Source organism: Rhinoraja longicauda, chromosome 34 (assembly GCF_053455715.1).
Source record: "Rhinoraja longicauda isolate Sanriku21f chromosome 34, sRhiLon1.1, whole genome shotgun sequence".
NCBI classification, from domain to species: Eukaryota; Metazoa; Chordata; class Chondrichthyes; order Rajiformes; family Arhynchobatidae; genus Rhinoraja; species Rhinoraja longicauda.
In genome coordinates, this window is record NC_135986.1 from 300,060 (window position 1) to 372,148 (window position 72,089).

Sequence of the window (72,089 nt, forward strand, 5' to 3'; positions counted from 1 at the left end):
CCTTCTCAAATAGTACAGCCGGCTCTGTCCCTTCTTGTACAGGGCCTCAGCATTTCTGGACCAGTCCAGTTTACTATCCAGGTACACTCCCAGCTATTTGTACTTTGGTGTAAACCAGTATCTGCAGTTTCTTCCTACCCACTTCAAGTATCTCTATTCAGGACTGCTGGATCAGATCAACCATCTGATGCAATATTCCGGTAAGCCTGGCTCCAGTATTTTTGACAGTAACATGTCGCTTTGTCATTTTAAGGATATTGCTTAACTCGTGCATCTGTACACAAATGCCCACAGAACAGAGTTTTGTCAAGCACTGATGCAATTTTATTCTCAGCTCCTAACGAGAACATTAAGCATGCACCCCCATAGGGTTACAGTTACAAGCTTTAGAGACAAAATTCAGAATGAAAGCCAGCTTTGGAATTTATATTTCATTTTGATCAATAAAAAATAAACCTTTTGAGTTTCAATTCATCAAAGTGCAGAAGCTAGAAACTGAAACAAAACCCAGGAACGCTGCCATGGCTGGCAGTGTCTCTAGAGAAGGAGAGGCAGTGCACGGGAGAGGGAATAGCAAGCAAGTTCCTACAGAGCGGGATTGTTGCTGATTAGCAACTGAGCAAAGTGGTCAGGGCAACAATTGCTTTAAAAACCAGCCTTCAGTATTGACCAGTAAGGACATCAAACGTTACGGGGAGAAAGTAGGAAAGATAGATCAGCCACGATCGAATGGTGGAGAAGACTTGATGGGCTGAATGGCCTAATTCTGCTCCTGTATCTGATGAACATGGTCTTCAGGGTGTGAATTGAGCAAAGCCCCAGATTGGATCAGGGAGGTGGGGGTCACATAAGACCATAAGTCAGCAGGTCTGCCTGCTTTCTCCAGTGTAGAGGAGACCTCATTGTATGCACTGGAGTGAGGAAGAGTTTCACTCTTCAGTTAGAGGGAGGTTTTATTCAATGGGAGACTGGTGGAGAGGGAGGCAAGAACAAAATGAATAGTCCCCTTGATCTGACTGAGAGCAGAGGACATGAGAACTGGATCTCAGTCACTGTCCAAATGCCTTTTAAACATTGTTATAGTTTCTGCTTGAACTACCTCCTCTAGTAGTTCATTCCATATACCCACCACCCTCTGAGTGAAAAAGTTGCTCCTCAGGTTCCAGGTGGAGGTGATGGAAGGGCCTTGGAATTCATTGAGAGGGGAATGTCAGGCTGGATGTGTGCGGTGAAGATCAGAGGGGATAATGAGACAGGATAGGAGAGGGCGGGAGAGATTGGCTGCTTTAATTTGGCAATAAAGGTTTTGCGATTATAATTTTAATCTAGGCGCAAAGCAGGAAGCAGTTAGGTGAAGGTGCAATGGCATGGTTAGACTGCCACGCTATTGTCAATCACACTGGGCAGGAAATAGTTGTAGGGCAGAGGAAGGGCCTGGTTCCTCTTTATAATCTCCTCCTCGATCTGCTGCAGCTCATGCTGGAACGCTAAGATGCACACTCCCGCCTTCAGCTCAGTGAAACGTTCTTCCACGTAACTACCCAGCTTGGTCTGCAGGGAGTGAAGAGAAGGGTATCGTGGTCAAACCAGGGCGACAGCTCGGTACACACACACACACAGAGAGCGCGTACTGGCCTTGGTACGCACACAAACTGCACACACACACTTAGAAAGACACACTCAAAAACATTTACAGTCAGGTACACAGATGTACACTCACACATACACTGACACACACAAACACTGACACTGACACATACTGACACTCGTGCACACACACTGACAAACACACATATAGATACGCACACACACTGACATAGGTGCGCAGACATGCATACACAGACCCAGACAGGCACACTTAAGACACACAGAAAAATACACCCACAGGCAGACACACAGGGACACACACACACACACACAGAAGAAATGCCAGAGAGACAGAAAAACAACTCATTCTTTTAGTGCAACATTTCACTGTTTGGCTGAAAAGGTTTTCTGCTACTTACGTCAATGGGAGATGGTTGACTGAGCAGAGAGGTGGCTGCAATCACTGTGCGTATTTGACTTCCCTTTGGCAAAGTGTTGTTAATATCTTTTTCGGTGACTTGGCCCTTTTTGGTCGGTGAAGGCTTGTTCATTATGGACGGGTTGTTTGGTACACAGTAGCTCCACTCATACTAGGAAAACAAACATGATATAGACACACAGTAGAATGCAAATGTGGGAATCTGGAGCAAAATATCAAGTACTGGAGGTACTGAGCAGGTCAGGCAGCATCTGAGGAGGGAATGGACAGGCCACGTTTAAGGTCAGGACGCATAGTCATAGACATAGAGCATGGAAACAGGCCCTTCAGCCCAAATTGCTCATGCTAACCAAGATACCCCATCTATGCTATTCCCACGTGCATTTGTTTGCCCTGTATCCCTCTAAACCTTCCCTATCCATGTACCAGTCTATCAATACACCCACTACCCTCTGTGTGAAAAAGTTGCCCCTCATCTTAAACCCAAGTCCTCTGGTTCTTGATTCCCCTACACTGAGTAAGAGACTGTACATTCAACCTCTCTATTCCTCGTATTTTCTTAAACTCCTGCACTCCAAGGAGTAAAGTCCTAACCTCTCCCTATAACTCAAGCCCTCGAGTCCTGGCAACATCCTCGTAAATCTTCTCTGCACTATCTAGCTTAACAATATTCTTCCTATAGCAGGGTGACCAAAACTGAACACAATACTCCAGGTGTGGCCTCACCAACATCTGCTTCAGACCCAGACCTTTATCAAAGTGGGCATACTATGAAGAGGTTCTGCAGTGGAGCCGTGTATGGGCTGCACATCAGATGAGTCGTAGTTTTGGGTCAAGTCTGAAATCAGGAAGCAATGGGTGTGAGTGGACCAGGTCCAGTTCCAATCCCATCGCACTCTCCCTTCCCCAGTGCAGTCCGTTCCACCTTCCCCTCCCACCTCTATTCTCTGCACTTCCATCTGCCTATCCAAAAGCTTCTTGAACACCACTATCGTATCTGCCTCCACCACCACCCCTGGCAACGCGTCCCAGGCCCCACCACACCCTACATCTCCATTAAACCTTCCCCCTTGTACCTCACAGCTCTACCCCCTCTGTTGGCTAGTTCCACCCTGGAAAAAAGTTCTGACTGTATGCCCACGTACGCCTCTCATGATTTTGCACACTTTTATCAAGTCTCCCCTACCTCCCCGAAGTCCCAGAGAAAACAATCAAAGACTAGCCACCCTCTCCCTGTAGCTGAAGCCCTCTAATCCAGGCAGCACCCCAGTAAACATCTGCACCCTCTCCAATTCTTCCACATCTTTCCTGAATTGGGGCGATCAGAACTGCATGCGGTTCTCCAACTGCGGCACATTTTCCCTCCAAAGACATTGCCAGCGGCGGGAGACATTCCCAGTGTTAGGAAGATTCTCAGATGTCCCGGGAACCCGCACGTGCCCGATCCACCCTCAGAACAACTGCGCCACCGCCGACCAGAACGACGATCAAAGACCAGAATGTGCCTCAGTCAGCCCGACTCCCCACAGGCCTTCCAGGGGACAGTGGAGAAGCCAGGCCTGTCTGGGCTGAAGGAGCCGCAGCGGTGACGGCGATGGGAGCCTCGATGGCAGTGGGGCCTCGCGGTCGATGAGCGTGAGGGGGGAGGGGAAGACAGTGGGGACCCAGTGTGGGGGAGGCACCATGAGGGACGGTGGCAGAACAAAGAGGGACCCGGTGTGTGTGGGGGGGGGGGGGGGGAGAACACACGACGACTCTAGTTTAGAATCCTCTGCCCAGGGGATAAGTCTGTGTGTGTTTGTTCCGGTGAAGGCGCTGTGCACACGGCAGCCAGACAACAGTTGCTTCTCTTTGTCTTTTTGTCTTCCCTTTAAATTCAAGTTTTGTCTTCCTTGTGTGTTGTGACTGCCTGCAGACAAATGTCCCCACAGGGATGAATAAAGTTTTATCGTGTTGTATGTGCCTGGGGTTACCAGGACATGCTCTATGGAGCTCGAGGAGATGGGGGCCGTGCCAAGGAACTGGGATGGGGGATGGGGGGGGGAGGGAGGAGATCGATAGATTTATATTTAGGTCGGAAGAACACAGTGGAACAACGCAAACTGAAGGACACAAAAAGGAAGCAGATCAGAAACCTCAGCAGGGGTCAACCAAAGTGGCAGGACGGGTTGGGAAATGGCATCTTGGAGTTTATTCATCAAATGGTGCAGGGGTGATGTTTGGGTTGGATGGCTGGGCAATGGGAAGAGATGAGGACACACATCATTAGTGTGTCCAAGGTTATCCATTGTTTGTAAAGGTCATGGATTAGGGATTAGTTTTAGTTTGGAGATACTGCACGGAAGGCCCTTCGTCCCACCGAGTTCATGCTGACCATCGATCACCCGTTCACACGAGCTCCATGTTATCCTACATTCTCATCCACTCCCGACACACAAGGGAACAATTTACAGAGGGCCCATTAACCTACAAATCTGCTCATCATTGGGATGTGGGGGGAAACCGGAGCACCAGAGGAAACCCATGTGGTCACGGGGAGAACGTGCAAACTCCACACAGACAGCACCTGAGGTCAGGTTCCAGACTGCGCTGGATGCTGCTGCTGTGTGCGTGACCGTTCAGTGCATTGTGTTGTGTGAAATGCAAGCTGACCTGTCCAGCGTTGACTGAAGAGTGCTGGCCGGAACAGGTGAAGATGACCATGGTTAGGAACTTGATGAGTTCAGCCTTGGAGAGGAATGATGAAGGGAAGCCTAGTGAGAAAGATCAGAGGTGTTACAAGAATGAACTGGAGACCAACAAAGCACTCAGCACAGAGAATGCAAACTGTGGCAATGAATGCATCACCTCTCTGCCGAGCAGTGTCAGCATCCCACCCTTGAGAACAAATTCCCATCAATTCCTATTAAATTTTCCCCCTCTCAGCTTCAACCTATGTCTTCTGGTTCTTGATTTCCCCTACTCTGGGTAAAAGACCGTGCATTTACCGATCTATTTCCCTCAAGGGCGGCACGGTAGCGCAGCGGTAGAGTTGCTGCTTTACAGCGAATGCAGCGCCGGAGACTCAGGTTCGATCCTGACTACGGGTGCTGCACTGTACGGAGTTTGTACGTTCTCCCCGTGACCTGCGTGGGTTTTCTCCGAGATCTTCGGTTTCCTCCCACACTCCAAAGACGTACAGGTATGTAGGTTAATTGGCTGGGTAAATGTAAAAATTGTCCCTAGTGGGTGTAGGATAGTGTTAATGTACGGGGATCGCTGGGCGGCACGGACTTGGAGGGCCGAAAAGGCCTGTTTCCGGCTGTATATATATGATATGATATGATCTTTTACACCTCTATAACATTGCCTCTCAACCTCCTGCGCTCTGAGGAATACAGTCCTGACCTGCTCAACCTCTCCCCATAGCTCAGGCACTTTAGTCCTGGCAACATCCTCGTATATCTTCTCTGCTCTCTTTCCAGCTTAACAACATATTTCCTACAACAGAGAACATTACAGCACAGTAGCAGTTCCTTCAGCAAATGCAGGAAAAATGTTCCCAATGTTGGGCGAGTCCAGAACCAGGGGCCACAGTCTTAGAATAAATGGGAGGCCATTTAAAACTGAGATGAGAAGGAACTTTTTCACCCAGAGAGTTGTGAATTTGTGCAATTCTCTGCCACAGAGGGCAGTGGAGGCCAAATCACTGGATGGATTTAAGAGATAGTTAGATAGAGCTCTAGGGACTAGTGGAATCAAGGGATATGGGGAGAAGGCAGGCACGGGTTACTGATTGTGAATGATCAGCCATGATCACAATGAATGGCGGTGCTGGCTCGAAGGGCCGAATGGCTTCCTCCTGCATCTATTTTCTATGTTTTCTAAATAATGTCTGTGCTGAACATGATGCGAAGACCAATTTTTATTTGCCGGCACATAATCCATATCCCTGCACATCCATGTACCTATCCAGAATTCATGGGGATATCTGAAGAGAGTCGCAAACACAAAGATAATGGCGTGCCCTCGTTCTGTCAATAATCAGTTCTGTCAATAAGGGCAGCACGGTGGCGCAGAGTTGCTGCCTTACATTGCTTGCAGCACCAGAGACCCGGGTTCCATCCCAACAACAGGTGCTGTCTGTACGGAGTTTATACATTCTCCCCGTGACCGCGTGGGTTTTCTCCGAGATCATCGTTTTCCTCCCACACTCCAAAGACGTGTAGGTATGTAGCTTAAGTGACTTGTTATAAATGCAAATTGTCCCTTGTATGTGGTAGGATAGTGCTAGTGTGTGGGGATCGCTGGTCGACACGGACTCAGTGTGCCGAAGGGCCTGATTCCGCGCTGTATCTCGAAGCTAAACTAAAAATTAGGCCCAGATACAGTGCAGATAATGTCATATCTTGTAAAATGTTTTACCCTCTTCCCTTTGTGCAGTTTCGTCCCTGCTGTAATTAGGCAACTGGATGGTCATCTCATCAACTGGGGTGTAGTCCTGACCTCCCATCTACCCCATTGGAGACTTTTGTACTGTCTTCAATCGGTCCTTCTACAGTTGTACCGGGGCCCTGGTGAGACCGCACCTGGAGTACTGTGTGCAGTTTTGGTCTCCAAATTTGAGGAAGGATATTCTTGCTATGGAGGGCGTGCAGCGTAGGTTCACTAGGTTAATTCCCGGAATGGCGGGACTGTCGTATGTTGAAAGGCTGGAGCGATTGGGCTTGTATTCACTGGAATTTAGAAGGATGAGGGGGGATCTTATTGAAACATATAAGATAATTAGGGGATTGGACACATTAGAGGCAGATAACATGTTCCCAATGTTGGGGGAGTCCAGAACAAGGGGCCACAGTTTAAGAATAAGGGGTAGGCCATTTAGAACGGAGATGAGGAAGAACTTTTTCAGTCAGAGGGTGGTGAAGGTGTGGAATTCTCTGCCTCAGAAGGCAGTGGAGGCCAGTTCGTTGGATGCTTTCAAGAGAGAGCTGGATAGAGCTCTTAAGGATAGCGGAGTGAGGGGGTATGGGGAGAAGGCAGGAACGGGGTACTGATTGAGAGTGATCAGCCATGATCGCATTGAATGGCGGTGCTGGCTCGAAGGGCTGAATGGCCTACTCCTGCACCTATTGTCTATTGACTTTATCAGATTTCAATGTTATATCTTTGCACTGGAGGATGTGCCCTTTGCCTGTGCACTGTGTGATTGTAGTCATGTACTCTCCACTTATCACTGCAACAATAAACTCCTCCCTGTCCACTGGCATCGTCCCGCCATCCCTCAAAATCGCTGCTGTCACCCCCATTCTGAAAAAACCTGGTCTAAACCCTGACACCCCAAACAACTTCAGACCAATCTCCAACCTACCCTTTCTGTCCAAAGTTTTGGAACGTGCTGTAGCTTCCCAACTCAAATACCACCTCTCTACCAATAACCTGTATGAAACTTTCCAATCCGGATTCCGCTCCAACCACTGTACTGAAACTGCGCTCCTCAAAATCACAAACGACATTCTCCTCTCCTCTGACGCTGGCAACCTCAACATCCTCATCCTACTTGACCTCAGCGCCGCCTTTGACACCATAAATCACTCCATTCTCCTCACCCGACTTGAAACCTCCCTTAACATCACCGGCACAGCCCTATCCTGGTTCAAATCTTACCTCTCTGACAGACACCAGTTCATCTCCATTAACAACTGTAAATCCCCCACCGCTCCCCTCCCCCAAGGTGTCCCCCAAGGCTCAGTCCTTGGCCCCCTCCTCTTCATCCTCTACCTGTTCCCCCTTGGTCAATTAATCCGCCATCATGGTCTCAACTTCCACTGCTTCGCCGATGATATCCAGCTCCTCATCTCCACCAAGTCAATCTCCTCCACCACACAGTCTACACTGACAAACTGCATCACTGAAATAAAATCTTGGCTTCAATCAAACTTCCTCAAACTCAATTGCAACAAATCTGAAATCATTATCATTGGTCCAAAAATGCTCACCAAATCCACCCAAAACTTCATCCTCAACATTGATGGTCTCCCAGTATCCACCTCACCTCACATCCGGAATCTCGGAATCATCCTTGATCAAACCCTCTCCTTCGACAAACACATCACAAAGACAGCCTTCTTCCACCTCAAAAACATTGCCCGTCTCCGTCCATCCCTCTCCTCCACAGCTGCAGAAACCCTCATCCACGCCTTCATCACCTCCCGTCTGGACTACTGCAACAGCCTCCTCTATGGCGCACCCTCAAAAATCATCAATAAACTTCAATACATTCAAAACTCCGCTGCCCGTCTACTCACACACACCTCGATCCGTGACCATATCACCCCCGTCCTTTATAAACTCCACTGGCTCCCCATCCCCCAGAGAATCCAGTACAAAATCCTCCTCATAACCTACAAAGCCCTCCATAACCTGGCCCCATCCTACCTGACCGACCTCCTCCACAGGCACACTCCCACCTGCACCCTCCGCTCTGCCGCTGCCAATCTCCTATCCCCACACATCTGGACTAAACTCAGATCCTGGGGGGACAGGGCTTTCTCCATCGCTGCTCCCACCCTATGGAACTCACTACCCCAAACCGTTAGAGACTCCCCCACACTCACCACATTCAAAACATCGCTGAAGTCTCACCTGTTCAGTACTGCCTTCAACCACTGAAGGTCACCTCACCTTCTGTCTCCTTTCTCTGTTCATTTATTTATTTACTTATTTATCTATTTATTCATTTCCCCTATGTTCTCAAAATCTCTGTAAAGCGTCTTTGAATATATGAAAAGCGATATATAAATAAAATGTATTATTATTATTATTATTATTATCTTTGACTGGATAGCATGTAAACAAAAGCTTTTCACTGTACCTCGGTACATGTGACAATAGTAAACTACACTAAACAAAACTAATGTTGAATTTATAAAATCATGAGGGGCAGAGAGAGGATAAATGGTCACAATCTCTCCCCAGGGTAGGGGAGTCTAAAACTAGAGGGCACAGGGATAAGGTGATAAGGGATAGAGGGCACTGCCTCCTGATTGTCTACCCCAGAGCTTCGTGACAGGACAGATAGATAGATTCTTGATTAGTGCGGGTGTCAGCGGTTACGGGGCGAAGGCAGGAGAATGGGGTTAGGAGGGAGAGATAGATCAGCCATGATTGAATGGTGGAGTAGACTTGATGGGCCAAATGGCCTAATTCTACTCCTATCAAGTATGACCTTATGAGGACTGGATGCCAACAGCGGCCGATCGACACTGATCAACAAGACGAGGGTAGAAGAGTACCTGATGATTGCTTGGCCAATAATCCTTCGGTGAAGATCTCCTTCACCCAGTCTTGAAGTTCAGTATCACTCTGGACACTGGCGTCATTCTCGTAGTAAAGGTCAACAATGTTTTCTGTAAACCTTTGAAGGAAGGAGAGCATTTATGGAGGAATGGTGTAGAAAACTCAAGACCACTATTGGATTTGCTTCTGTACACTGGAGCAAGCGGATGAAAGCAACAAGGATCTGTGAGCGACTGACGAGATGCAAGGGGCAATGAGACGGGAGTTACGAGGGAGGGAAGGGCAGGTCAGAGGGTGGGAGAGGTCAGTCAAGATGGGCTGGATCATGGAAGGACTTGTGGATGAGGATTTCAAACAAATGGCTGGAGTAACACTCAAAGAGAAAATAACATTGCGACCAGTTTACCCATTTGTGCCACTCTCGGAACAGCAGCGGCAGGCTCAGGCTCCAATCTTACAGTTCCAGTCTTGTGTGTAGGTCTCGTCAAACCTCATACATCCCGACTCCAGGACAGGAATCTGCACCCCTCCATCTGCCACTCAGGAGGGAGACGGAGAGAGGATACAGGCTGTGTAGGGTGAGAGTCGACAAGGATGCAGGAAGCATCAGGGCACATGGAAAGGCATAGTGATTGGGCAAGGATAGGGAAAATAAAATATTAGGTGGAAGAGTTGTTCACTTTTAGAAAATAGACCAGTATAGCAGTGGAAGCAGCTCCCTGGCCCACACTGTCCATGCTGAACATGATACCAAGTTAAACTAACTCCTTGAATCAAAGCCCTCCATTTGCTGCCTCTCACATCTATTTCCATCACTGCCCCCAACAGCATGTCCCAAACACTCATCATTCGGTATCAAACAACTTGGTTTGCACATTTCCTGTAAACTCCTCCCCCTCTTACCTAAACCTGTGCCCTCACACATTGGAAAAGGACTCTGACAACTAGCACTCTGGACATTTTGTATACCTCTATCAGGTCTCCCCTCAGCCTCCGATGTTCCAGAGTTTGTCCAACCTCTCCACATAGCCTCTAATCCAGGCATTTTTCTCATGAACTCTTAATTTAGTTTAGAGATATAGAGTGGAAACTGACCTTTTGGCCCAACGAGTCCGCGCCGACCAGCGATCACCTCGTACACTAGCACTATCCTACACACCAGGGACAATTTACAATCTTCACCCAAGACAATTAACCTGTAAGCCCACACATCTTTGGTGTGGGGAAAAAAATGCAGCACCCGGTGAAAACCCACAAGGTCACAGGGAGAACGTACAAACTCTGTACACACAGCACCCATACTCAGCCTGGAACCCGAATCCCTGGCGCTGTAAGGCAACAACTCTACCGCAACGCCACAGTGCCACCCCTAAACTCTTCTGCACCCTCTTCAAAGCATCCACGTCCTTCCTGTAATGGGGCGACCAGAACTACATACAATACTACATACACTAATGCCACTGTGGTGATGGAGTATTGCAATATGCAGGTAGACTGGGAAAATCAGGTTGGTTCTGGACCCCAAGAAAGAGAGTTTGTAGAGTGCCTCTGAGATGGACTCTTAGAGCAGCTTGTACTGGAGCCTACCAGAGGAAAGGCAATTCTGGATTTAGTGTTGTTCAATGAACCAGATTTGATAAGAGAACTCGTGGTAAAGGAACCGCTTGGAGGTAGTGATCATAATATGATTAGTTTTAATCTGCAATTTGAGAGGGAGAAGGTTAAATCAGAAGTGTCAGTGTTGCAGTTAAACAAAGGGGACTATGAAGGCATGAGAGAGGGGCTGGCCAAGGTCGACTGGAAAGGAATCCTAGCAGGAATGATGGTGGAACAGCAATGGCAGGAATTTCTGGGCATAATCCAGAAGATGCAGGATCATTTCATTCCAAAGAGGAAGAAAGATTCCAAGGGGAGTAGGAGGCAACCGTGGCTGACAAGGAAAGTTAGGGATGGAATAAAACTAAAAGAAAAGATATATAACACAACAAAGAGTAGCGGGATGCCAGAGGATTGGGAAACTTTCAAAGGACAACAGAAGGTAACAAAACGGGCAATAGGGGCTGAAAAGATAAAGTACGAGGGGAAGCTGGCCAAGAATATAACGAAGAACAGTAAAAGCTTCTTTAGATATGTTAAGAGAAATAGAGTAGCAAAGTCAAATGTGAGTTCCTTGAAGGCAGACATGGATGAAATTATTATGGGTAACAAGGAAATTGCAGAAGAATTGAACAGGTACTTCAGATGTCTTCACTAAGGAAGACACAAACAATCTCCCAGATGTACTAGAGTAGAGGACAGAGGATCTAGGGGGTAGAGGAACTGAAAGAAATTTGCATTAGGCGAGAAATGGTATTGGGTAGACTGATGGGACTGAAGGTTGATAAATCCTCAGGGCCTGATTGTCTGCATCCCAGGGTACTCAAGGAGGTGGCTCGAGAAATCGTGGATGCATTGGTGATCATTTTCCAATGTTCAATAGATTCAAGATCAGTTCCTGTGGATTGGAGGATAGCTAATGTTATCCCACTTTTCAAGAAAGGAGCGAGAGAGAAAACAGGGAATTACAGACCAGTTAGCCTGACATCAGTGATGGGGAAGATGCTGGAGTCTATTATTAAAGAGGTAATAACGGTGCATTTGGATAGCAGTAAAAGGATAAGTCCAAGTCAGCATGGATTTGTGAAAGGGAAATCATGCTTGACTAATCTTCTGAATTTTTTTTGAGGTTGTGACAAGTAAAATGGATGAAGAGGAGCCAGTGGATGTAGTGTATCTAGGCTTTCAGAAAGCCTTTGATAAGGTCCCACACGGGAGATTGGTGAGCTGATGGCATAATATATTCCTTTATTCGTCCCACACCAGGGAAATTTACAAAGGCATGTTGGCCTTCATAATGAGAGGATTTCAGTATAGGAGTAAAGAGGTTCTTCTGCAGTTGTATAGGGCCCTGGTAAGAACACATCTGGAGTATTGTGTACAGTTTGGGTCTCGTAATTTGAGGAAGGACATCCTTGTAATTGAGGCAGGTTCACGAGATTAATCCCTGGGATGGTGGGACTGTCATGTGAGGAAAGATTGAAAAGACTCGGCTTGTATTCACTGGAGTTTAGAAGGATGAGAGGGGATCTTATAGAGACATATAAAATTATAAAAGGACTGGACAAGCTAGATGCAGGAAAAATGTTCCCAATGTTGGGCAAGTCCAGAACCAGGGGCCACAGTCTTAGAATGAAGGGGAGGCCATTCAAAACTGAGGTAAGAAGGAACTTTTTCACCCAGAGAGTTGTGAATTTGTGGAATTCTCTGCCACAAAGGGCAGTGGAGGCCAAATCACTGGATGAATTTAAGAGAGAGTTAGATAGAGCTCTAGGGGTTCGTGGAATCAAGGGATATGGGGAGAAGGCAGGCACGGGTTACTGATTGTGGATAATCAGCCATGATCACAATGAATGGCGGTGCTGGCTCGAAGGGGCGAATGGCTTCCTCCTGCACCTATTTTCTATGTTTAGTACTCAATGCGCCAAATCAAAGTCTTATAATTCTGCATCATGACTTCCTGAGGCTTCTCAATGCCCTGAACAATTATGGCAGTCTTATCATGTGCCTTTTTTACCAAATATGTGTGCTGCCACTTTCAGGGAGCTATGGCCTTGAAGCTCCAAGATCCCTCTGTACACCAATGATCCAAAGGGTCCTGCCATTGACTCTATACTTTCCACTTATATTTGGCCTCTTCAAGTGCAACACCTCACACAGATTGACACAGCTCGGGAACAGACCCTTTGAACTGATGGCTGTGATCTCCACGTATGCTGTGTGCCTGGGGATTCTCACATGTCACCGTGGTGGCTGTTGAAGTTGGTGTTTCATCTTCATGTAGTTATGTATCTTGTTGCTTTTTTTGTATGACTGTATGGTAAATCAAATTTCACTGCACCTGTATATGTGACAATAAAGGACCGTTGACCCAACTTATCCATGCTGACCAAGATGCCCCATGCCCAAAGATAACACCCCCAGTAAAAAAGGTGTCCCTAAGGCAACTCTCCCGCTGCTGTGCCCCTGTGCCACCCTCTACGTGATCACATCTCCCTGTGTTAGATCAGTATCCACCTGCACCTTGCAGAAGTGTCTAAATACTACTCAAATACTACTAGCATTTGGATAGCAGTAACAGGATCATTCCGAGTCAGCATGGATTTACGAAGGGGAAATCATGCTTGACAAATCTACTGGAATTTTTTGAGGATGTAACTAGGAAAATTGACTGGGGAGAGTCAGTGGATGTGGTGTACCTCGACTTTCAGAAAGCCTTCGACAAGGTCCCACATAGGAGATTAGTGGGCAAAATTAGGGCACATGGTATTGGGGGTAGGGTACTGACATGGATAGAAAATTGGTTGACAGACAGAAAGCAAAGAGTGGGGATAAATGGGTCCCTTTCGGAATGGCAGGCAGTGACCAGTGGGGTACCGCAAGGTTCGGTGCTGGGACCCCAGCTATTTACGATATACATTAATGACTTAGACGAAGGGATTAAAAGTACCATTAGCAAATTTGCAGATGATACTAAGCTGGGGGGTAGTGTGAATTGTGAGGAAGATGCAATAAGGCTGCAGGGTGACTTGGACAGGTTGTGTGAGTGGGCGGATACATGGCAGATGCAGTTTAATGTAGAGAAGTGTGAGGTTATTCACTTTGGAAGTAAGAATAGAAAGGCAGATTATTATCTGAATGGTGTCAAGTTAGGAGGAGGGGGAGTTCAACGAGATCTGGGTGTCCTAGTGCATCAGTCAATGAAAGGAAGCATGCAGGCAGTGAAGAAAGCCAATGGAATGTTGGCCTTCGTAACAAGAGGAGTTGAGTATAGGAGCAAAGAGGTCCTTCTACAGTTGTACCGGGCCCTGGTGAGACCGCACCTGCAGTACTGTGTGCAGTTTTGGTCTCCAAATTTGAGGAAGGATATTCTTGCTATGGAGGGCGTGCAGCGTAGGTTCACTAGGTTAATTCCCGGAATGGCGGGACTGTCGTATGTTGAAAGGCTGGAGCGATTGGGCTTGTATACACTGGAATTTAGAAGGATGAGGGGGGATCTTATTGAAACATATAAGATAATTAGAGGATTGGACACATTAGAGGCAGGAAACATGTTCCCAATGTTGGGGGAGTCCAGAACAAGGGGCCACAGTTTAAGAATAAGGGGTAGGCCATTTAGAATGGAGATGAGGAAGAACTTTTTCAGTCAGAGAGTGGTGAAGGTGTGGAATTCTCTGCCTCAGAAGGCAGTGGAGGCCAGTTCGTTGGATGCTTTCAAGAGAGAGCTGGATAGAGCTCTTAAGGATAGCGGAGTGAGGGGGTATGGGGAGAAGGCAGGAACGGGGTACTGATTGAGAGTGATCAGCCATGATCGCATTGAATGGCGGTGCTGGCTCGAAGGGCTGAATGGCCTACTCCTGCACCTATTGTCTATTGTCTATAAATCCAGTGATTGTATGTGGCCTTAGCACCGCCTCAGGTATCAGTCACTGCTCAGTGGATGGGTTGTTCAAGGATGGAGCAGGATCTTTCTGTCCCCTGACAACCCCTTGTCCCCTCAATGACTGTAAATGGCTTTAATAGGTGAGGCTGTGTCAGATGAAGGCGGGGGAGACATCCGAGGCAGGGTTAGGGTTCTCTCACTTGTTGATGGCATGCCAGATCTTCTGAGCATCATCTCTGTAGTAATAATTGGGGATCGTTTCCACTCCTCGAGCAGCCAGATTGTCTGGGAGACACATGGATTGGTAGGTAGCGCCCACCAGGCCACGCCGCACGATCTCCACGGTGGCAGTTCCTCCGGAAGAGAATGCCTGGAACAACAGATTAAAAACCTCAGTAGAAAGTCATGATGCAGTTCTATAGGATCCTACCTCCTCCTACTCCTAACCCGAGATGCTGTCCGTCCCGCTGAGTTACTCCAGCACTTTGTGTCTTTGGTGTAAACCAGCATCTGCAGTTTCTTCCTACACTACTCTGTAGGACATTGGTCAGCCCACATTTGCACATCACCCAACATTTGATTTTACAAATTCATAATTTTGATGTCCAAAATTCAGAATTTTACATCAAAATCCATAATTTGGCGCGCAAAGCAACTTTTCAGCAAAAAACAGTATGCACGCCAAATGTGCATACGCGTTGTGCTACATTCATGTGTGAAAAACGACTATTATTTCCAACAGTCGGTAATTCTTGGACTACATGTACAATGTCAGGCCGATCATGAGTATATTCTGCTATTTATAGAAAGATTATTAAACAGAAAAACCTTTTACATCACAAAGAAAAATGTGCTTTGTTTTGTTTCTTCTATTTTGCTTTTTCATTACACATCCCAATTCTCTTGGTATTGAATAAAAGAACAACGGTCATAAAATGTATGACTAAGTTATGAAGTAAGAGTTTCATTTAAAGTTGCACATTCCTAATTTCATTGAAGACATACTTGCTCCAGTGGTCTTCAACAGTAAATCACAACGGTCCATGTCACCCCCTCCACCCACTCGACTCCCCTTCCCCCCCCACCCACTCTCCCCTGCCACTCTATACCCACGTCCACTCCCACTCCCCTCCTCCCCTCCCAACCTCACTCCCCTCCCCCACTCCCTCTGTCCCCCCACCCCCCCCCTCCTCTGCCCCCCACCCCAATTCACCCACCCCATCCTCTCCCAACATCAACGGGCCTCACGCTATGCAGCGAGGCCGGGCTAACGCCGAGGCTGGGCGGCGGGTGAGGCAGGGCCTGACCTTTGAGAGGCGGGGCTGGCCGCGAGGCGAGGGGCAGGTCGAGCGGCAAGGCATGTGTTTTGCAGAAAAATGTGAGGCGAAATCGGAATGGCGAAAACGATATAAGAAAGTGGAAACTTTTGGCCAAGTTGGGAAGGGTTGGGAGGGCTGCATTTGGAGTGTTGTGTGCAGTTCTGGTCGCTCCATTACAGGAAAGATGTGGAAGCTTTGGAGAGGGTGCCAAGTAGTTTACCAGAATGTTGCCTGGATTAGAGGGTTTCAGCTACAGGGAGAGGTTGGACAAACCCGGATTGTTTTCTCTGCAGTGTTTGAGGGGAGACCTGATAGAAGTATGTAACATTATGAGAGGCATAGATAGGTTAGGCTGGAAATAGCCAACACTAGAGGGCGGTAGAGGTTAGGATGAGAATTGGAGGCTGAGGTGAGAGGGGGAAAGGTTTAATGACAAGACCAAGCACAGGCTCGGCGATCGTTTCACTGGACACCTCCGCTCAGTCCGCCTAAACCTACCTGATCTACCGGTCGCTCAGCACTTTAACTCCCCCTCCCATTCCCACACTGACCTTTCTGTCCTGGGCCTCCTCCATTGTCAGAGTGAGGCCCAGCGCATATTGGAGTAACAGCACCTCATATTTCGCTTGGGCAGTTTACACCCCAGGGGTATGAACATTGACCTCTAACTCCAACTAACCCTTGCTTTCCCTCTCTCTCCATCCCTCCCCTTTCCAGTTCTTCCACCATCTGTTTACTTTGTTGTCACCTTCTCCCAGCTAATAATGATGTATTCGACATTTTCCTTGATTTGCATCTCTTTTGATCTCTTACACTTCCTCATCTCTCAACTCCCTCCCCTGACTCAGTCTGAAGAAGGATCTCACCCATTCCTTCTATCCAGAGATGCTGCCCGTCCCGCTGAGTTATTCCAGCATTTTGTGTTTATCTAAAGGTTTAATGGAGATGTGCAGGCCGTTTTGTTGTTTACGTGGAGAGAGGTGGGGGCCTGGAACGTGCTGCCAGGCGTGGTGGTGGAGGCAGATACGGTAGTGGTTTAAGATAAGCACATAGAAATGCAGGGAATAGAGGAACATGGATCGTGTGCACGCAGGTGGGATCAATTTAACTTGGCATCATGTTCGGTCTAAACATCTTCGGTTCCTTTGCTCTACTGTTCTATGAAACCTCAGCGGTTCCGTCTGAAGAAGGGTCCCAACCCGAAGAGTTGTCTGTCCATTACCTCCCTCCACAGATGCTGCCTGACCCAGAGTTCCTCCAGCACTTTGTGTTTCACTGCAGACTCTAGCACCTGCAGTCTCTTGTTTCTCCAATTCTGAAGAAGGGTCTTGGCCCAAAATATCACCGTTCCGCAGAGACCGTTCCCTCCGCAACTCCCTGGTCCACTCGTCCCTTCCTACCCAAACCACCCTAACCCCGGGCACTTTCCCTTGCAACCGCACGAGATGCAACACCTGTCCCTTTACCTCCCCCCTCAACTCCATCAAAGGACCCAAACAGTCTTTCCAGGTGAGACAGAGGTTCACCTGCACCTCCTCCAACCTCATCTACTGCATCCGCTGCTCTAGATGTCAACTTATTTATATCGGCGAAACCAAGCGCAGGCTCGGCGATCGCTTCGCTGAACACCTGCGCTCGGTCCGCATTAACGCAACTGATCTCCCGGTGGCCCAGCACTTTAACTCCCCCTCCCATTCCCAGTCTGACCTCTCTGTCATGGGCCTCCTCCAGTGCCATAGTGAGGCCCGCCGGAAATTGGAGGAGCAGCACCTCATATTTCGCCTGGGCAGTTTGCGGCCCGGTGGTATGAACGTCGACTTCTCCAACTTCAGATAGCTCCTCTGTCCCTCCCTTCCCCTCCTCCTTCCCAGATCTCCCTCTATCTTCCTGTCTCCACCTATATCCTTCCTTTGTCCCACCCCCGACATCAGTCTGAAGAAGGGTCTCGACCCGAAACGTCACCCATTCCTTCTCTCCCGAGATGCTGCCTGACCTGCTGAGTTACTCCAGCATTTTGTGAATATATCACCTATCCATGTTCTCTAGGGATGCTGCCTGACCCGCTGAGTTACTCCAGCACTCTGTGAAACGTCACCTATCCATGTTCTCCACAGATGCTGCCTGACTCACTGAGTTACTCCAGCACTTTGTGTTTTCCATGTCAGATATTCCTTTGTTCCCTGGAAGTATTTTTTTTAATGGGATGCACATTGTATTTAAGAATTTAGAATGAGGGCAGCACAGTTGCACAGCGGGTAGAGCTGCTGCCTCACAGATCTAGAGCACAGGTCCTGTCCATTCTGAGTACGGGTGCTGTCTGTGTGGTTTCTGCCTGGGTTTCCTTCAGGTGCTCAGGTTCTCTCCCATATCCCAAAGACGGGCGGGTTTGTAGGTTCATTGGCCTCTGTAAATTGCCCCCTAGTGTGTCGGGAGTGGATGAGAAAGTGGGATGACTTAGAAATAGACCCTTCTTCAGAATTGGAGAAACAAGAGAGTGCAGGTGAAGAGGTGATCGATGGTCAGCATGAACTCGGTGGGCTGCATCTCGAAACTAAATGATGAATTCTTCCTTTAACTGTTTGCCGTTGTTAATCCTGTGCCAAAGCTGCAAATGTAATGGCCAGAAACTGAGTAATTAAGTGGAACAGCCAGGATGGGCCAGGGTGAGGGGTGTGGGGGATAGACACTGAACACTCCCCTGCTTCTCCACTAGAGCCCAGGCCAGCACTGAAGGTGTCACCACAGGATGGCTGCAGATGGGCAGGCTGGCTTTGATCGGTGATGTCTGCCAACACAAATTCATTGCCACAGACGGCTCTGAAGGCCAAGTCATTGGGTATTTTTAAAGCGGTGATCGAAGGATTCTTGATTGGTAAGGGTGAGAGGCAGGAGAATGGGGATGAGAGAGAAACAGATAGCCATTATAAATGGGTGGGGTACTTCATTCAATGGGCCAAATGGCCTAATTCTGCCCTTACATCTTGCTGTCTTATATAGACCACTCAAGTATCGAATGGACATTGAATTCTACAATTTTTGGTAACTAAAAAACCTCACCCCTCCTCCTTTCTTTTTCACTCTCTCCCCCCTCTGGACTCGCACCTAAGTCTTCCCCCCTCCCCTTCCACCTACATTCAATAGACAATAGTTGCAGGAGGTGGCCATTCGGCCCTTCGAGCCAGCACCACCATTCAATGTGATCATGGCTGATCATTCACAATCAGTACCCCGTTCCTGCTTTCTCCCCATATCCCGACACCGCTATCTTTAAGAGCTCTATCTAGCTTTCTCTTGAACGCATCCAGAGAATTGGCCTCCACTGCCTTCCGAGGCAGGAATTCCACAGATTTACAACTCTCTGACTGAAAAAGTTTTTCCTCATCTCCGTTCTAAATGGCCTACCCCTTATTCTTAAACTGTGGCCCTTGGTTCTGGACTCCCCCAACATTGGGAACATGTTTCCTGCCTCTAACTTGTCCAACCCCTTAATAATCTTATATGTTTCAATAAGATTCCCTAACATCCTTCTAAATTCCAGTGTATACAAGCCTAGTCGCTCCAGTCTTTCAACATACGACAGTCCCACCATTCCGGGAATTAACCTAGTGAACCTAACCTGCACGACCTCAATAGCAACAATATCCTTCCTCAAATTAGGAGACCAAAACTGCACACAGTACTCCAGGTGCGGTCTCACTAGGGCCCTGTACAACTGCAGATTCTGACCAGATTCTGAGCTTCCTTGTGTTAAAGGACTGTTTCGTGTTGTATGACTCGACAAGTCAATGACTGTGAAATTAGGATTTCTGAACAGCCAATATATCCTAAATACTTCCAATAAAAATATGGAATAACAGGCTCACCTGATCAAAGACCTCACCTTCGGAGAAGAGGCGATCCCTCCCCATAATGTTGATGTGCAAAGTATATTTCACATGAGGCATCAAAAGCTGAAAGGTGAAAAGTTTGAACTTACTTTGAGCAACGTTAGGCAAGATAAAGAGGTGACAAACTTCACCGTCAGTCAAAGTGTTGAAGGGCGTGTGAAGTGCCTCGGATGTAGATGGGAGGGAACTGGACAAGGGGTTGGCGGATAGGATGGAATCGAGATGAGCTCAGTGGTAAAGAGCAGGCAGACAATGAGACTGCCAGGGGGCAGTCCTGCTTGGAGAGTTTGGGGAGGAAATAGAAGTGAGCCGTGCGAGGCTGGGGAACCATGAGGTTGGAGGCTATGGAGGGGAGATCGTCATAGGCGATGAGATTAGAAAAGTCTGGGAGATGACGGCCTGGTGTTGGGGTCCATCTATGGGTCATGGTCATGGGGTAGGTTTGTGGAGGTGTCTTAGAGCTGGCGCCTGGCCTCAGCACTGTGGAGGGTCCTGACATGAAACGTCACCTATCCATGTTACTCCAGAGATGCTGCCTAAAGGCACTGAGTTACTCCAGCACTCTGTGAAACGTCACCTATCCATGTTACTCCAGAGATGCTGTCTAAAGGCAATGAGTTAATCCAGCCCTTCGTGTCCATCACCGCCATTCAGTTGAGCTTCGTGTTGAGAGGGACTGGCACAAGGGAGAAGTGTCATCCCAAACCCGGCCTCATTAAGTGAAGTGCTCCAGTGTGCACTCGCTGGGATGCAGGGAGCAAACACTCTGCCACTGGTGGAGACATCACAGATGTGTGGAAGACTCGTTCTGATGGGCATCATGAACACACTCTCAGAAACATTCACAGCAACGCTCAAAACAGCAACCTCCAAATCCCAGATGTTTCTACTTGTGGAGGGGGGGATAAGGGGGAGGAAGGTGGGGGCTTGTGGGGGGGAAAGGGGGATGGGGGCTGTCGGGAACGGTGTGGATGGGGACATGTGAGGGGAGGAGGGGATAGAGGGTGGGAGGGGGAGAATGGGGAGATGGAGGGGTAGGGGTGGAGGGTGAGGTCATGTTGAAGGGGTGGATAGAGGGAGGGGGAATGGAGAGTGGGGGAATGAGGGAGGGGAACATGGTGGAGGGTGGGGGGGTAGTTGCTTGTTCCTCTACACTCTGCAGTAAGTGAGGTAGACACTCCTCCCACCAAGTTCTCATCGGAGGGATCAGGATATTTTCTTCCCCTTTGCTCCTGCTATTGTTCTTGAGTTTGACCTGATTGTTTTGTTTAAATCTGATCTGATTGGACAGCAAACAAAACAAAGCTTTCACTGAACCTCGGCAGTAACATTCGTAAATCTAGATCTTAATTGATTTAATCATAAACGTAAAGGTGCTGATGGACGTTTTTGTAAAATTGTGAAAGGCGTTATTTACTCAGAATCCTTTTCGCATGGTGGAAATATCAAATCCTAGAGGGCAGAGCTATAAGGCGAGAGGGTCAATGTGGAGAGGAGTTGTGCAGGGCAAGCTTTTACTTGATACAGAGGGTGGTGGGTGCGTGCAATGCCCTGCCAGGATGGTGATGCAGGCAGATTCAATGGTGTTTTTTAAGAGACTTTTAGATAAGCACATGGAAGTGCAGGGAATGGGGGGATATGGATCATGTGCAGGCAGATAGGATTCTGTCCAGGCATCATGTTCAGCACAGACATTGTGGGCTTTAGGGCCTGTTCTGTACTGTTCCTTTAGAAAGACACATGGTCAGGCAGGGAATGTGGGGGGGGAGGGGGGGGGGGGGGGTATGGACCAGGTGCAGGCAAAGACTGACATCATGGTTACACAGATGTGATGGTCTGAAGGGCCTGTTCATGTGCTCTACTGTTTACTTAGACAGGCACAGGGTCAGGCAGGGAATGGGGGGGGATATGGACCTTGTGAGGGCAGAGGGCATTAACTAGATTGGCATGGTGGGCACAGACGTGATGAGCTGAAGGACCCGTGTCAGTGCTGCACGGTCTACATTTGCATCGTCACTCTCGACTACAACTGCTGTGGACATTGGAAGAACAGTGGCCGTGGTGTGAGTGAGAAGGTTAGCTCCACCGTCATAGTGTAGCAAAGCTGGCGGCTCTCTCTGCTAACTGCTCCAAAGCTCTGCTTTGTTCACAAGACACTGCGCTTGACCTGGGAGTACCTTGAATATCGGGTGTGCACTTGTGAGCTTGCGTAAAGTTGCGATACAGAAGACTTCACCAAACAGGTGTGTCCTGAGCAAGTGTGAGACCAGCTGGTGAACCTGCGAGTCAGCGTTGCGGACCCAGATCTTGGCCAGACGCCAGTCCAACTCTCTGTCGCTCGGCAGAAATATCGGGCACTCCGGCCCAGGGTGCTGGCTGATCTGTCAATAACACAATTCACAGGTAAACCCAAGGCAAGCGGAATGACATGAGTGAGACAGGACAGCAAAGAGCAGAGGTGACACAGCGGTAGAGATGGTGCCTGACAGCACCAGAGACCCAGGTCTGATTCCACACTGTATCTCTAAACTAAACTGAGGACAGCAGCATGAGGAGGAATTTCTTTAGCCAGAGGGCACAGCCTGAGAATTAAAGGACGTACCCGTAGAACGGAGATGAGGGAAAATCTATTTAGCCAGAGGGTGGTGAATCTGTGGAATTCATTGCCACAGACGGCGTAGGTTTAAGGTGAGGGGGGAAAGATTCAATAGGAACCCGAGGGGTAACTTTTTCACACAAAGGATGGTAGGTGTCTAGAACGAGTTGCCAAAGGAAGGAGTTGAGGCAGGAACTATTGCAACGTTTAAGAAACATTTAGACAGGTACATGAATAGGACAGGTTTAGAGGGATATGGGCCAAATGCATGCAGGTTACACTAGTGTAGGTGGGGCATGTTGGTCGGTGTGGGCACGTGGGACTAGTGTAGATGGGGCATGTTGGTCGGTGTGGGCAGGTGGGACGAGTGTAGGTGGGGCATGTTGGCCGGTGTGGGCGGTGGGACTAGTGTAGATGGGGCATATTGGTCAGTGTGGGCAGGTGGGACTAGTATAGGTGGGGTATGGTGGTCGGTGGGGGCAGGTGGGACTAGTGTAGGTGGGGCATGTTGGTCGGTGGGGGCAGGTGGGACTAGTGTAGGTGGAGCATGTTGGTCGGTGGGGGCAGGTGGGACTAGTGTAGGTGGGGCATGTTGGTCTGTGTGGGCAGGTGGGACTAGTGTAGGTGGGGCATGTTGGTCGGTGGGGGCAGGTGGGACTTGTGTAGGTGGGGCATGTTGGTCGGTGTGGGCAGGTGGGACTAGTATAGGTGGTGTATGGTGGTCGATGGGGGCAGGTGGGACTAGTGTAGGTGGGGCATGTTGGTCGGTATGGGGCAAGTTGGGCCCAAGGGCCTGTTTCCACGTTGGATAACTATGGAGGCCTAGAATTGTCCAATTCAGAGAAAGGAAGAGCAAGACAGATGAAGAAACAGTCTCAGACATGCAAAGCCTAAAGAACTTCATCAGCTGAAGACGAGAGTTGCATTACTTTGAGAATAGCCCTGGAGGAAGAGTGAGAAAAGGGGTGTTCAGGAAGGATGCAGGAGCAGGGCTGGTGGGGGCGGGAGAGACCGTACCTGGATGGCAATTGGGAGTAGTCCGTTCATTGGATTCGCGTACAGAAGACACATTGGTGCTGCGAGATATTCGTGCCCGGCTACCGGATTGGCTTTAATCCCATCCAGCATCTCGTAGTCAACAAGGTATATATTCCCTTTCTGTAATGAGAACAGGACCTGACATGTAAAAAGAACTGGTGGACTACGTCAGCAAGCAAGTTCCACATGCAACAGAAAGCCAGGAAGGAGGCAGTCTTGTTTCCAAAATTCTGCTGCAAAATCATCTTGTTAATGACTGTTGAGTTCATTAATGCTTGCACACTTGTTGATTGGCAACCTCAGACTGCAGACACAAAGCTGGGTCAGTCCTCGTTTCCTTCAAGGGCTGGTTGCAATATTGGAGGCTTGCCTGGACTGGAGGGCAACAGCTACAGGGAGAGGTTGGATTGACTTAGATTCTTTTCTCTGGAACGTCAGAGGTTGAGGGGAGACTTGATAGAAGTGAATACAATTATGAGAGGCGTGACTTGGTCATATGGATTCAGAACTGGTTTATTCATAAAGGACATTTATTCATAGAAGGCATTTGGAGCAAAGCGTGCAATTCTGGTCACTCCATTACCGGAAAGATGGAGGCTTTGGAGAGGGTGAAGAGGGGGTTTACTCGAATGCTGCCTGGATTAGAGGGTTTCAGGTACAAGGGAGAGGTTGGATAGACTCGGCTTGTTTTCTCTGGAACGTCAGAGGTTGTACTCCACGTGTTCGCTGATGGTGGGAGCCGTGTTGCGACTGACCTGGGCTTCCTGCTGCAGACTAGTATTTGGTCCAAGAAAGGGGCCGACCATTGCCTCGGTCACAGGGAACTTTTCTGGAATCTCTTTACACTGTTTGATGAGAATGGGGTTCAATCCGTTCAGGAACTGATAACCAAATAACCAGTCGTCTTTCCAATGCTCATTCACATAGTCTGATGAAACAAAGCAGACACACGTTCATCTCATCCGACATTGGAAGAATGGACATTAGTTCGAGTTTAGTTCACAGATGCAGCGTGGAAACAGATCCTTCAACCCTCCGAGTCCACACCGACCACCAATCAGCTTCACACTAGTTCTATGTATCCCACTTTCTCTTCCATTCCCTGCACACTAGGGGCAATTTGCACAAGCCAATTAACCTACAAACTCGCACATCATTGGAGTGTGGGTGGAAACCAGAACACCCAGAGGAAACCCACGAGGTCACAGGGAGGACGTGCAAACTCCACACACACACACACACGGACAGCACCCGAGGTCAGTATCGAACTCAGGTCTCTGGCACTGTGAAGCAGCCACTCTACCAGCTGCGCCACCGTGCCACCCAACTTCATCAATGTATGGCAGTAAGATTTCTTGCATTAACCCCATGGCACTGTGTCCGTCTCTCCCACTCAACAGATTCTCAGAGGCTACATGTCACTTGGAGCAGATTGCCACTGGACAGAAGTTCAAGAGGTGTCAGATGAGTCTGGGAGACTTTCTGCTCCACTGGCCCCTCCCCTCACCCACGGGACGACTTGGCCCCTCCACCTCTGGCTTCCCAACCAGTGGCAGAGTTTCCAGCAGTGTTGAAGTCGTGCCCAGCCTGAGTTGGCCGCTGTCCTCTTGGCACCAGTGTTGGTGGTGGGCAATACAGGGAAGGGCATCACAGCCCTGCCCACCACCCACAACCCCCTACAGGGAGCTCCCCACACACAGTGGTTAGTGACAATGCGGGTGGCGGCAGTTCTGTACCAGCGACAGTGAAACCATGGGATGTTGAGTCCATAAGTCCATAGGTATAGGAGCAGAATTAGGCCATTCGGCCCATTGAGTCTACTCCACCATTCAATCGTGCATAATCTAATTTTCCCCCTCAACCCAATTCTCCTGCCTTCTCCCCATAACCTTTGGCACCCTTAATATTCAAGAACCTATTAATCGCTGCTTTAAAAATACCCACTGACTTGGCCTCCACAGCCGTCTGCCGTAATGAATTCCACACATTCACCACCCTCTGGCTACAGAAATTCCTCCTCATCTCCATTTTGGAGATCCATCCTTTTCTACTGAGGCTGTGGTCGGAGAAGAGAGGTTTGGGCAGCTGGGACCCAGGGACTCAGGATCTGAGGAAAAACGTACCTTTGACTGAAGTTGTGTAGGTGGAAGGCTGAGCCTCAGTCTGACTCTTGTAGGTGGAAGGCTGAACCTCAGTCTGACCCTCAAGCGGAAACAGCTTTGAACTGCTACAGAAACAAAGACAGAAGCAACAGGTTCAGCCGGACATGAAGGACTGCCGATGTCAGGCGTTTGCTTCACAGCCATCCAGATGTTTTGGTCGACCCAACCACAGACCACAGCTGGAGCAGGGGGCGGGGGGCAGCGGCCGGCGGGGGGGGGGGGGGGGGCAGGGGCCGAGGGGGCAGGGGCCGAGGGGGCAGGGGCCGGGGGGGGGGGGGGGGGCAGGGGCCGGGGGGGGGGGGGGCAGGGGCCGGGGCGGCGGCCGGGGGGGGGGGGGGCAGGGGGGGGGGGGCATGGTCGCGGGGGCATGGTTGCGGGGGGCAGTCGGGGGGGCAAGGTCGGATGTGGTCAGTCTGGGGGGCAAGAAACAGTGGCACAGCGGAAGAGCTGCTGCCTTGCTGCACTTACAGCGCCAGAGATCTGCGTTCCATCCTGTCTGTCTGTACGGAGTTTGTACGTTCTCCCTGTGACCGCGTGGGTTTTCTCCAAGATCTTTAGTTTTCTCCCACACTCCAGACGTACAGGTTTGTGGTTTAAATGGCTTGGTATAAGTGTAAATTGTCCTTTGTGTGTGCAAGGTAGTGTTAATGTGCAGGGATCGCTGGTCGGCATGGACTCGGTGGGTCGAAGGGCCTATTTCCATACAGTATGTCTGAACTAAACTAAATCTGGGTTAAAGACAGAGTGGGTCAGAAGCCGGGCTCTGTGCGGCCAGAGGGGGTCACATGTGGGCCGAGGGCAGTGGCCTGGAGATACCACTGACATGTACATGATGTGGCCGCCAGTGGGCTGCAGGACTGAAGGATGATTTGGTGTCGGCACCATGCACAACAGGAATGGGTGACATTCTGGGTCGGGACCATCCGTACACACTCCAGGATCCCAACCGGGCCCATTTTGAGCATCGCCCCGTGACGTTCCAATACTTACGTCTCCTCGATGGTGAGGAGAATGCCCATTGGTCTTTCAAGTGGGATCTTGGCATTTATCGGCAAGTCCTTGGCTTTATCATGGTGGATTTTTTGGGGCCAACCTGGTGCATAAACAGCCCACCTGAAACATCAGATGTGACTTTCCTTAAGGACGCATGAAAGTATTCAGTAATTCAGAGATGAATCAATTTGTTGTTTGTACCGATATCAGCACTAACACATCAAACAACCGAGCCGAAGCACTGAGTAAATCTCTGAGACACAATAGAAAAGGTAGCATATATAACATGGACCGGCACAGGAACATGCTGAAACATGCCAAGTTAAACTGATCTCACCTGCCTGTACATCATCCATATCCCTCTATTCCCTGTACTTCTATATTGCTAAAAGCCTCTTAAACACCACTATTGTATGTCTTTACCCCTGGCAATGTGTTCCACCCCCCCCCTCTCCCAGCACACCACTACCCCAGAACAGACCCGTCCCCCAGCACTGGCCCCCTCCCCCTGCACTGCCCCCTCCCCCAGCACTGCCCCCTCCCCCTGCACTGCCCCCTCCCCCTGCACTGCCCCCACTACCCCAGCACTGCCCCCCTCCCCCGCACTGCCCCCTCCTCCTGCACTGCCCGTCCCCCTGCACTGCCCCTCCCCCAGCACTGCCCCCTCCCCCCTGCACTGACTCCCCCCTCCAGCACTGACCCCACTACCCCAGCACTGCCCCCTCCCCAGCACTGCCCCCCTCCCCCTGTACTGACTCCCTCCCCCAGCACTGCCCCCTCCCCAGCACTGCCCCTCCCCCTGTACTGACTCCCTCCCCCAGCACTGCCCCCCTCCCCAGCACTGCCCCCTCCCCAGCACTGCCCCCCTCCCCCTGTACTGACTCCCTCCCCCAGCACTGCCCCCCTCCCCAGCACTGCCCCCCTCCCCAGCACTGCCCCCCTCCCCAGCACTGCCCCCCTCCCCCTGCATTGAGTCCTCCCCCAGCACTGACCCCACTACCCCAGCACTGCCCCCTCCCCCTGCATTGCCCCCTCCCCAGCACTGCCCCCTCCCCTGTACTGACTCCCTCCCCCAGCACTGCCCCCCTCCCCCAGCACTGCCCCCCTCCCCCAGCACTGCCCCCCTCCCCCAGCACTGCCCCCCTCCCCCAGCACTGCCCCCCTCCCCCAGCACTGCCCCCTCCCCCAGCACTGCCCCCTCCCCCAGCACTGCCCCCCTCCCCCAGCACTGCCCCCTCCCCAGCACTGCCCCCTCCCCAGCACTGCCCCCCTCCCCCAGCACTGGCCCCCTCCCCAGCACTGCCCCCCTCCCCAGCACTGTCCCCCTCCCCAGCACTGCCCCCCTCCCCCAGCACTGGCCCCCTCCCCAGCACTGCCCCCCTCCCCCAGCACTGGCCCCCTCCCCAGCACTGTCCCCCTCCCCAGCACTGCCCTCCTCCCCGGGCCCTTCAGCCCAATATGTCTCTGCCGACCAACATGGGAGATCATGTCTCACGAATCTGAGTTTTTTGAAGAAGTCACAAGGACTTTATTCCTTGGAGTCCACTCTGCTATTCGATCATGGCTGATCTATATTTCCCTCTCAACCCCATTCTTCTGCCTTCTCCCCATAACCATTGACACTCCGTACTAATCAAGCTCCAGTCAATCTGCTTTTAAAATACCCAAAGACTTGGCCTCCACTGCCGTCTGTGGCAATGAATTCCATAGATTCACCTCCCTCTGGCTAAAGAAATTCCTCCTCCTCATCTCCATTGTAAAGGTGCATCTTTATATTCTGAGGCTGTGCCCTCCTGTCCTAAATTATCCCACCACATCCACTCTATCAAGGCTTTTCGTTATTCGGCACGGTATCTACTCACTGATATTCTTCTTGCCTCTTCTGCATTTCTTCTACCCAGAATTGTTCCAAGATAGGAGAGTTGCACTCGTGTCTTTTCCGGGCTGGAGAATAGTTACAGATGATCAGGACATACACCAAACGTCACTCTCTTTCCAAGAGCACTAGCTTTGCAAAACCTTTCCCCATCTCTGATAGAAATCTCCGAGAGATTTACAGACGTTCCAGGGTCAGAGGGTTATGGGAATCTCGCGGAAAATGCACTGAGGTGAATGATTAGCTGTGATCTGATTTACTGGCCAATGTCTTGCCTCAATCGTTCTGCGATAGAGTCACACAGCATGGAAACAGGTCCTTCAGCCCCATTTGTCTCTGCCAACCAACATGGGAGATCGTCTCACAAATCTGGTTGAGTTTTTGAAGACTTTATTCCTTGGAGTGCAGGAGGATGCGTTACAGACAGGTGTGTAAGATCATGAGGGAAATAGAAAGGGTGAATGCACAGTCTGCCCACCCTCACCACCGTCACCCTCACTCACTCACTCACTCACACACTCCCATTCCCACCTCCACCCTCATTCACTCACTCCCATTCCCACCTCCACCCTCACTCACTCACTCACACATTCCCATTCCCACCTCCACCCTCACTCACTCACTCACACACTCCCATTCCCACCTCCACCCTCACTCACTCACTCACACACTCCCATTCCCACCTCCACCCTCACTCACTCCCATTCCCACCTCCACCCTCACTCACTCACACACTCCCATTCCCACCACCACCCTCACTCCCCAAAAAGCTTTGCTCCACACATCTCCATTAAACTGTCTCCCTCTCACCTCATGGCTGTGCGCTGTAATGTTGGACATTTCCACGCTGGGAAAAAGGTTCTGACTGTCTACCTTATCTATGCCTGTCATCATTTTATATACTTCAATCAGCTCACCCCATAATCTCCACTGGATCCAGTGTAGATGGGGCATGTGGTTGGCACGAGCAAGTTGAGCTGAAGAAGGACCTCTTTGCTCCTATACTCAACTCCTCTTGTTATGAAGTTGAACCGGTACTTTGGATCTGTCTTCACTAAGGAAGATACAAACAATCTCCCAGATGTTCAAGTGGCCAGAGATCCTAGTGTGACGGAAGAACTGAAGGAAATTCACATTAGGCAGGAAATGGTGTTGGGTAGACTGATGGGACTGAAGGCTGATAAATCCCCTGGGCCTGATGGTCTGCATCCCAGGGTACTTAAGGAGGTGGCTCTAGAAATTGTGGACGCATTGATGATAATTTTCCAATGTTCTAAAGATTCAGCATTAGTTCCTGTGGATTGGAGGGTAGCTAATGTTATCCCACTTTTTAAGAAAGGAGGGAGAGAGAAAACGGGAAATTATAGACCAGTTAGTCTGACATCAGTGGTGGGGAAGATGCTGGAGTCAATTATAAAAGACGAAATTGCGGAGCATTTGGATAGCAGTAACAGGATCGTTCCGAGTCAGCATGGATCTACGAAGGGGAAATCATGCTTGACTAATCGGTGGATGGATGTGGTGTACCTCGACTTTCAGAAAGCCTTTGACAGGGTCCCACGTAGGAGATTAGTGGGCAAAATTAGAGCACATGGTATTGGGGGTAGGGTACTGACATGGATAGAAAATTGGTTGACAGACAGAAAGCAAAGAGTGCGGATAAATGGGTCCTTTTCAGAATGGCAGGCAGTAACTTGTGGGGTACCGCAAGGCTCGGTGCTGGGACCGCAGCTAATTACAATATACATTAATGACTTGGATGCAGGGATTAAAAGTACCATTAGCAAATTTGCAGATGATACAAAGCTGGGTGGTAGTGTGAACTGTGAGGAAGATGCTATGAGGTTGCAGGGTGACTTGGACAGGTTGTGTGAGTTGGTGGATGCATGGCAGATGCAGTTTAATATGGATAAGTGTGAGGTTATCCACTTTGGTGGTAATAATAGGAAAGGAGAATATTATCTGAATGGTGTCAGGTTAGGAAAAGGGGACGTACAACGAGATCTGGGTGTCCAAGTGCATCAGTCACTGAAAGGAAGCATGCAGGTACAGCAGGCAGTGAAGAAAGCCAATGGAATGTTGGCCTTCATAACAAGAGGAGTTGAGTATAGGAGCTAAGAGGTCCTTCTGCAGTTGTACAGGGCCCTAGTGAGACCGCACTTGGAATACTGTGTGCAGTTTTGGTCTCCAAATTTGAGGAAGGATATTCTTGCTATTGAGAGCGTGCAGTGTAGGTTTACTAGGTTAATTCCCGGAATGGCGGGACTGTCGTATGTTGAAAGACTGGAGTGGCTAGGCTTGTATACACTGGAATTTAGAAGGATGAGAGGGGATCTTATTTAAACATATAAGATTATTAAGGGGTTGGACACGTTCGAGGCAGGAAACATGTTCCCAATGTTGGGGGAGTCCAGAATCAGGGGCCACAGTTTAAGAATAAGGGGTCGGCCATTTAGAACGGAGATGAGGAAAAACTTTTTCACTCAGAGAGTTGTGAATCTGTGGAATTCTCTGCCTCAGAAGGCAGTGGAGGCCAATTCTCTGAATGCATTCAAGAGAGAGCTAGATAGAGCTCTTAAGGATAGCGGAGTCAGGGGGTTTGGGGAGAAGGCAGGAATGGGGTACTGATTGAGAATGATCAGCCATGATCACATTGAATGGCGGTGCGTACAGGCTCGAAGGGCCGAATGGCCTACTCCTGCACCTATTGTCTATTGTCTATAAGAAACTGTTTCCATGCTCTATGAATCTAAGGAGCGTTGACAGCATAATTACAGTTACAAAGTACTGCTTGTGCAGTTTGCATCAACCTTGAAATGACACCATTATCATCCATATCCATGACACACCTGAGCCCCCGAGTCTCCAAAGTCCCCGTGGACATCGTGTGTTCCCGTGCCAGGGGCTGCGGACATGAACGTGGAACTGCAACAAGGGTTGAGACAGTCAACTGGGGCAGAACCCACAACTGCCCGCTGCCTGGACCTGTGAATGGCCATCTTGGCCAGGCCCAAGAGCAACCGACAGGGTGTTTCCACTACAGGGACTAGAGGTCACAGCCTCAGAATTAAAGGACGTTCCTTTAGGAAGGAAATGAGGAATATTTTTAGTCAGAGGATGGTGAATCTGTGGAATTCATTGACACAGAAGGCCATGGAAGCCAAGTCAATGGATATTTTTAAGGCAGAGATAGGTAGATCCTTCATTAGTAAAGGGTGTCAGGGGTTATGGGGAGAAGGCAGGAGAATGGGGTGAGGAGGGAGATAGATCAGCCATGATTGAATAGCGGAGCAGACTTGATGTGCCGAATGGCCTGATTCTGCTCCTATCACTTATGACAAGGAGATTCCCCCACCTTTTCTTACCAGGTGACTAAAGATCAGGAGTGTAGGGCTGAAATGCAGCCCCTTGAGAGCAGCCCCTTTAGATTGGAGAGAAAGTGAGAGGGGACATTGTCAATTGGTTATAAATGCTCTGTGACTTTGTCTGAATAATCAAAGCTCACAACTGAATCAGCTGGAGCAGCCTTGACCTCTCATCTACCTCATTTAAGACCTTTGTATTATCTTTAATTGGACTTCATCTTGCACTGAATGTTGTACCCTCTATACTTTATCTATGCACTGTGGACGGTTGATTGTATTCACGTATCGTCTTTACTTTGACTGGCTAGCAGGCAGACAAAAGCTTTCCACTGCACCTCGGCACACGTGACAATAATAAACTAACCAAGAAACAGTACTGTGGAGACCGAGAGACAATTGACCAATTCACAGGGGAAGGAAGATCAGTCACAGGAATGGAAAGTCAGCAAACTAAACTAAACTAGACTAGAGTAGACAAGCCTCTGTAGTGACAAAATCTTTATCAGGAAACTAGACCAAGTGGACCCGTTGGGTACAACCCTCCCCTGCATTGGTGCAGCACCCCCTCCTCCCCTTCACCCCTCCCCCATCCCCTTCATTCCTCCCACCCCTCTTCCCCACCCCTGCTCCTCCCCCCATCCCCCTCTCCACCCCCCCACCCAACCGTGGAGCCGTTGCCGCCTCCGCGGTGCGCTGCACCATGGGAGGAAGGTCATGCTCGGGCACTGGTCCTTCCGGGAGGGGGTGTGGGGGAGCGCGTTTATTAAAGTTTATTAGGTAAATTGTTTTAAAAAAGTAACAGAAGAGGGGTTATTCACACCACAGGGTAATGGTGAGTAGGGTGGGCCTAAAATTGTCGTGCTGTCCTGTACCGTTTTAGCTGTGTCGAGGGCATGGTACACACATAAACATATACACACAAACAAACCGAGAGTTTTAGTTTTAATGGGATCAGGGGGTATGGAGAGAAGGCAGGTACAGGATACTGAGTTGGATGATCAGCCATATCATATCATATCATATCATATCATATATATACAGCCGGAAACAGGCCTTTTTGGCCCACCAAGTCCGTGCCGCCCAGCGATCCCCGCACATTAACACTATCCTACACCCACTAGGGACAATTTTTACATTTATCCAGCCAATTAACCTACATACCTGTACGTCTTTGGAGCCATGATCATATTGAATGGCGGTGCAGGCTCGAAGGGCCGAATGGCCTACTCCTGCACCTATTTAATATGTTTCTATGTTATATATACTAGACCAAGTGGACCAGCTGGGCCCAAACCTCTCCTGTATTGGTGCAGCACCCTCCCCCCCCCCCTCTCCTCAACACCCCCCCCCCCTCTCCTCAACCCCCCCCCTCTCCCTTCTCCCCCACTCCCCCTCTCCTCCTTTTAAACTTTAAAATGTGAATAACTTAAAAAATATAACACCAATTTCAATTAAAATACTTGCATTATCGCTAAAGTGACAATGGTGAGTAAGGTGCGACTACAATTTTGGCGCTGTCGTGTACCGTTTTGGCTGAAGTTCCGTCACAAACAAGATAACAAACGAGAGTTTTGGTATAAAGATATAAATAGATATATAAATATATATATAGAATATATACAGATATAGAATATAGATGTGGAGATAGATATGGAGATAGATGTAGATATACAGATATAGATAGATATACATAGATGCTAACTCATCGTACCGGCTCCTTCCATGATCTGCAGTGGGGTGGAATCAGTGATCCAGCTGTAGCAGGGGAAGTTGTAGGTCAGTTTGCTTGTGGTTTCCACCTTCACATAACTGCAGTACCAGTCGTCGTCACCAAACAGATACGTCTCCTTGAAGAGTTTCACCAGCAGGAGGTCCCCGAGCTCAGACTCGGTCTTCACTGGTGTGCGCCATTCCTGTGCAGCAAATGGGAAAAACCCACCGCCCCACAAACAATCACAAAGCAGAGCCATAGATACCCTACCCCTTCACTCACCCCACCCTCACCCCCCCATCCCTCCCCACACCCACCCCAAAACCCACCCTCGCTCTCACCTACCTCATCCACACCTTCCCATCCACACCTTCCCATCCCCACTCCCACCCCACCCCCACATCCTCCCATCCCCATTCCCACCCACACCGCCAAACACCACCCCACCCACACCCCCCCATCCCTACCCTCACTCTTACCCCAGCCCCACTGTCAACCCCAGCCTCACTCACACACCCCAATCCCCAACCATCTCATCCTCACCCTCCCATTCCCACCCTCATCCCCAAACACCATGTTCACTCTTACCCCTGCCCACCCTCACCCCCCCAACCTCCACCCTCACTCACCCCACACTCACACACCCTTATCCCCACCTCCACCCTTACTCTTCAAAAATCTTTGCCCCACACATCTCCATTAAACTTTCTCTCTCTCACCTCATGGCTGTGCACTCTAGTGTTGGACATTTCCACGCTGGATAAAAGGTTCTGAATGTCTACCTTATCTACGCCTGTCATTATTTTATATACTTCTATCAGCTCTCCCCGTAACCTCCAACGTTCCAGAGAAAACTATCCATCTCTCCAGCCTCTCCCCAGAGCTGAAACCCCTAATCCAAGCACCATTCTGGTAAACCTCCTCTGCACCCTCTTCAAAGCCTCCACATCCTGCCTGTGATGGTGTGACCAGAACTGCACGCAATACTCCAAATAATGAGGTACTCACCGTCCTTCTCCGGAGAGGAACCAAGTTCCTGATGGACTGCTTCTGGGAGCTGCCAAGTGACCCCACTAACATCACGGATATTTTATCCTTTGTCCCAGCGAAGAACACATTGCCAGTGCCAATAGTGACCTGGTACAAGACCTCCATGTTTGACTCGCTGAAGATCCTGCTGTCTGTGTGTTTAGTGTTCTCTCCACGCACTATATATACGGGGGATTGTGTAGGGTGGCGATACGTTGACGTGAAATGTTTGTCTCATTATCTAATTGGTAGAGGCTGGAGATGTCACAGCAAATTCCAAGAAAGCTGCTATCGGAGGCAAGATCTAACCCAACCCATTTGTTGTGACCTTACACGATGTACAAGGGATGTGGGTGGCAGGGAATTGAGTATTTCTTGCTTTATTCCTAGTTAATCAAAGGCAAGTGCAGATCAGATTATGGAGCAAACCGTGAGTGTCAGGGTAGAGTTAGTCCCCTCAATGAATGCCCAATATCTTCCTGTCATCTGACACGGAGGTTTAGATTAGTTTAGTTTAGAGATACAGCGCAGAAACAGGCCCTTCGGCCCACCGAGTCTGTGTTGACCAGCAATCCCCATACACGAGCACTATCTTACACACTAGGGACAATTTACAATTTTACTGTAGCCAATAACCTACAACCCTGTACGTCTTTGGTGTGTGAGAGCAAACTGGGGCACCCGGAGAACACCCACGCGGTCACGGGGAGAACATACAAACTTGGTACAGGCAGTACCTCTAGTCAGGTTCATACCTGGGTCACTGGTGCTGTAGGGCAGCAGCTCTACCCACTGCGTCACCGTGCCACCTAAAGAACCAGTCAAGTGAAACTGTGTGGGGGGTGAGAGCAAACAAGAAAATCTGTAACTGTCTTTGTAAGCAAATATCAACGAGAACCCACTCCCATAGGACCGGCCTTAGAGCACAGCAGAGCAGGGGCTATAGTGCCGTGAAATATTCATCAAACTAATGTGTTTACCTTGGCAGAGACTGGAGATGTCACAGCAAACTGCAAGAAACCTGGAGTCCAATTAGCTTTAAAATAGTTATAGATAAGGACAGAGTACACCCATATTAATGTTTCTTGTACAGGGCCTCAGCGTTCCTGAACCAGTCCAGTTCACTGTCCAGGTACGCTCCAAGGTATTTGTACTCCCTGGTAAACTGCACATCCACACCATTAATGGAGACTAAAGTCAGGGGCAGGGGTGTTCCTCTCCTCCTAAAGTCTGTAAGGGCGAACATTTGGCATGTGGCCATATGGGTTTTATTGCAGGGGTGTAAAAAAGGTGTAGAAGCTTCAGCTCGATTATGTTGCCAGGACATCCTGTTGTCAGCATGGAAGCGCGGATTATGGCTAAGTGTATCCTTTGATATGGGCAACTGGCTTTAAGGCTTTGATGGTTAGCCATCCTTTGAAGTGTTAAGAAGAACATCTTGCCATATGGACTGCCCTTTGTTCCCAAGAAAGAAGAGGTTACGATGGACACAACGGACACGGAGGTCCAGAAAGACACATAAAGATTTATAGGACATTGTAAAACTTGCCATATAAGGTAGCAACGGAAATGTACTGGCACATGTATTAAGGGTATAAAATGTGTATAATTGTGAGCATTCGGGGAGAGAGACTACACTAGCTTCCTGAGCGTTTCTGAACGCTTCGGTTTCTAGACTCTCTCCCACCCGGGTGAGTAGAATAAAGAGGTTAAATGAATTCGGTTGTCTGACTATTCTGTTCATAGGGCACGAACTACAACAAGCCCACCACTAACTCCTTAGTCTTGTCGGTGTTGAGCTGCAGGTGATTCAGCCCACACCACTCAACAACGTTGCTGACTACACCTCTGTATTCAGCTTTCCTCCCCTCAGTGATGTAGCCCACACTTGCAGAGTCATCTGAAAACATCTGTAGGTGGCAGGAGTCCGAGTTATATGTGAAGTCCGAGGTGTAGATGGCGAACCGGAAGGAAGAGAGTACCGTCCCCTGTGGGGCCTCTGTGTTGCTCACTACCATGTCCGAGACACAGTTCTGTAGCCTGATATATTGTGATCGTCTGGTCAGGTAGTTGGTGATCCAGGACACCAATGGAGTGTCCACCTGCATCTTCTCTTGATGGCGCGGTCCAGTCCAGTCGCCGTCTTGGTAGCTCTGCGGGAACTGTGCGTTTTAAACTGGTATGTTTACTTTAAAATTATCCCTAAGTGCTCTAGCGTGTGCTAGCACTTAGCATTAACCAATGTACGACCGGGAAACGCTCGTTAAATTAAACTCGAGCGCTACAGGAGCACTATTAAACAGAAATCTACTCACCGATATACCGATAGAGATCATCAAAGGAGCGTACCGCGGCAGCAGCAGTGGGAGCGCAGGTCAGTGGGAAAGTCGGAAAAAACACCGAGGGAAGCGAGGTGGGATTCGGAACAGGCTGAGAACCCAAGCCTTACGTCCACCTCTGCCCAGCATACTTCTGGCCAACGTCCAGTCCCTGGAGAACAAGCTGGATGACCTGAGGGCAAGGATCAGATTCCAGAGGGACATAAAGAACTGTAACATCCTTTGTCTGACCGAAACATGGCTGACCCCGCTGGTGCCTGACCAGGTGATCTGCCCATCCGAGTCCTTCACTGTTTTCTGGGCGGACAGAACGGAAGAATCCGGGAAATCCAAGGGCGGAGGAGTCTGCTTCTTGACCAATAATAACTGGTGTAATCCTGGGAATATTAAGACGCTTTCTCGTTCCTGCTCGCCGGACCTGGAACATCTAACTATCTTATGCCGACCATTCTACCTACCCCGGGAGTTCAGCTCGGTGATCATCACAGCCGTCTATATCCCACCGCATGCGGACACCGACGTGGCACTGTCCACCCTACACGATGTGTTGTGTCAACACCAAAACAAGAACCCTGATGCGGCTGTGCTGGTGGCTGGAGACTTCAATAGGGGAAATCTCAAAAAGGTCATGCCCAACTTCTACCAACACATCACGTGTGTCACCAGGGGGGAAAGAACTTTGGACCACTGCTACACGCTGTTCAGGAAAGGCTACAAGGCCGTTTCTCTCCCTCCTTTTGGGAAATCTGACCACGCTGCCATTTTGCTGCTGCCGGAGTACAAACAACGGATAGTACGGGAAGCGACAGTGACGAGGGACGTAAAGCGGTGGGCTGACCATTCAGAGGCCATGCTGCAGGATGTACTGAGCGAAGTCGACTGGAACATGTTCCAAGCAAGTTCCAGAGACGTAAATGAGTTTGCGGAAGCGTTTACGGACTTCATTGCCACAATAGCCGATACCATCATCCCCACGGTAAGGGTCAGTATCTTCCCTAACCAAAAACCCTGGGTGGACAGGTCTTTTCGCGTGGCCTTGAATGCTCGCACCGCTGCTTACAACTCCGGCCTGGCATCCGGCAACATGGACGACTACAAGGGAGAGTCCTCCCGACTGCGAAGGGCAGTGAAGGATGCAAAAAAGAGGTACTGGGACAAGATGGAGTCACAGATGGAGCAGCAGGACACCAGGCACCTTTGGCAGGGGCTACGGACTATAACTAGCTACAGGTCCAGCACCCCCTCAACCGGAAGTGCCGGCTCCTCCTTAGCTGATGACCTGAACTCTTTTTACGCACGGTTTGAGACGGGTAACACCACCAGCTCGCCGTCTAAAAACAGCACCGAAGGGGCGCTGGCTAGCGAGGCTGGAGGGGGATCCACCGCCGGGGATGTGCACACATTCTCGGTGTCCGAGCATGAGGTGAGGTGGGCTCTGACGCGTGTGAACACGAGGAAAGCTGGAGGCCCAGATGGTATATCTGGGCGAGAACTAAAGTCTTGTGCTACTCAGCTTGCTCCAGTGCTCACCACAATATTCAACCTCTCCTAGGCAAAGTCCGTGGTCCCTGCATGCTTCAAAAGATCCATCATTGTACCGGTGCCAAAGAATGCCTCTCCAGCGTGTTTAAATGACTACCGACCGGTGGCCCTCACCTCGGTTGTCATGAAATGCTTTGAGAGGCTAGTCAAGAAGCACATCTGCGCCCTCCTTCCTCGCAACATGGACCCACTACAGTTCGCATACCGTCCGAACAGGTCCACGGATGATGCGGTCTCCCAGGTTCTACACACCGCTCTCTCTCATCTGGACAGCCAGGGGGGCTATGTGAGGATGCTGTTCATTGACTTTAGTTCAGCATTCAACACAATAGTCCCCAGCAGACTGGTTGAGAAGCTGCTGGAACTGGGGATTAGCACCCCTCTGTGTGCCTGGGTCCTGGACTTTCTCACTGCCAGGCCCCAAGTGGTCAGGATGGGGGAACACACATCTAGCTCCCTCACCCTGAACATAGGATCCCCCCAGGGCTGCGTCCTTAGCCCCCTACTGTACTCCCTGTACACACATGACTGTGGGGCCAGGTTCAGCTCAAACTCCATCATCAAGTTTGCTGATGACACTGTGGTGGTGGGCCGGATCTCCAACAACGATGAGAAGGCCTACCGGGAGGAGGTGGCTGATCTGGCACTCTGGTGTCAGGACAATAGCCTCCTCTTGAATGTCACTAAAACAAAGGAGCTGATTGTGGACTTCAGAAGGGCTAAACATCCAAGGACGTACACGCCACTGGAGATAAATGGGTCTATTGTGGATAGGGTGAGCAGTTTCAAATACTTGGGAGTCCGCATCGCAGAGGATCTGACGTGGGCAACGCACATTGCCGCACTGGTGGGTGAGGCTAAGCAGCGCCTTTACCACCTTAGACAACTGAGGAAATTCAGAGTGTCGCTGAGGATCCTTCATTGCTTCTACTCTGGGGCTGTGGAGAGCATCCTGTCCGGCAACATTACAGTCTGGTTTGGGAACAGCTCTGCCCAGGACAGGATGGCCCTGCAGAGAGTAGTGCGTTCGGCAGAACGCACCATGGGAACTACACTCGTCCCCCTGCAGGACCTATACATCAGGAGGTGCAGATCCAGAGCAAGCAAGATCATGAGGGACCCCTGCCACCCCAGTAACGGACTGTTCCAGATGCTACGATCAGGCAAACGCCTCCGCTGTCACGCTGTGAAAACGGAGAGGATGAGACGGAGCTTCTTCCCACAGGCCATCAGGACTGTCAACTTTTATAACCCCAGAGATTAAATTTTTGTCGACACTTTTTGTGCTATGTTTAGTAACTTATTAACTTTATTTATATGCTGTAACTGTAATTCTTTTTGTGCACATCCCGCAGGCATTGCCACTTTCATTTCACTGCACATCGAGTATGTGTATGTGACAAATAAATTTGACTTGACTTGACTTGACTTCGTCAGTTTGCACCAGTGCAGGCCGGATGGTGTCAAAAGCACTGGAGAAGTTAAAAAAAACATGACTCTCACAGTGCTTCCCGGTTTATCCAAGTGAGCATAGGAACGATGGAGCAGGTAGGCGATGGCGTCCTCAACCCCCATTTTTGATTGGTACGCAAACTGTATATTTCTTATCCTAGAGACTTTGGTATACTCTACTGTGCTCTCCTTCCCTTTAACATTATCCACACTTTTCCAATATGTTGAACCTACCCCCCCACCACCACCCCCGCCCCCACTCTAAGGCAAGGTTGTGGGGTCAGGGGCCACTCTACCCTGATCATTGCGATCAGGGGCCACTCTACCGTGATCATTGGGGTCAGGGGTTACCCCACCGTGAGCAGTGGGGCTCAGCGATCGTTTCGCTGAACTCCTCCGCTCAGTCTGCTTAAATCTCCCGGTTACTAAACACTAACTCCCCCTCCCCTTCACCTTCCCACACTGACCTTTCTGCCCTGGGCCTCCTCCACTGTCAGAGTGAGGTCTAACGAAAATTGGAGGAACAGCACCTGATATTTCACTTGGGCAGCTTGCACCCCAACGGTATGAATATTGACTTCTCTAACTTCAAATAACCCTTGCTTTCCCTCTCTCCATCCCTCCCACTTCCTAGTTCTCCGTCCAGTCTGACTGTCTGAATTAAATTTTATCTCTGTGTGCTTCGTTGTCACCTTCTCCGAGCTAACACTGATCTATCCAACATTTTCTTTGACCAGCATCCCCTTTGATGTCTCCTTTTCACACCTTATCCTTCCTTATCTGTGTCTCCCTCTCCCCTGACTGTCAGTCTGAAGAAGGGTTTTGACCCCGAATATCACCCATTCCTTCTATCCAGAGATGCTGCCAGTCCCGCTGAGTTACTCCAGCATTTTGTGTCTATCCTTGGAGTAAACCAGCATCTGCAGTTCCTTCCTACACAGGGAATTGGGCAGGTCAGGTGACAGGTCCACAAGTTAAAGTTTTGCATTGGGGCAAACCCAATTTTAATGGTATCAGACTCGGTAAAGTATATGGGTGGGGACTGTTTGTGGGCATAGGGACTTTTGGAATGTGCAATGATTTTGACTTCAGGGCATGCATGTTCCTGTTAGAGTGAAGTACAAGGCAGGTGACAAACATCCCGTTGCATTTACATGTGTATGTGTGGCTGTACATGATCCATACCCTCCATCCCATGTACATCCATGAGCCTATCCAAAAGCCACTGAAACGCCACTGCATATCTGCCTTACCACCACCCATGGCTGCACCATTCCAGGCAGAGCAGCCATTCACATGTGGAGCCGCAGGAGATGGCCAAAGAATAACATTTGGGATATTATGTTACGTTATGTACAAGCCACTGGTGAGGTTGCACTTGGAGCATTGCGTCACCCTGCTGAAGCAGAGAGTGAGTGGCGGAGTCAGAGGGAACAAGAGGGGAAGGGAACAGACCAGGTGGGTTAAGAAGTAGGTGAAGAGCAGATGGAGGCTGGTGAGGAAAGGTAAGAAACAGGGGAGTGGTGAACTGAAGGTTTGAATAAAGGAGGGGTGAGAGAACCTGTGGGGATCACGAAAGAAAGGAACAAGGGGGACAGATTGTGCAGGAAATAACTGCAGATGCTGCATTAAATCGAAGGTAGACACAAAATGCTGTCTGAAGAAGGGTCTCAACCCAAAACGTCACCCATTCCTTCTCTCCAGAGATGCTGCCTGACTCGCCGAGTGTCTATCAGGGGGTACAGATTACTGAAAACTGGAGAATCCAAAGTTCACTCCATTGGGTTGCAGACTACCCAAGCAGAATAGGAGATACTGTGCATTGATGGTGTGAGGCAGGACCCTGCAATGCTTGATTGAAGCAAGTTGTTTATGAGCAAAGAGAAATGCAGTATGTCAGATAATTTTAAAAGTTTGATAGAGAGAGTTCAAGGCATGCATGTTTCTGTTAGATTGAGGGCAAGGCAGGTGTGTGTATGAGATTGTGCATGACAAGAGAAATTGAGGCTCTGGAAAGGAAAATGGAGGCGCGGGGCCCCGAGGTAGACGGGACATGAAAAGCTTGTTTCCAGTAATAGTAGTGTCCTGAACCAGAGCGCACAGATGCAGAACAAAAGGACGAGCTTTTAGAATGGAGATAAGGAAGAATTTATTTCACCAGAGCTTGGTGAATCTGGAATTCATTGCCACAGACGGCTGTGGAGGACGACATTGGGTATTTTTAAAGTGGAGATGAATAGCTTCCTGATTAGGAAGGGCGTCAAAGGGTATGGGACAAAGGTAGAGGAATGGGATTGAGAGGGAAAAATAGATCAGCCATGATTGGAATGCGGAGTAGACTCGACGGGTGAACGGCCTAATTCTGCTTCCATGTCTTATGTTATAGACAGCTGGGATCAGCTGGAGTTTAGGGAATTGAGGAGCATACTGAAGAAGGAATTAGGAGGGAAAATAGGGGGAAAGAGATAGCTCCGACGGATGAGATGTCAGAGATTTTAACAGTATATTGAGGAGAAAAGGGCTAACTGGGGCCGAATAGGGGCAGAGCAGCCATTCACATGAGGAGCTACAGGAGACGGCCAATGTATTTCACTTGGGATGTTCTGTTACATGATGCACCAATAAGATATTGGTGAGGCTGCACTTGGAGCATTGTCACCCTGCTACAGGAAAGATGTTATTAAGCCGGAAAGAGTGCAGGGTAGATTTACGAGGATGTTGCCAAGGCTTGAGTGCCTGAACTATTGGAGAGGTTGGACAGGCTGGGACCTTATTCCTTGGAGCGCTCGAGGCTGTGAGATGATCTTATAGAGGTGTATAAGATCATGAGGGGAATAGATAGGGTGAATGCACAGTACTTTAACCAGGATAGGGGAATCAAGAACCAGGCGACATTGGTTTAAGGTGAGAGAGGAATGATTTAATAGGAACCTGAGGGGCAAATTTTAAACACAGAGACGTCCCCGTACGGTGAAGGTGTGGGGTCAGGGGTCAGGGGTCATCCCACAGTGAGAGTGTGGGGTCAGGAGCTCCCATCAGTAAAACATCCCGTTGCATTTACATGCGTATGTGTGGCTGTACATGATCCATACCCTCCATCCCATGTACATCCATGAGCCTATCGAAAAGCCACTGAAACGCCACTGCATATCTGCCTTACCACTACCCATGGCTGCACCATTCCGGGCAGAGCAGCCATTCACATGTGGAGCCACAGGAGATGGCCAAAGTATATCATTTGGGATATTATGTTACATGATGTACAAGCCACTGGTGAGGTTGCACTTGGAGCATTGCGTCACCCTGCTGAAGCAGAGAGTGAGTGGTGGAGTCAGAGGGAACAAGAGGGGATGGGAACAGACCAGGTGGGTTATGTAAGTGGGTGAAGGGCAGATGGAGGCTGGTGGGGAAAGGTAAGAAACTGGGAAATGAAGGTTTTTTGAATAAAGGAGAGAACCTGTGAGGATCACGAAAGAAAGGAACAGGGGAAAGAATTGTGTAGGAAAGACCTGCAGATGCTGGTTTAAATCGAACTCGAAGATAGACACAAAATGCTGTCTGAAGGGCCTCGACCCAAAACGTCACCCATTCCTTCTCTCTAAAGATGCTGCCTGACCCGCTGAGTTACTCCAGCAATTTGTTTCTACCAGGGATTACAGATTACTGAAAACTGGAGAATCCAAAGTTCACTCCATTGGGCTGCAGACTACCCAAGCAGAATAGGACATACTGTGCATTGATGGTGTTAGGCAGGACCTTGCAATGCTTGATTGAAGCAAGTTGTTTATGAGCAAAGAGAGGCAGAATGTCAGATAATTTTAAAAGTTTGATAGAGAGAGTTCAAGGCATGCATGTTTCTGTGAGATTGAGAGCAAGGCAGGTGGGTGTATGAGATTGTGCATGACAAGAGAAATTGAGGCTCTGGAAAGGAAAAAGAAGGCGCGGGGCCCCGAGGTAGACGGGAGGTGAAAAGCTTGTTTCCAGTAATAGTAGTGTCCTGAACCAGAGCGCACAGATGCAGAACAAAAGGACGAGCTTTTAGAATGGAGATAAGGAAGAATTTATTTCACCAGAGCTTGGTGAATCTGGAATTCATTGCCACAGACGGCTGTGGAGGACGACATTGAGTATTTTTAAAGTGGAGATTAATAGCTTCCTGATTAGGAAGGGCGTCAAAGGTTATGGGACAAAGGTAGGGGAATGGGATTGAGAGGGAAAAATAGATCAGCCATGATTGGAATGCGGAGTAGACTCGACGGGTGAATGGCCTAATTCTGCTTCCATGTCTTATGTTATAGACAGCTGGGATCAGCTGGAGTTTAGGGAATTGAGGAGCATACTGAAGAAGGAATAAGGAGGGAAAATAGGGGGAAAGAGATAGCTCCGACGGATGAGATGTCAGAGATTTTAACAGTATATTGAGGAGAAAAGGGCTAACTGGGGGCGAATAGGGGCAGAGCAGCCATTCACATGAGGAGCTACAGGAGACGGCCAATGTATTTCACTTGGGATGTTAGGTTACATGATGCACCAATAAGATATTGGTGAGGCTGCACTTGGAGCATTGTCACCCTGCTACAGGAAAGATGTTATTAAGCCGGAAAGAGTGCAGGGTAGATTTACGAGGATGTTGCCAAGGCTTGAGTGCCTGAACTATTGGAGAGGTTGGACAGGCTGGGACCTTATTCCTTGGAGCGCTCGAGGCTGTGAGATGATCTTATAGAGGTGTATAAGATCATGAGGGGAATAGATAGGGTGAATGCACAGTACTTTAACCAGGATAGGGAAATCAAGAACCAGGCGACATTGGTTTAAGGTGAGAGAGGAAAGATTTAATAGGAACCTGAGGGGCAACTTTTAAACACAGAGACGTCCCCGTACGGTGAAGGTGTGGGGTCAGGGGTCAGGGGTCATCCCACAGTGAGAGTGTGGGGTCAGGAGCTCCCATCAGTAAAACATCCCGTTGCATTTACATGCGTATGTGTGGCTGTACATGATCCATACCCTCCATCCCATGTACATCCATGAGCCTATCGAAAAGCCACTGAAACGCCACTGCATATCTGCCTTACCACTACCCATGGCTGCACCATTCCGGGCAGAGCAGCCATTCACATGTGGAGCCACAGGAGATGGCCAAAGTATATCATTTGGGATATTATGTTACATGATGTACAAGCCACTGGTGAGGTTGCACTTGGAGCATTGCGTCACCCTGCTGAAGCAGAGAGTGAGTGGCGGAGTCAGAGGGAACAAGAGGGGATGGGAACAGACCAGGTGGGTTATGTAAGTGGGTGAAGGGCAGATGGAGGCTGGTGGGGAAAGGTAAGCAACTGGGAAATGAAGGTTTTTTGAATAAAGGAGAGAACCTGTGAGGATCACGAAAGAAAGGAACAGGGGAAAGAATTGTGTAGGAAAGACCTGCAGATGCTGGTTTAAATCGAACTCGAAGATAGACACAAAATGCTGTCTGAAGGGCCTCGACCCAAAACGTCACCCATTCCTTCTCTCTAAAGATGCTGCCTGACCCGCTGAGTTACTCCAGCAATTTGTTTCTACCAGGGATTACAGATTACTGAAAACTGGAGAATCCAAAGTTCACTCCATTGGGCTGCAGACTACCCAAGCAGAATAGGACATACTGTGCATTGATGGTGTTAGGCAGGACCCTGCAATGCTTGATTGAAGCAAGTTGTTTATGAGCAAAGAGAGGCAGAATGTCAGATAATTTTAAAAGTTTGATAGAGAGAGTTCAAGGCATGCATGTTTCTGTTAGATTGAGAGCAAGGCAGGTGGGTGTATGAGATTGTGCATGACAAGAGAAATTGAGGCTCTGGAAAGGAAAAAGAAGGCGCGGGGCCCCGAGGTAGACGGGAGGTGAAAAGCTTGTTTCCAGTAATAGTAGTGTCCTGAACCAGAGCGCACAGATGCAGAACAAAAGGACGAGCTTTTAGAATGGAGATAAGGAAGAATTTATTTCACCAGAGCTTGGTGAATCTGGAATTCATTGCCACAGACGGCTGTGGAGGACGACATTGAGTATTTTTAAAGTGGAGATTAATAGCTTCCTGATTAGGAAGGGCGTCAAAGGTTATGGGACAAAGATAGGGGAATGGGATTGAGAGGGAAAAATAGATCAGCCATGATTGGAATGCGGAGTAGACTCGACGGGTGAATGGCCTAATTCTGCTTCCATGTCTTATGATATAGACAGCTGGGATCAGCTGGAGTTTAGGGAATTGAGGAGCATACTGAAGAAGGAATAAGGAGGGAAAATAGGGGGAAAGAGATAGCTCCGACGGATGAGATGTCAGAGATTTTAACAGTATATTGAGGAGAAAAGGGCTAACTGGGGCCGAATAGGGGCAGAGCAGCCATTCACATGAGGAGCTACAGGAGACGGCCAATGTATTTCACTTGGGATGTTAGGTTACATGATGCACCAATAAGATATTGGTGAGGCTGCACTTGGAGCATTGTCACCCTGCTACAGGAAAGATGTTATTAAGCCGGAAAGAGTGCAGGGTAGATTTACGACGATGTTGCCAGGGCTTGAGTGCCTGAACTATTGGAGAGGTTGGACAGGCTGGGACCTTATTCCTTGGAGCGCTCGAGGCTGTGAGATGATCTTATAGAGGTGTACAAGATCATGAGGGGAATAGATAGGTTGAATAAACAGTCTTTTAACCAGGATAGGGGAATCAAGAACCAGGCGACATTGGTTTAAGGTGAGAGAGGAAAGATTTAATAGGAACCTGAGGGGCAACTTTTAAACAACGAGTCGTCCCCGTACGGTGAAGGTGTGGGATCAGGGGTCATCCCACAGTGAGAGTGTGGGGTCAGGGGCTCCCGGCAGTAAAATGACAAACATCCCATTGCATTTACATGCGTATGTGTGGCTGTACATGATCCATACCCTCCATCCCATGTACATCCATGAGCCTATCCAAAAGCCACTGAAACGCCACTGCATATCTGCCTTACCACCACCCATGGCTGCACCATTCCAGGCAGAGCAGCCATTCACATGTGGAGCCACAGGCGATGGACAAAGTCTAACATTTGGGATATTATGTTACATGATGTACAAGCCACTGGTGAGGTTGCACTTGGAGCATTGCCTCACCTTGCTGAAGCAGAGAGTGAGTGGCGGAGGCAGAGGGAACAAGAGGGGAAGGGAATAGACCAGGTGGGTTAAGAAGTAGGTGAAGAGCAGATGGAGGAGGCTGGTGGGGAAAGGTAAGAAACAGGGGAGTGATGAACTGAAGGTTCGAATAAAGGAGGGGTGAGGGAACCTGTGGAGATCACGAAAGAAAGGAACAGGGGGTACAGATTGTGCAGGAAATAACTGCAGATGCAGCTTTAAATCGAAGGTAGGCACAAAATGCTGTCTGAAGAAGGGTCTCAACCCAAAACGTCACCCATTCCTTCTCTCCAGAGATGCTGCCTGACTCGCCGACTGTCTACCAGGGGGTACAGATTACTGAAAACTGGAGAATCCAAAGTTTACTCCATTGGGTTGCAGACTACCCAAGCAGAATAGGAGATACTGTGCATTGATGGTGTGAGGCAGGACCCTGCAATGCTTGATTGAAGCAAGTTGTTTATGAGCAAAGAGAAATGCAGTATGTCAGATCATTTCAAAAGTTTGATAGAGTTCAAGGCATGCATGTTTCTGTTAGATTGAGGGCAAGGCAGGTGGGTGTATGAGATTGTACATGACAAGAGAAATTGAGGCTCTGGAAAGGAAAAATGAGGCGCGGGGCCCCGAGGTAGACGGGACGTGAAAAGGTTGTTTCCAGTAATAGTAGTGTCCCGAACCAGAGCGCACAGATGCAGAACAAAAGGATGAGCTTTTAGAATGGAGATAAGGAAGAATTTATTTCACCAGAGCTTGGTGAGTCTGGAATTCATTGCCACAGACGGCTGTGGAGGACGACATTGAGTATTTTTAAAGTGGAGATTAATAGCTTCCTGATTAGGAAGGATGTCAAAGGTTATGGGGCAAAGGTAGGGGAATGGGATTGAGAGGGAAAAATAGATCAGCCATGATTGGAATGCGGAGTAGACTCGACGGGTGAACGGCCTAATTCTGCTTCCATGTCTTATGATATAGACAGCTGGGATCAGCTGGAGGAGTTTAGGGAATTGAGGAGCATACTGAAGAAGGAATAAGGAGGGCAAAAAGGGGGAAAGAGATAACTCCGACGGATGAGATTTCAGAGATTTTAACAGTATATTGAGGAGAAAAGGGCTAACTCGGGGCGAATAGGGGCAGAGCAGCCATTCACATGAGGAGCTACAGGAGATGGCGAATGTATTCCACTTGGGATGTTCTGTTACATGATGCACCAATAAGATATTGGTGAGGCTGCACTTGGAGCATTGTCACCCTGCTACAGGAAAGATGTTATTAAGCCGGAAAGAGTGCAGGGTAGATTTACGAGGATGTTGCCAAGGCTTGAGTGCCTGAACTATTGGAGAGGTTGGACAGGCTGGGACCTTATTCCTTAGAGCGCTCGAGGCTGTGAGATGATCTTATAGAGGTGTATAAGATCATGAGGGGAATAGATAGGGTGAATAAACAGTCTTTTAACCAGGATAGGGGAATCAAGAACCAGGCGACATTGGTTTAAGGTGAGAGAGGAAAGATTTAATAGGAACCTGAGGGGCAACTTTTAGACACAGAGACGTCCCCGTACGGTGAAGGTGTGGGGTCAGGGGTCATCCCACAGTGAGAATGTGGGGTCAGGGGCTCCCGGCAGTAAAACATCCCGTTGCATTTACATGCGTATGTGTGGTTGTACATGATCCATACCCTCCATCCCATGTACATCCATGAGCCTATCCAAAAGCCACTGAAACGCCATTGCATATCTGCCTTACCACCACCCATGGCTGCACCATTCCAGGCAGAGCAGCCATTCACATGTGGAGCCACAGGCGATGGCCAAAGTATAACATTTGGGATATTATGTTACATGATCTACAAGCCACCGGTGAGGTTGCACTTGGAGCATTGCCTCACCTTGCTGAAGCAGAGAGTGAGTGGTGGAGTCAGAGGGATCAAGAGGGGAAGGGAACAGACCAGGTGGTTATGTAAGTGGGTGAAGGGCAGATGGAGGCTGGTGGGGAAAGGCAAGAAACTGGGAAATGGTGAACTGAAGGTTTTTTGATTAAAGGAGAGAACCTGTGGGGATCACGAAAGAAAGGAACAGGGGAAAGAATTGTGTAGGAAAGAACTGCAGATGCTGGTTTAAATCGAACTCGAAGATAGACACAAAATGTTGTCTGAAGGGCCTCGACCCAAAACGTCACCCATTCCTTCTCTCTAGAGATGCTGCCTGATCCGCTGAGTTACTCCAGCAATTTGTGTCTACCAGGGGGTACAGATTACTGAAAACTGAAGAATCCGAAGTTCACTCCATTGGGCTGCAGACTACCCAAGCAGAATTGGAGGTACTGTGCATTGATGGTGTGAGGCAGGACCCTGCCACAGTTGATCGGAGCAGGTTTGTTTATGAGAAAAGAGAAAGGCAAAATGTCAGATCATTTTAAAAGTTTGATAGAGTTCAAGGCATGCATGTTTCTGTTAGATTGAGGGCAAGGCAGGTGGGAGTATGAGATTGTGCATGACAAGAGAAATTGAGGCACTGGAAAGGAAAAAGGAGGCACGGGGCACCGAGGTAGACGGGACGTGAAAAGGTTGTTTCCAGTAATAGTAGTGTCCCGAACCAGAGCGCACAGATGCAGAACAAAAGGACGAGCTTTTAGAATGGAGATAAGGAAGAATTTATTTCACCAGAGCTTGGTGAATCTGGAATTCATTGCCACAGACGGCTGTGGAGGACGACATTGATCATTTTTAAAGTGGAGATTAATAGCTTCCTGATTCGGAAGGGCGTCAAAGGTTATGGGACAAAGGTAGGGGAATGGGATTGAGAGGGAAAAATAGATCAGCCATGATTGGAATGCGGAGTAGACTCGACGGGTGAATGGCCTAATTCTGCTTCCATGTCTTATGATATAGACAGCTGGGATCAGCTGGAGTTTAGGGAATTGAGGAGCACACTGAAGAAGGAATAAGGAGGGAAAATAGGGGGAAAGAGATAGCTCCGACGGATGAGATTTCAGAAATTTTAACAGTATATTGAGGAGAAAAGGGCTAACTGGGGCCGAATAGGGGCAGAGCAGCCATTCACATGAGGAGCTACAGGAGATGGCCAATGTATTTCACTTGGGATGTTAGGTTACATGATGCACCAATAAGATATTGGTGAGGCTGCACTTGGAGCATTGTCACCCTGCTACAGGAAAGATGTTATTAAGCCGGAAAGAGTGCAGGGTAGATTTACGAGGATGTTGCCAGGGCTTGAGTGCCTGAACTATTGGAGAGGTTGGACAGGCTGGGACCTTATTCCTTGGAGCTCTCGAGGCTGTGAGATGATCTTATAGAGGTGTACAAGATCATGAGGGGAATAGATAGGTTGAATAAACAGTCTTTTAACCAGGATTGGGGAATCAAGAACCAGGCGACATTGGTTTAAGGTGAGAGAGGAAAGATTTAATAGGAACCTGAGGGGCAACTTTTAAACACAGAGATGTCCCCGTACGGTGAAGGTGTGGGATCAGGGGTCATCCCACAGTGAGAGTGTGGGGTCAGGGATCTTCCGGCAGTAAAACATCCCGTTGCATTTACATGCGTATACGTGGCTGTACATGATCCATACCCTCCTTCCCATGTATATCCATGAGGCTATCCAAAAGCCACTGAAACGCCATTGCATATCTGCCTTACCACCACCCATGGCTGCACCATTCCAGGCAAAGCAGCCATTCACATGTGCAGCCACAGGAGATGGCCAAAGTATATCATTTGGGATATTATGTTACATGATGTACAGGTCACTGGTGAGGTTGCACTTGGAGCATTGCGTCACCCTGCTGAAGCAGAGAGTGAGTGGTGGAGTCAGAGGGAACAAGAGGGGATGGGAACAGACCAGGTGGGTTATCTAAGTGGGTGAAGGGCAGATGGAGGCTGGTGGGGAAAGGTAAGAAAATGGGAAATGAAGGTTTTTTGAATAAAGGAGAGAACCTGTGAGGATCACGAAAGAAAGGAACAGGGGAAAGAATTGTGTAGGAAAGAACTGCAGATGCTGGTTTAAATCGAACTCGAAGATAGACACAAAATGCTGTCTGAAGGGCCTCGACCCAAAACGTCACCCATTCCTTCTCTCTAGAGATGCTGCCTGACGCGCTGAGTTACTCCAGCAATTTGTGTCTACCAGGGGGTACAGATTACTGAAAACTGGAGAATCTAAAGTTCACTCCATTGGGTTGCAGACTACCCAAGCAGAATAGGACATACTGTGCATTGATGGTGTTAGGCAGGACCCTGCAATGCTTGATTGAAGCAAGTTGTTTATGAGCAAAGAGAGGCAGAATGTCAGATCATTTTAAAAGTTTGATAGAGAGAGTTCAAGGCATGCATGTTTCTGTTAGATTGAGAGCAAGGCAGGTGGGTGTATGAGATTGTGCATGACAAGAGAAATTGAGGCTCTGGAAAGGAAAAAGTAGGCGCGGGGCCCCGAGGTAGACGGGAGGTGAAAAGGTTGTTTCCAGTAATAGTAGTGTCCCGAACCAGAGCGCACAGATGCGGAACAAAAGGACGAGCTTTTAGAATGGAGATAAGGAAGAATTTATTTCAACAGAGCTTGGTGTATCTGGAATTCATTGCCACAGACGGCTGTGGAGGACGACATTGAGTATTTTTAAAGTGGAGATTAATAGCTTCCTGATTAGGAAGGGCGTCAAAGGTTATGGGACAAAGGTAGGGGAATGGGATTGAGAGGGAAAAATAGATCAGCCATGATTGGAATGCGGAGTAGACTCGACGGGTGAATGGCCTAATTCTGCTTCCATGTCTTATGATACAGACAGCTGGGATCAGCTGGAGGAGTTCAGGGAATTGAGGAGCATACTGAAGAAGGAATAAGGAGGGAAAAAAGGGGGAAAGAGGTAGCTCCGACAGATGAAATTTCAGAGATTTTAACAGTATATTGAGGAGAAAAGGGCGAACCGGGGGCGAATAAGGCAGAGCAGCCATTCACATGTGAATCCACAGGAGATGGCGAATGTATTCCACTTGGGATGTTCTGTTACATGATGCACCAATAAGATATTGGTGAGGCTGCACTTGGAGCATTGTCACCCTGCTACAGGAAGGATGTTATTAAACCGGAAAGATTGCAGGGTAGATTTACGAGGATGTTGCCAGGGCTTGAGTGCCTGAACTATTGGAGAGGTTGGACAGGCTGGGACCTTATTCGTGGAGCGCTCGAGGCTGCGAGATGATCTTATAGAGGTGTATAAGATCATGAGGGGAATAGATAGGGTGAATAAACAGTCTTTTAACCAGGATAGGGGAATCAAGAACCAGGCGACATTGGTTTAAGGTGAGAGAGGAAAGATTTAATAGGAACCTGAGGGGCAACTTTTAAACACAGAGACGTCCCCGTACAGTGAAGGTGTGGGATCAGGGGTCATCCCACAGTGAGAGTGTGGGGTCAGGGGTCTCGCGGCAGTAAGATAACAAACATCCCGTTGCATTTACATGCGTATACGTGGCTGTACATGATCCATACCATGTATATCCATGAGCCTATCCAAAAGCCACTGAAACGCCATTGCATATCTGCCTTACCACCACCCATGGCTGCACCATTCCAGGCAGAGCAGCCATTCACATGTGGAGCCACAGGCGATGGCCAAAGTATAACATTTGGGATATTATGTTACATGATCTACAAGCCACCGGTGAGGTTGCACTTGGAGCATTGCCTCACCTTGCTGAAGCAGAGAGTGAGTGGCGGAGGCAGAGGGAACAAGAGGGGAAGGGAATAGACCAGGTGGGTTAAGAAGTAGGTGAAGAGCAGATGGAAGCTGGTGAGGAAAGGTAAGAAACAGGGGAGTGGTGAACTGAAGGTTTGAATAAAGAAGGGGGTGAGAGAACCTGTGGGGATCACGAAAGAAAGGAACAGGGGGGACAGATTATGCAGGAAATAACTGCATATGTTGCTTTGAATTGAAGGTAGGCACAAAATGCTGTCTGAAGAAGGGTCTCAACCCAAAAGGTCACCCATTCCTTCTCTCCAGAGATGCTGCCGGTCTCGCCGACTGTCTACCAGGGGGTACAGATTACTGAAAACTGGAGAATCCAAAGTTCACTCCATTGGGCAGCAGACTACCCAAGCAGAATAGGAGGTACTGTGCATTGATGGTGTGAGGCAGGACCCTGCAACAGTTGATTGGAGCAGATTGTTTATGAGGAAAGAGAAATGCAGTATGTCAGATAATTTAAAAAGTATGATAGAGAGAGTTCAAGGCATGCATGTTTCTGTTAGATTGAGGGCAAGGCAGGTGGGTGTATGAGATTGTGCATGACAAGAGAAATTGAGGCACTGGAAAGGAAAAAGGAGGCGCGGGGCCCCGAGGTAGACGGGACGTGAAAAGGTTGTTTCCAGCAATAGTAGTGTCCCGAACCAGAGCGCACAGATGCAGAACAATAGGACGAGCTTTTAGAATGGAGATAAGGAAGAATTTATTTCACCAGAGCTTGGTGAATTTGGAATTCATTGCCACAGACGGCTGTGGAGGACGACATTGGGTATTTTTAAAGTGGAAATTAATAGCTTCCTGAAGAGGAAGGGTGTCAAAGGTTATGGGACAAAGGTAGGGGAATGGGATTGAGAGGGAAAGATAGATCAGCCATGATTGGAATGCGGAGTAGACTCGACGGGTGAATGGCCTAATTCTGCTTCCATGTCTTATGATATAGACAGCTGGGATCAGCTGGAGGAGTTTAGGGAATTGAGGAGCATACGGAAGAAGGAATAAGGAGGGCAAAAAGGGGGAAAGAGAGCTCCGATGGACGAGATTTCAGAGATTTTAACAGTATATTGAGGAGAAAAGGGCTAACTCGGGGCGAATAAGGCAGAGCAGCCATTGACATGAGGAGCTACAGGAGATGGCCAATGTATTTCACTTGGGATGTTCTGTTACATGATGCACCAATAAGATATTGGTGAGGCTGCACTTGGAGCATTGTCACCCTGCTACAGGAAAGATGTTATTAAGCCGGAAAGAGTGCATGGTAGATTTACGAGGATGTTGCCAGGACTTGAGTGCCTGAACTATTGGAGAGGTTGGACAGGCTGGGACCTTATTCGTGGAGTGCTCGAGGCTGTGAGGTGATCTTATAGAGGTGTACAAGATCATGAGGGGAATAGATAGGGTGAATGCACAGTCTTTTAACCAGGATAGGGGAATCAAGAACCAGACAACATTGGTTTAAGGTGAGAGAGGAAGGATTTAATAGGAACCTGAGGGGCAACTTTTAAACACAGAGTCGACCCCGTACAGTGAAGGTGTGGGATCAGGGGTCATCCCACAGTGAGAGTGTAGGGTCAGGGGTCTCCCGGCAGTAAAATGACAAACATCCCGTTGCATTTACATGCATATGTGTGGTTGTACATGATCCATACCCTCCATCCCATGTACATCCATGAGCCTATCCAAAAGCCACTGAAACGCCACTGCATATCTGCCTTACCACCACCCATGGCTGCACCATTCCAGGCAGAGCAGCCATTCACATGTGGAGCCACAGGAGATGGCCAAAGTATAATATTTGGGATATTATGTTACATGATCTACAAGCCACTGGTGAGGTTGCACTTGGAGCATTGCCTCACCTTGCTGAAGCAGAGAGTGAGTGGCGGAGGCAGAGGGAACAAGAGGAGAAGGGAATAGACCAGGTGGGTTATGAAGTAGGTGAAGAGCAGATGGAGGCTGGTGAGGAAAGGCAAGAAACAGGGGAGTGATGAACTGAAGGTTTGAATAAAGGAGGGGTGAGAGAACCTGTGGGGATCACGAAAGAAAGGAACAGGGGGTACAGATTGTGCAGGAAATAACTGCAGATGCTGCTTTAAATCGAAGGTAGACACAAAATGCTGTCTGAAGAAGGGTCTCAATCCAAAACGTCACCCATTCCTTCTCTCCATAGATGCTGCCTGACTCGCCGACTGTCTACCAGGGGGTACATTACTGAAAACTGGAGAATCCAAAGTTCACTCCATTGGGCTGCAGAATACCCAAACAGAATAGGAGGTACTGTGCTTTGATATTGTTAGGCTGGACCCTGCAACGGTTGATTACAGCAGGTTGTTTATGAGCAGTGGTTGTTTACTAACATGTGGAGCCACAGGAGATGGCCAAAGTATAACATTTGGGATATTATGTTACATGATGTACAAGCCACTGGTGAGCTTGCACTTGGAGCATTGCGTCACCCTGCTGAAGCAGAGAGTGAGTGGTGGAGTCAGAGGGAACAAGAGGGGAAGGGAACAGACCAGGTGGGTTATGTAAGTGGGTGAAGGGCAGATGGAGGCTGGTGGGGAAAGGCAAGAAACTGGGAAATGGTGAACTGAAGGTTTTTTGAATAAAGGAGAGAACCTGTGGGGATCACGAAAGAAAGGAACAAGGGAAATAATTGTGTAGGAAAGAACTGCAGATGCTGGTTTAAATCGAATTCGAAGATAGACACAAAATGCTGTCTGAAGGGCCTCGACCCAAAACGTCACCCATTCCTTCTCTCTAGAGATGCTGCCTGACCCGCTGAGTTACTCCAGCAATTTGTGTCTACCAGTGGGTACAGATTACTGAAAACTGGAGAATCTAAAGTTCACTCCATTGGGCTGCAGACTACCCAAGCAGAATTGGAGGTACTGTGCATTGATGGTGTTAGGCAGGACCCTGCCACAGTTGATCGGAGCAGGTTGTTTATGAGCAAAGAGAAATGCAGTGTGTCAGATCATTTAAAAAGTTTGATAGAGAGAGTTCAAGGCATGCATGTTTCTGTTAGATTGAGGGCAAGGCAGGTGGGTATATGAGATTGTGCATGACAAGAGAAATTGAGGCTCTGGAAAGGAAAAAGGAGGCGCAGGACCCCGAGGTAGACGGGACGTGAAAAAGTTGTTTCCAGTAATTGTAGTGTCCCGAACCAGAGCGCACAGATGCAGAACAAAAGGAAGAGCTTTTAGAATGGAGATAAGGAAGAATTTATTTCACCAGAGCTTGGTGAATCTGGAATTCATTGCCACAGACGGCTGTGGAGGACAACATTGAGTATTTTTAAAGTGGAGATTAATAGCTTCCTGATTAGGAAGGGCGTCAAAGGTTATGGGACAATGGTAGGGGAATGGGATTGAGAAGGAAAAATAGATCAGCCATGATTGGAATGCGGAGTAGACTCGACGGGTGAATGGCCTAATTCTGCTTCCATGTCTTATGATATAGACAGCTGGGATCAGCTGGAGGAGTTCAGGGAATTGAGGAGCATACTGAAGAAGGAATAAGGAGGGCAAAAAGGGGGAAAGAGATAGCAACGACAGATGAAATTTCAGAGATTTTAACAGTATATTGAGGAGAAACGGGCGAACCGGGGGCGAATAAGGCAGAGCAGCCATTCACATGTGAATCCACAGGAGATGGCGAATGTATTCCACTTGGGATGTTCTGTTACATGATGCACCAATAAGATATTGGTGAGGCTGCACTTGGAGCATTGTCACCCTGCTACCGGAAAGATGTTATTAAGCCGGAAAGAGTGCAGGGTAGATTTACGAGGATGTTGCCAGGGCTTGAGTGCCTGAACTATTGGAGAGGTTGGACAGGCTGGGACCTTATTCGTGGAGCGCTCGAGGCTGTGAGATGATCTTATAGAGGTGTATAAGATCATGAGGGGAATAGATAGGTTGAATAAACAGTCTTTTAACCAGGATAGGGGAATCAAGAACCAGGCGACATTGGTTTAAGGTGAGAGAGGAAAGAATTAATAGGAACCTGAGGGGCAACTTTTAAACAACGAGTCGTCCCCGTACGGTGAAGGTGTGGGATCAAGGGTCATCCCACAGTGAGAGCGTAGGGTCAGGGGTCTCGCGGCAGTAAAATGACAAACATCCCATTGCATTTACATGTGTATGTGTGGCTGTACATGATCCATACCCTCCATCCCATGTATATCCATGAGCTTATCCAAAAGCCACTGAAACGCCACTGCATATCTGCCTTACCACCACCCATGGCTGCACCATTCCAGGCAGAGCAGCCATTCACATGTGGAGCCACAGGCGATGGCCAAAGTATAACATTTGGGATATTATGTTACATGATGTACAAGCCACTGGTGAGGTTGCACTTGGAGCATTGCCTCACCTTGCTGAAGCAGAGAGTGAGTGGCGGAGGCAGAGGGAACAAGAGGGGAAGAGAACAGACCAGGTGGGTTATGTAAGTGGGTGAAGGGCAGATGGAGGCTGGTGGGGAAAGGCAAGAAACTGGGAAATGGTGAACTGAAGGTTTTTTGAATAAAGGAGAGAACCTGTGGGGATCATGAAAGAAAGGAACAGGGGAAAGAATTGTGTAGGAAAGAACTGCAGATGCTGGTTTAAATCGAACTCCAAGATAGACACAAAATGCTGTCTGAAGGGCCTCGACCCGAAACGTCACCCATTCCTTCTCACTAGAGATGCTGCCTGACCCGCTGAGTTACTCCAGCAATTTGTGTCTACCAGGGGGTACAGATTACTGAAAACTGGAGAATCCAAAGTTCACTCCATTGGGCAGCAGACTACCCAAGCAGAATAGGAGGTACTGTGCATTGATGGTGTGAGGCAGGACCCTGCAACAGTTGATTGGAGCAGATTGTTTATGAGGAAAGAGAAATGCAGTATGTCAGATAATTTAAAAAGTATGATAGAGAGAGTTCAAGGCATGCATGTTTCTGTTAGATTGAGGGCAAGGCAGGTGGGTGTATGAGATTGTGCATGACAAGAGAAATTGAGGCACTGGAAAGGAAAAAGGAGGCGCGGGGCCCCGAGGTAGACGGGACGTGAATAGGTTGTTTCCAGCAATAGTAGTGTCCCGAACCAGAGCGCACAGATGCAGAACAATAGGACGAGCTTTTAGAATGGAGATAAGGAAGAATTTATTTCACCAGAGCTTGGTGAATTTGGAATTCATTGCCACAGACGGCTGTGGAGGACGACATTGGGTATTTTTAAAGTGGAAATTAATAGCTTCCTGAAGAGGAAGGGTGTCAAAGGTTATGGGACAAAGGTAGGGGAATGGGATTGAGAGGGAAAGATAGATCAGCCATGATTGGAATGCGGTGTAGACTCGACGGGTGAATGGCCTAATTCTGCTTCCATGTCTTATGATATAGACAGCTGGGATCAGCTGGAGGAGTTTAGGGAATTGAGGAGCATACGGATGAAGGAATAAGGAGGGCAAAAAGGGGGAAAGAGAGCTCCGATGGACGAGATTTCAGAGATTTTAACAGTATATTGAGGAGAAAAGGGCTAACTCGGGGCGAATAAGGCAGAGCAGCCATTGACATGAGGAGCTACAGGAGATGGCCAATGTATTTCACTTGGGATGTTCTGTTACATGATGCACCAATAAGATATTGGTGAGGCTGCACTTGGAGCATTGTCACCCTGCTACAGGAAAGATGTTATTAAGCCGGAAAGAGTGCATGGTAGATTTACGAGGATGTTGCCAGGACTTGAGTGCCTGAACTATTGGAGAGGTTGGACAGGCTGGGACCTTATTCGTGGAGTGCTCGAGGCTGTGAGGTGATCTTATAGAGGTGTACAAGATCATGAGGGGAATAGATAGGGTGAATGCACAGTCTTTTAACCAGGATAGGGGAATCAAGAACCAGACAACATTGGTTTAAGGTGAGAGAGGAAGGATTTAATAGGAACCTGAGGGGCAACTTTTAAACACAGAGTCGTCCCCGTACAGTGAAGGTGTGGGATCAGGGGTCATCCCACAGTGAGAGTGTAGGGTCAGGGGTCTCCCGGCAGTAAAATGACAAACATCCCGTTGCATTTACATGCATATGTGTGGTTGTACATGATCCATACCCTCCATCCCATGTACATCCATGAGCCTATCCAAAAGCCACTGAAACGCCACTGCATATCTGCCTTACCACCACCCATGGCTGCACCATTCCAGGCAGAGCAGCCATTCACATGTGGAGCCACAGGAGATGGCCAAAGTATAATATTTGGGATATTATGTTACATGATCTACAAGCCACTGGTGAGGTTGCACTTGGAGCATTGCCTCACCTTGCTGAAGCAGAGAGTGAGTGGCGGAGGCAGAGGGAACAAGAGGAGAAGGGAATAGACCAGGTGGGTTATGAAGTAGGTGAAGAGCAGATGGAGGCTGGTGAGGAAAGGCAAGAAACAGGGGAGTGATGAACTGAAGGTTTGAATAAAGGAGGGGTGAGAGAACCTGTGGGGATCACGAAAGAAAGGAACAGGGGGTACAGATTGTGCAGGAAATAACTGCAGATGCTGCTTTAAATCGAAGGTAGACACAAAATGCTGTCTGAAGAAGGGTCTCAATCCAAAACGTCACCCATTCCTTCTCTCCATAGATGCTGCCTGACTCGCCGACTGTCTACCAGGGGGTACATTACTGAAAACTGGAGAATCCAAAGTTCACTCCATTGGGCTGCAGAATACCCAAACAGAATAGGAGGTACTGTGCTTTGATATTGTTAGGCTGGACCCTGCAACGGTTGATTACAGCAGGTTGTTTATGAGCAGTGGTTGTTTACTAACATGTGGAGCTACAGGAGATGGCCAAAGTATAACATTTGGGATATTATGTTACATGATGTACAAGCCACTGGTGAGCTTGCACTTGGAGCATTGCGTCACCCTGCTGAAGCAGAGAGTGAGTGGTGGAGTCAGAGGGAACAAGAGGGGAAGGGAACAGACCAGGTGGGTTATGTAAGTGGGTGAAGGGCAGATGGAGGCTGGTGGGGAAACGCAAGAAACTGGGAAATGGTGAACTGAAGGTTTTTTGAATAAAGGAGAGAACCTGTGGGGATCACGAAAGAAAGGAACAGGGGAAAGAATTGTGTAGGAAAGAACTGCAGATGCTGGTTTAAATCGAACTCCAAGATAGACACAAAATGCTGTCTGAAGGGCCTCGACCCGAAACGTCACCCATTCCTTCTCTCTAGAGATGCTGCCTGACCCGCTGAGTTACTCCAGCAATTTGTGTCTACCAGGGGGTACAGATTACTGAAAACTGGAGAATCTAAAGTTCACTCCATTGGGCTGCAGACTACCCAAGCAGAATAGGAGATATTGTGCATTGATGGTGTTAGGCAGGACCCTGCGATGCTTGATTGAAGCAAGTTGTTTATGAGCAAAGAGAAAGGCAGAATGTCAGATCATTTCAAAAGTTTGATAGAGAGAGTTCAAGGCATGCATGTTTCTGTTAGATTGAGGGCAAGGCAGGTGGGTGTATGAGATTGTGCATGACAAGAGAAATTGAGGCTCTGGAAAGGAAAAAGGAGGCGCGGGGCCCCGAGGTAGAAGGAACGTGAAAAGGTTGTTTCCAGTAATAGTAGTGTCCCGAACCAGAGCGCACAGATGCAGAACAAAAGGACGAGCTTTGAGAATGGAGATAAGGAAGAATTTATTTCACCAGAGCTTGGTGAATATGGAATTCATTGCCACAGACGGCTGTGGAGGACGACATTAGGTATTTTTAAAGTGGAGATTAATAGCTTCCTGATTAGGAAGGGCGTCAAAGGTTATGGGACAATGGTAGGGGAATGGGATTGAGAAGGAAAAATAGATCAGCCATGATTGGAATGCGGAGTAGACTCGACGGGTGAATGGCCTAATTCTGCTTCCATGTCTTATGATATAGACAGCTGGGATCAGCTGGAGGAGTTCAGGGAATTGAGGAGCATACTGAAGAAGGAATAAGGAGGGCAAAAAGGGGGAAAGAGATAGCAACGACAGATGAAATTTCAGAGATTTTAACAGTATATTGAGGAGAAACGGGCGAACCGGGGGCGAATAAGGCAGAGCAGCCATTCACATGTGAATCCACAGGAGATGGCGAATGTATTCCACTTGGGATGTTCTGTTACATGATGCACCAATAAGATATTGCTGAGGCTGCACTTGGAGCATTGTCACCCTGCTACCGGAAAGATGTTATTAAGCCGGAAAGAGTGCAGGGTAGATTTACGAGGATGTTGCCAGGGCTTGAGTGCCTGAACTATTGGAGAGTTTGGACAGGCTGGGACCTTATTCGTGGAGCGCTCGAGGCTGTGAGATGATCTTATAGAGGTGTATAAGATCATGAGGGGAATAGATAGGTTGAATAAACAGTCTTTTAACCAGGATAGGGGAATCAAGAACCAGGCGACATTGGTTTAAGGTGAGAGAGGAAAGAATTAATAGGAACCTGAGGGGCAACTTTTAAACAACGAGTCGTCCCCGTACGGTGAAGGTGTGGGATCAAGGGTCATCCCACAGTGAGAGCGTAGGGTCAGGGGTCTCGCGGCAGTAAAATGACAAACATCCCGTTGCATTTACATGTGTATGTGTGGCTGTACATGATCCATACCCTCCATCCCATGTATATCCATGAGCTTATCCAAAAGCCACTGAAACGCCACTGCATATCTGCCTTACCACCACCCATGGCTGCACCATTCCAGGCAGAGCAGCCATTCACATGTGGAGCCACAGGCGATGGCCAAAGTATAACATTTGGGATATTATGTTACATGATGTACAAGCCACTGGTGAGGTTGCACTTGGAGCATTGCCTCACCTTGCTGAAGCAGAGAGTGAGTGGCGGAGGCAGAGGGAACAAGAGGGGAAGAGAACAGACCAGGTGGGTTATGTAAGTGGGTGAAGGGCAGATGGAGGCTGGTGGGGAAAGGCAAGAAACTGGGAAATGGTGAACTGAAGGTTTTTTGAATAAAGGAGAGAACCTGTGGGGATCATGAAAGAAAGGAACAGGGGAAAGAATTGTGTAGGAAAGAACTGCAGATGCTGGTTTAAATCGAACTCCAAGATAGACACAAAATGCTGTCTGAAGGGCCTCGACCCGAAACGTCACCCATTCCTTCTCACTAGAGATGCTGCCTGACCCGCTGAGTTACTCCAGCAATTTGTGTCTACCAGGGGGTACAGATTACTGAAAACTGGAGAATCCAAAGTTCACTCCATTGGGCAGCAGACTACCCAAGCAGAATAGGAGGTACTGTGCATTGATGGTGTGAGGCAGGACCCTGCAACAGTTGATTGGAGCAGATTGTTTATGAGGAAAGAGAAATGCAGTATGTCAGATAATTTAAAAAGTATGATAGAGAGAGTTCAAGGCATGCATGTTTCTGTTAGATTGAGGGCAAGGCAGGTGGGTGTATGAGATTGTGCATGACAAGAGAAATTGAGGCACTGGAAAGGAAAAAGGAGGCGCGGGGCCCCGAGGTAGACGGGACGTGAATAGGTTGTTTCCAGCAATAGTAGTGTCCCGAACCAGAGCGCACAGATGCAGAACAATAGGACGAGCTTTTAGAATGGAGATAAGGAAGAATTTATTTCACCAGAGCTTGGTGAATTTGGAATTCATTGCCACAGACGGCTGTGGAGGACGACATTGGGTATTTTTAAAGTGGAAATTAATAGCTTCCTGAAGAGGAAGGGTGTCAAAGGTTATGGGACAAAGGTAGGGGAATGGGATTGAGAGGGAAAGATAGATCAGCCATGATTGGAATGCGGAGTAGACTCGACGGGTGAATGGCCTAATTCTGCTTCCATGTCTTATGATATAGACAGCTGGGATCAGCTGGAGGAGTTTAGGGAATTGAGGAGCATACGGATGAAGGAATAAGGAGGGCAAAAAGGGGGAAAGAGAGCTCCGATGGACGAGATTTCAGAGATTTTAACAGTATATTGAGGAGAAAAGGGCTAACTCGGGGCGAATAAGGCAGAGCAGCCATTGACATGAGGAGCTACAGGAGATGGCCAATGTATTTCACTTGGGATGTTCTGTTACATGATGCACCAATAAGATATTGGTGAGGCTGCACTTGGAGCATTGTCACCCTGCTACAGGAAAGATGTTATTAAGCCGGAAAGAGTGCATGGTAGATTTACGAGGATGTTGCCAGGACTTGAGTGCCTGAACTATTGGAGAGGTTGGACAGGCTGGGACCTTATTCGTGGAGTGCTCGAGGCTGTGAGGTGATCTTATAGAGGTGTACAAGATCATGAGGGGAATAGATAGGGTGAATGCACAGTCTTTTAACCAGGATAGGGGAATCAAGAACCAGACAACATTGGTTTAAGGTGAGAGAGGAAGGATTTAATAGGAACCTGAGGGGCAACTTTTAAACACAGAGTCGTCCCCGTACAGTGAAGGTGTGGGATCAGGGGTCATCCCACAGTGAGAGTGTAGGGTCAGGGGTCTCCCGGCAGTAAAATGACAAACATCCCGTTGCATTTACATGCATATGTGTGGTTGTACATGATCCATACCCTCCATCCCATGTACATCCATGAGCCTATCCAAAAGCCACTGAAACGCCACTGCATATCTGCCTTACCACCACCCATGGCTGCACCATTCCAGGCAGAGCAGCCATTCACATGTGGAGCCACAGGAGATGGCCAAAGTATAATATTTGGGATATTATGTTACATGATCTACAAGCCACTGGTGAGGTTGCACTTGGAGCATTGCCTCACCTTGCTGAAGCAGAGAGTGAGTGGCGGAGGCAGAGGGAACAAGAGGAGAAGGGAATAGACCAGGTGGGTTATGAAGTAGGTGAAGAGCAGATGGAGGCTGGTGAGGAAAGGCAAGAAACAGGGGAGTGATGAACTGAAGGTTTGAATAAAGGAGGGGTGAGAGAACCTGTGGGGATCACGAAAGAAAGGAACAGGGGGTACAGATTGTGCAGGAAATAACTGCAGATGCTGCTTTAAATCGAAGGTAGACACAAAATGCTGTCTGAAGAAGGGTCTCAATCCAAAACGTCACCCATTCCTTCTCTCCATAGATGCTGCCTGACTCGCCGACTGTCTACCAGGGGGTACATTACTGAAAACTGGAGAATCCAAAGTTCACTCCATTGGGCTGCAGAATACCCAAACAGAATAGGAGGTACTGTGCTTTGATATTGTTAGGCTGGACCCTGCAACGGTTGATTACAGCAGGTTGTTTATGAGCAGTGGTTGTTTACTAACATGTGGAGCTACAGGAGATGGCCAAAGTATAACATTTGGGATATTATGTTACATGATGTACAAGCCACTGGTGAGCTTGCACTTGGAGCATTGCGTCACCCTGCTGAAGCAGAGAGTGAGTGGTGGAGTCAGAGGGAACAAGAGGGGAAGGGAACAGACCAGGTGGGTTATGTAAGTGGGTGAAGGGCAGATGGAGGCTGGTGGGGAAACGCAAGAAACTGGGAAATGGTGAACTGAAGGTTTTTTGAATAAAGGAGAGAACCTGTGGGGATCACGAAAGAAAGGAACAGGGGAAAGAATTGTGTAGGAAAGAACTGCAGATGCTGGTTTAAATCGAACTCCAAGATAGACACAAAATGCTGTCTGAAGGGCCTCGACCCGAAACGTCACCCATTCCTTCTCTCTAGAGATGCTGCCTGACCCGCTGAGTTACTCCAGCAATTTGTGTCTACCAGGGGGTACAGATTACTGAAAACTGGAGAATCTAAAGTTCACTCCATTGGGCTGCAGACTACCCAAGCAGAATAGGAGATATTGTGCATTGATGGTGTTAGGCAGGACCCTGCGATGCTTGATTGAAGCAAGTTGTTTATGAGCAAAGAGAAAGGCAGAATGTCAGATCATTTCAAAAGTTTGATAGAGAGAGTTCAAGGCATGCATGTTTCTGTTAGATTGAGGGCAAGGCAGGTGGGTGTGTGAGATTGTGCATGACAAGAGAAATTGAGGCTCTGGAAAGGAAAAAGGAGGCGCGGGGCCCCGAGGTAGAAGGAACGTGAAAAGGTTGTTTCCAGTAATAGTAGTGTCCCGAACCAGAGCGCACAGATGCAGAACAAAAGGACGAGCTTTGAGAATGGAGATAAGGAAGAATTTATTTCACCAGAGCTTGGTGAATATGGAATTCATTGCCACAGACGGCTGTGGAGGACGACATTAGGTATTTTTAAAGTGGAGATTAATAGCTTCCTGATTAGGAAGGGCGTCAAAGGTTATGGGACAAACGTAGGGGAATGGGATTGAGAGGGAAAAATAGATCAGTCATGATTGGAATGCGGAGTAGACTCGACGGGTGAATGGCCTAATTCTGCTTCCATGTCTTATGATATAGACAGCTGGGATCAGCTGGAGGAGTTCAGGGAATTGAGGAGCATACTGAAGAAGGAATAAGGAGGGCAAAAAGGGGGAAAGAGAGCTGCGACAGATGAAATTTCAGAGATGTTAACAGTATATTGAGGAGAAAAGGGCGAACCGGGGACGAATAGGGTCAGAGCAGCCATTCACATGTGAATCCACAGGAAATGGCGAATGTATTCCACTTGGGATGTTCTGTTACATGATGCACCAATAAGATATTGGTGAGGCTGCACTTGGAGCATTGTCACCCTGCTACAGGAAAGATGTTATTAAGCCAGAAAGAGTGCAGGGTAGATTTACGAGGATGTTGCTAGGGCTTGAGTGCCTGAACTATTGGAGAGGTTGGACAGGCTGGGACCTTATTCGTGGAGCGCTCGAGGCTGTGAGATGATCTTATAGAGGTGTATAAGATCATGAGGGGAATAGATAGGGTGAATAAACAGTCTTTTAACCAGGATAGGGGAATCAAGAACAAGGCGACATTGGTTTAAGGTGAGAGAGGAAAGATTTAATAGGAACCTGAGGGGCAACTTTTAAACACAGAGACGTCCCCGTACGGTGAAGGTGTGGGATCAAGGGTCATCCCACAGTGAGAGTGTGGGGTCAGGGGTCTCCCGGCAGTAAAACATCCCGTTGCATTTACATGCGTATGTGTGGCTGTACATGATCCATACCCTCCATCCCATGTATATCCATGAGCCTATCCAAAAGCCACTGAAACGCCACTGCATATCTGCCTTACCACCACACATGGCTGCACCATTCCAGGCAGAGCAGCCATTCACATGCGGAGCCACAGGAGATGGCCAAAGTATATCATTTGGGATATTATGTTACATGATGTTCAAGTCACTGGTGAGGTTGCACTTGGAGCATTGCGTCACCCTGCTGAAGCAGAGAGTGAGTGGTGGAGTCAGAGGGAACAAGAGGGGAAGGGAACAGACTAGGTGGGTTAAGAAGTGGGTGAAGGGCAGATGGAGGCTGGTGGGGAAAGGTAAGAAACTGGGGAGTGATGAACTGAAGGTTTGAATAAAGAAGTGGGTGAGAGAACCTGTGGGGATCACGAAAGAAAGGAACACGGGGAAAAAGGCTGTGTAGTAAAGAACGGCAGATGCTGCTTTAAATCAAAAGTAGACACAAAATGCTGTCTGAAGAAGGGTCTCAACCCAAAATGTCACCCATTCCTTCTCTCCATAGATGCTGCCTGACTCGCCGACTGTCTAACAGGGGATATAGATTACTGAAAACTGGAGAATCCAAAGTTCACTCCATTGGGCTGCCGACTACCCAAGCAGAATAGGAGGTACTGTGCTTTGATATTCTTAGGCTGGACCCTGCAACGGTTGATTGGAGCAGGTTGTTTATGAGCAAGGTGTGGCGGTCCCTGGGGATCAGGCCACTCCTTGGGTCAGCCCCCTCGTCACGTGACGGACAGGCGTAAGGGGTTAAAAGCCAGCACGTTGGGAGGCGTGGCTCATCCCTAGGTGGACTACGCTGTGAGCAGGAGCTCACAGCCTAATAAAGAACCTTACCTAAAACTGCCTGGCGTCTTGCCTTTTCTCTGGCCTCCGCCAGGCCACTACACTGGTGACCTCGACATTCATCACGAGTCGTGATGTCTCGCAGTAATGCACAACCCGGTCCTGCCGACCTCGATGCCGTCTCCCTCAAACTCCCGACCCTGTGGACCGAAGAGCCTGAGGTCTGGTTCCAGCAGGCAGAGGCACAGTTTGCTGTCGTCGGCGCCCTCGACCAGGAGACAGCTAAGCGAATAAAACCCTACCTGACCGCCCCCCCCCCCCCCCCCTGCGGCTAACAAATATGCGGGCCTCAAAGACCTCCTTATCAGGAGGTTCGGGCTCAGCGAGGCCGAGCGGGCAACTCGAATTATGAGCAAGGGGGGCCTCGGGGACCGACGACCGTCGGCCCTTCTGGAGGACATGCTCGCCCTTATGAGCGACCACCCGCCCTGTTTCCTATTTAAACAAGCCTACCTTCGACAGCTCCCAGTCGACCTCCGCTCTCAGCTCGCCGGGGACCCCTTCACCGACACGCAGGGGCTGGGCGAGCGCGCTGACCAGATCTGGATGTCCCGTCAGGAGGACCTGGACGCGCTGGCCGTCTTTTCCACGGCGTCGGGATGCGCTCAGCAAGCCGGGGCCGCCGTCGACCCTGTTTCAGGGCGACCTCCGCGGCAAAGTTCAGCCAGACGCCACCAGAGGTCGCTGGTGGTCGGCCCAAGCAGCACCACCTGCAATACCGCTGGAGGCCACCGGAGATCGCTGGTGGGCATCCCAGTCTGCACCACCGCCGGACACTAGCAGAGGGGGCTGGTGCTATTATCACCGTCGCTGGGGACCGAATGCGAAACAATGTCGCCTACCTTGTGCCTTTCCGGGAAACGCAAGGGCCGGCCGTCAGTGATTCCTTCGGTAGCCGGCCAGATCCATCGCGTGTTCGCTCGGGATCGCCGCACCGGGGGTCGGTTCCTCGTGGACACTGGAGCAGAGGTGAGCGTCCTACCTCCTTCCACCTCCTTCAAACGCGGCCCCCTCCTCACTGCGGCGAACGGTAGCCCCATCAACACTTACGGGGTCCGCAAGCTCACCCTTAACTTCGGCGACAGCTGGTTCACATGGGGGTTCATCATCACCGATGTTTTCCAGCCGCTGCTGGGTGCCGACTTCCTGCGGGCACATTCCATGCTCGTGGATGTCAGGCGGCAGCACCTGGTGCACTCCAGCACGCTGAGGCCGGTCTCCCCCAACGTCGGACCCCTGTCGTCCGTGGATGCGACGTACGCGCGCATCCTGGCGGATTTCCCGGACATTGTGCAAACCCACTTCCGCTCCTCCGCTCCCAAGCACGGGGTGCAGCATCAGATCCTCACCACCGGGCCACCCGTGCACGCCCGAGCGCGGCGTCTCGCTCCACATAAGCTCCGTCTAGCTCGAGAGGAGTTTCGTCGGATGGAGTCAATGGGCATCGTGCGCCCCTCCAATAGCCCGTGGGCGTCACCACTCCACATGGTCCCTAAGGCGGACGGGGGCAGGCGACCATGCGGGGACTATCGGCGCTTGAATGACGCGACCTTTGCCGACAGGTACCTGGTCCCGCACATCCAGGACTTTAATGCCCACCTGGCCGGAGCATCCGTGTTCTCCAAGGTGGACCTTGTGCGCGGGTATAATCAAATCCCGGTCCACCCCGACGACATCCCCAAGACTGCCATCATTACTCCGTTTGGCCTATTCGAGTTTTTACGGATGCTGTTCGGTTTGAAGAACGCCGCACAGGCCTTCCAACGGCTTATGGACTGTGTGTGCCGTGGTCTAGACTTTGTGTTTGTTTACATGGACGACGTACTCGTGGCCAGCCGCTCGAGGCAGGAGCACTGCACCCACCTCCGCCAGCTGTGTCAACGCCTCAGCGAGTACGGTTTGTCCATTAACATGTCCAAGTGCCGTTTTGAGGTGACGGCCATCGATTTCCTCGGCCATCGGGTGACCCCACAAGGGGTGGTACCTCTTCCAGACAGGGTCGACGCTGTCCGCCGGTTCGCCCGACCGACCACTGTCAAGGGCCTGCAGGAATTCGCCGGGATGATTTCCTTCTATCACCGCTTCCTGCTGGCGGTAGCCGGAACTATGCGCCCACTCTTCCACCTCATGGCTGGTCGTCGCAAGGAGGTCGAGTGGGACAACGAAGCAGGAGCGGCGTTCGAGCATGCTAAGGAGGCCCTGGCCAGGGCCACGATGCTCGTCCATCCCAAGGAGGATGCCCCAACCGCCCTGACCGTGGACGCTTCTGAGGTGGCGGTCGGTGCAGTGCTGGAGCAGCACATCGATGGGTGTTGGCGGCCACTCGCCTTCTTTAGCAGGCACCTCAGCGGGGCCCAACGGCGTTACAGCGCGTTCGACCGTGAGCTCCTCGCCCTCTACCTCGCCGTACGCCACTTTCGGTACTTCCTGGAGGGGAGACCCTTCACCGCATTTACAGACCACAAGCCGCTCACCTTTGCGTTCGCCAAAGTTTCGGATCCGTGGTCTGCGCGGCAACAAAGGCAATTGTCGTACGTGTCTGAGTACACCACCTCAATTCGTTTCGTGGAGGGCAAAAACAACAGGGTGCCGACGCCCTGTCTAGACCCGCGGTCCACACCGTCCTACAAATGGCCGGGGGGATCGACTATTCCGCCCTAGCAGCCGCACAGCTGGGGGACGAGGAGATGGCCGCCTATCGTACAGCCGTGTCCGGCCTGCAGCTGGAGGACATTGTCTGTGGCCCCGGGGACACAACGCTGTTGTGCGACACCTCAACTGGCCTGCCGCGGCCCATCGTCCCTGTCGTCTGGCGGCGCAGGGTATTCGAGGTGCTCCACGGGCTGTCTCACCCCTCCATTCGGGCGACGGTGGCCCTCGTAGCCTCCCGCTTCATGTGGCACGGGCTGCGTAAGCAGGTAGCACACTGGGCGCGCACCTGCATCCCATGCCAAACTGCAAAAATCCAGCGACACGTGCGTGCGCCGCTGCAGGAGTTTGGTGTCCCTAGGCAGCGGATCGACCACATTCATGTGGACATTGTGGGGCCGCTGCCGCCGTCCCGGGGCATGACCCACCTCTTCACCGTGGTCGATCGCTTCACACTGGCGGACACCTCGACGGCCACCTGCGCTCGGGTGTTGGCGGCGCACTGGATCGCCCGGTTCGGGGTGCCACTGGACATTACATCCGACCGGGGGCCGCAGTTCACTTCGGAACTGTGGTCGGCCATGGCATGCCTCTTGGGTGTCCGCCTACACCACACTACAGCGTACCATCCACAGTCGAATGGGTTGGTGGAACGCTTTCACCGCCAGCTAAAGGCTGCCCTGAAGGCTCGGCTCACGGACCCAGACTGGGTGGACGCCCTGCCGTGGGTTTTGCTGGGGATCCGCACCGCGCCCAAAGAGGACTTGGCATCCTCCTCCGCCGAGTTGGTGTACGGGGCCCCCTTGACGGTTCCCGGGGAGTTCATCCCACCGGCGCAGGGTCGAGTGGAGCAGCCTTCGGACGCCCTGCAACGTCTTCGGCAGACGGTGGGCAGGCTGGCACCTGTGCCCACGTCACGTCATGGGACCTTCCATTCGCACGTCCCTGCCGCTCTGGAGGACTGCCAGTTTGTGTTCCTGCGCAGGGATGCGCACCGATCACCTCTCCAACGGCCGTACGAGGGCCCCTTCCGGGTCCTGCAACACGGCTCGGGCACATTCGTTCTGGACATGGGGGGTCGCAGTGAGACTTTCGGTCGCACGGCTGAAGCCGGCACACGTGGACATTGATCGGACGGTGCCGGTTGCGCAGCCCCGCTCGCGCGGTCGCCCCCGGTCCACGTTACCCCCGCCAGTGTCTGCTACGACCCCTCCACCTGTCGGTCAGTCGCCGGTCCCTGCGCCGGTCATGGTGCGCACCCGGGATGGTCGCCTCATGTGCCCTCCTGTCCGTTTTGTACCTCCGGTTCTTGGGGGGGTCCTGTGGCGGTCCCTGGGGATCAGGCCACTCCTAGGGTCAGCCCCCTCGTCACGTGACGGACAGGCGTAAGGGGTTAAAAGCCAGCACGTTGGGAGGCGTGGCTCATCCCTAGGTGGACTACGCTGTGAGCAGGAGCTCACAGCCTAATAAAGAACCTTACCTAAAACTGCCTGGCGTCTTGCCTTTTCTCTGGCCTCCCCGCCAGGCCACTACAAATGGTTGTTTACTAACATGTGGAGCCACAGGAGATGGCCAAAGTATATCATTTGGGATATTATGTTACATGATGTACAAGCCACTGGTGAGGTTGCACTTGGAGCATTGCGTCACCCTGCTGAAGCAGAGAGTGAGTGACGGAATCAGAGGGAACAAGAGGGGATGGGAACAGACCAGGTGGGTTATGTAAGTGGGTGAAGGGCAAATGGAGGCTGGTGGGGAAAGGCAAGAAACTGGGAAATGGTGAACTGAAGGTTTTTTGAATAAAGGAGAGAACCTGTGAGGATCACGAAAGAAAGGAACAGGGGAAAGAATTGTGTAGGAAAGAACTGCAGATGCTGGTTTAAATCGAACTCGAAGATAGACACAAAATGCTGTCTGAAGGGCCTCGACCCAAAACGTCACCCATTCCTTCTCTCTAGAGATGCTGCCTGACCCGCTGAGTTACTCCAGCAATTTGTGTCTACCAGGGGGTACAGATTACTGAAAACTGGAGAATCTAAAGTTCACTCCATTGGGCTGCAGACTACCCAAGCAGAATAGGAGGTACTGTGCATTGATGGTGTGAGGCAGGACCCTGCAATGCTTGATTGAAGCAAGTTGTTTATGAGCAAAGAGAAATGCAGTATGTCAGATCATTTCAAAAGTTTGATAGAGTTCAAGGCATGCATGTTTCTGTTAGATTGAGGGCAAGGCAGGTGGGTGTATGAGATTGTGCATGACAAGAGAAATTGAGGCTCTGGAAAGGAAAAAGGAGGCGCGGGGCCCCGAGGTAGACGGGACGTGAAAAGGTTGTTTCCAGTAATAGTGTCCCGAACCAGAGCACACAGATGCAGAACAAAAGGACGAGCTTTTAGAATGGAGATAAGGAAGAATTTATTTCACCAGAACTTGGTGAATATGGAATTCATTGCCACAGACGGCTGTGGAGGACGACATTAGGTATTTTTAAAGATGAGATGAATTGCTTCCTGATTAGGAAGGGCGTCAAAGGTTATGGGGC

General features: G+C 49.5%; 1 protein-coding gene across 1 annotated transcript; it reads right to left on the reverse strand.

The window, feature by feature from the left end:
- Positions 1-290: 290 nt before the first annotated feature.
- Positions 291-34,902, reverse strand: LOC144609676 (polyunsaturated fatty acid 5-lipoxygenase-like). Its single transcript, XM_078428179.1, has 14 exons — positions 34,739-34,902; positions 33,731-33,932; positions 28,641-28,722; positions 26,776-26,898; positions 25,747-25,850; positions 24,379-24,551; positions 23,603-23,743; positions 22,167-22,370; positions 19,966-20,052; positions 14,984-15,153; positions 9,301-9,422; positions 4,679-4,779; positions 2,007-2,177; positions 291-1,551 (listed from the first exon to the last, which is right to left on the reverse strand). The coding sequence occupies exons 1-14, from the start codon at positions 34,883-34,885 to the stop codon at positions 1,372-1,374; spliced, it is 2,007 nt and encodes a 668-aa protein (XP_078284305.1). The 5' UTR covers positions 34,886-34,902; the 3' UTR covers positions 291-1,371.
- Positions 34,903-72,089: the final 37,187 nt, after the last annotated feature.

Excerpts from the sequence above, each read along its gene's own strand:
- LOC144609676 (XM_078428179.1), bottom strand. The coding sequence starts at position 34,885 with ATGGAGGTCTTGTACCAGGTCACTATTGGCACTGGCAATGTGTTCTTC. Across the intron at positions 24,552-25,746 it reads CTACACAACTTCAGTCAAAG|ACTATGTGAATGAGCATTGG; the intron begins GTACGTTTTTCC and ends TTGTTTCATCAG. Across the intron at positions 1,552-2,006 it reads GTCAACCATCTCCCATTGAC|ACCAAGCTGGGTAGTTACGT; the intron begins GTAAGTAGCAGA and ends CACTCCCTGCAG.